Raw genomic sequence first — 72089 nt, 5'->3', positions numbered from 1 at the left:
AAATACACAAAAAACAAATTTCCCAATCAGTATATAAAATATTGGACACTAAAACAGGCCAAATATATCATGACTTAGAGGAAATTAATGCTGCTTTTCAGTCGTATTATAAGGACCTATACTCGCAGCCAGTGCTAGAAACTAAAGAAAAAATAACAACCTTTCTAGATTCCCTAGATCTACCGACAATCGGAGATCACCAGAATAAATGTTTAACATCTCAGATTACAGAAAAAGAACTCGAAACAGCACTGAATAAACTTAAAAATAATAAGACACCAGGAAGCGATGGACTACCAGCTGAATGGTACAAAATGTTTAGAGAAGAGTTGAATCCAATACTTATTAACTCCTTTAATTGAACATTAGAAAACAAGTCATCTCCACCCTCATGGAGTGAGGCGATCATTTCTGTTATCCCCAAGGAGGGAAAGAATATAATGTTATGTAGTTCATATAGGCCGATCTCAGTTCTAAACCAGGACTATAAACTATATGCATCAATCATGTCCCGAAGATTAGACTCATTTATGCCAGAATTAATTGATAGTGACCAAACTGGTTTTATCACGGGGCGTCAAACACATGATAATATCAGACGCTCTCTTCACATAATACAGAACATTAAAAAAAATAAAACAAATGCAGTGCTGGCAAGTCTTGATGCGGAGAAAGCTTTTGATTGTGTTAGTTGGGAATATTTATTTTTAGTCTTGAAAAGATTTGGTTTCAATGAAAAAGCTATTAACAATTTTAAAACATTATACACTGCCCCCACAGCTAGAATTAGGATAAACGGAAGCCTCAATGATCGAATAAATCTGGAAAGGTCCACACGCCAGGGATGCCCTTTATCGCCAGCCCTTTTTGCATTGTACTTGGAACCTTTGGCACAGGCATTAAGAGAAAACTGTAACATACAGGGAATTCTGATTGATAATACAGAACATAAAATAGCGATGTATGCAGATGATGTCTTGCTTTATATCAATAACCCAGAAAAATGCCTTCCTATCCTTTTGGATCTCTTTGATATATTTGGCACATATTCAGGTTATAAGCTCAACATCCAGAAAACACAAATATTAACGTTCAATTATATCCCGTCACCGGAGCTCAAACACAGAATACCAATTGATTGGTCTCAAAAAGTTATTAAGTATTTGGGAATTTGGTTAACACACTGTCCTAGTGATTTGTACAAAAAAAATTATGTAAACAAAAGAATTAGAGAAGATCTTGGTAACTGGGCAGCTTTTCTACTAAGCTTCAGTGCAAGAATCGATATTATAAAAATGTCTATTTTACCAAAACTATTATATCTATTTATGTCACTACCAATTAAAATTCCAACCAGACAATTTCAGGAATGGCACAAACAAATTTCACGTTTTATTTGGAGAGGGAAAAAACCAAGGATTAGATACAGCACATTGACTAACAATAAGGAAAGAGGTGGTATGTCTCTCCCTAATCTCAGGGATTATTACCATTCTGCCCAGTTAAAATATGTGGTTCTCTGGTGTGACAGTGGATACGAGGCGAAATGGAAGGACATGGAAAGGGAATACAGAGGTATCCCCATACAAGCAATGATTGGCGATTACAAATTAATGACAAACCTTCAAGAACATTTGAGCCCAATTGTCTCTTTTACATTACATACGTGGTTTGGGGTTGTGAAGCAATTCAAGTTGTGGAACCAATTGAAAAAAATCAGATGGATTGAACATGACACAGATTTTAAACCGAAGGATATGGACTCTAGGTTTAAGTACTGGACAAATAAAGGTATTACTACTTATTGTAGTATTATGGGAAAAATATGCTACAAAGTTTTCAAGCACTGAGAGAAAAATACAATTTAGAAAATGTTGATATATTCAGATATTTACAAGTACGTCAATATTTTATGAAAGAAATCCGGGAAAATGAAACTGCAGAATCAAACGAAGTAATTCAGCTAATAATACGGGCATATAATGGTACCTGTAAATCTGTTATTTCAAGACTTTTCCAAGGCATTGCAAAGAGCAGAGATAATACCACAACATACATCAAGGAGAGATGGGAGAGAGAATTAAATGACAAAATAACCTGTGAACAGTGGGATAATATGTGTGATGCGGTTTTTTCTACTTCCTGTTCTATGTATTGGCGTGAATTCTGTTGGAAGAACCTTGTTCGTTTTTTTGTAACACCTAAAATGAAAACATATTCAATAACAACGGTTCAAACATGCTGGAGAAAGTGTGGGAATGACGAGGCAAACCACTACCACATCTTTTGGAGTTGCCCAGGACTACGGCCTTTTTGGGACAATATTGTGAAAACCATACCACGCATACTGGGGCAACAGATTCCTCTGCCATTTACAACTCTTTATCTAGGTGATTTACCAGACGGGATGGCAGAAAATGATAGATACCTCTTAAAAATAATGTCTGCAGCAGCAAAGAAAGCAATCACCCGCAAGTGGCTGCAGTCAGACCCACCCACAACCTCTAACTGGTTAGAGGTCATTAAAGAAATTCACCAGATGGAGAGACTAACCTTCTTGCTTAGACTAAAAAGAGACTTATATTATGCAAGATGGAAAAAATGGAAATTGTTCTTGAAGAACAAGGAGGGCCATTCATGACCCCCCCCCCCCCCCCCCCCCGACACACACTTCTATTGTAGTGTCTTGCATTCTTTTGTTTTGCAGTTGCTCTACTTGAAAGGGTGTATAACCGCCAGATGCTTTCCAAGAGACACATACTTTATGGACTGAGGGGAGTTAATAATTGCACATGTTGATTGTTCTCAAGTGATCCAGTTGCCTGGCTATGTTATTCAACATAAGAATGTACTGTGATGTTGTTATGTTCTGACATAAAAACTAATAAAAAATATAAGTATGAAAAAAAACATTGCAGGAAATGAAAGTGCTCCTGATGAAATGCATTCAAATGTTCAAGTGTTTAACAGTTATTGAAATATCTCCATGATTCATCTACTTCTGTATCATCAATATCTCCATCCTTAAACCCTGTATAGATTCCACTTGGTTCTGGGTAGACATTTCTTATTTTGTTAACTGCACATGCAGGAATGACTCTGCGGATTCTTCTCCCTCGTCTGCCGTGCATCCGCCATGTAAACTGACGATATGAGGCATATCTGTAAGACCTGCAACCAGAGCATTCATTTAAAAAAGAACCTTACTATTCATTTATGAAATAATGCTACAAGCTGTTTGCCTTAAACTGTAAGAATGTATTTGTGCAGTATAGCCTACTGTGTGCACAGGTAAACTAACACAACCCTCAGTCCACTGTATTAAATGACAAACACGGCCTGAAGTTCTTGTGTCCTGTGTTGTGTCTGCCTCTTGTTTAGTTGTTTTATGTGTAACACCAAGGACCATGCTGGAAATAAGTCTTACACTTTTGCATGTCATCCTTTTGGATTACCGTTTTATGTGTTTTGATCCAGAAATCAATCAATCAAAAAAGTAGGACAGTAAAGTTCCAAATTCAGATTAATACTTAACAGTAACTTTTATGGGTTTTCATCTGAGGACTTGAGTTACTGATTGCAGATAGATAGATAGATAGATAGATAGATAGATAGATAGATAGATAGATAGATAGATAGATAGATAGATAGCAAACATACTATTGATATATAAAAATAACATGGTCCTCCTATAGATGTGTCAATCAAATGTATGTGCAAAATAAGGGTGTTATTTGGTCTAATTTCATACATTATGATCTGTTGGGCAGAAAAGCATACAAACAGCCAGCAATCAAACTCAGTTTAATCCATGATACTCTTTATTCAACACATGTTTAATATAAATAAGGCGGGACCACTAAGCACTCTGGACAGCTCCGTAGCTGCTCCTAGCTAACCGGCAGGAGGGTCATCAACCTGGACAGCGCCGCGGCAGAGTCCCCACAGTTTTACATTACAATGATGTTTAGAGGCTACCTATTGGTGACCCGGTTCTGATTGGGTCGGGCAGCACTCTCCCAGTCGTGGAGTAGGGCTGCACGATTCTGGAAAAAATGTGAATCACAATTTTTTTGCTCAGAATTGAGATCACGATTCTCTGGCTTGATTTCTTTCACAACATGTTTATTGCACTGATGAACTTGAACAAAACAACATAGTAGTATGACAGAGGCATACTACTATGCCTCTGCCATACTACAATGTTTTCATTGGATGAGAAATGATTTTTACAAAAAAAAAAAATTGTCTCCAAGATGAGAGGGCATCCTTTAGTCCCTCATGTTGTACAGTGTGTATTGGGTCCGTATCTTTGACTAGGTGATATGTGATAGCTGCTGTGATCGGCTTTCTAAAATCGAGGCATAACATTCCTCCTTTTCCAGAAGCCCCTCAGAGGTAGGTGTAAACATGTGACGTGAAGCCCGAAGTTGGGCTGTGAACAGTTAACGAATTTGTCTTCAAAATAAGAGCTTTACATTGCACCTCATCGGAGTTTAGAACTGGGTTCTTAGCGGGGGGCTTTTAATTTGAAAGTAGTGACTGTTCCTAGCTTGCTGCTACGACAACAAGCTAACACAAACAGCTACAGAGACCGAGGAGACGCTAGCATCTCCTGGATCTCAGCGGCTGTCCAGTTGTTCATCTGACTGATCTGGATCATCACACCCCGGGCTCTGCTGGATCATTGCTCTCCTCTGCTTCACTATCTCCTCATATCTATATTTCTGTAAATCTTGATCCCTCTCTCTGTCTGTTACTAATTATCTTGTGTGTTCTGCCCTCTTCCAGGTCAGCATGGTGGACAGGAGGTCGTCTGGCTCGGGCTCCACTTGGTGATGCCTCGTCCTGCTCGGTCGTCTCCTGGATCCACTCACTTTACATAACTTGTATCAGACTCTCTGTTGTAATGTAACTTAACTTGTAAACTGTGATTTGTTGCTCTTTTCTGTACACTCAACATCTATTGCATGTCTGTCCGTCCTGGAAGAAGGATCCTCCTCTGTGGCTCTTCATCAGGTTTCTTCCATTGTTTTGTTTTTTACCCTGTTAAAAGGTTTTTTTTTCCATCAACATGTGAAGCTTTTCCTCACTTGAATCGAGGGTCTAAGGACAGAGGATATTGTTCACTGTACAGATTGTAAAGCCCATCGAGGCAATGTGATTGTGATTTTGGGCAATATAAATAAAATTGATTTGATTTGGATTCCATCTGAGCGCTCTGCGGCCTGTTGGCTTTCTTGAGCAGCTTAACTGCACCAACTTCGTGATGGTTTAAGAATTATCAGAGTCTCGATAGAACTGGTGATAACGGAGCTCCGAATATATATTGAATTGACTTCTTGCCTAAAAATAACTGGGAAAGGAACGCCGGCCGGACACTCTCTCTGTTATTAAATACAAGAAAACAAAAAAAGTTTCTTTGGCTATAAATACGATACACTAACAATAAGAAAAAAATATCACAAAAATAAAAGAATCAATTTCGTTATTACTCAAATTTCAAAGAAAGATCTTTTCAAAATAAAAGAGCGTCACCTGAAGAGGTAGCTTACAAGTGGCTCAGATCTCTGGAGATTACTAAGTATCGGAGCCTCAAATCTAGCAAAGTACGGAAATTAACTTGGAAAAATCAGAAGTTACGCGTACTAAAAATTAAAGTAAGTACGAAGGTAGCAAACGAAAAGAGCAAGCATTACAAGCGTTACGAGAGTGTGTGCAAGCGTGTAGAAGAGCGTGCAAGAGATTACAAGAGCTAATGTAAGAGTTTCAGAAGAATGTGCAGCGGGATGTAGAGCTTTTAATGTTTAAACCGAGGGCGGCCTGGTCGTCACCGCTCATTTTACCGATTTCTTACTTGTTGAATCAAACTAACGATTTGATAAGTTCTTAAAATCACGACTATGTGCTGAAATCCACCATGGTCTGACATTATACTTGTTATAAGAATATAAAGAAACACAACTGAAGTTGCCTAATAGACAAAAGAGAAACTATTGGTTAGAATAAAATACAAACACAAGCACATAATCATCAAAGGCACTAATGGTTTAAGAATATCTCGTACAGTGACAGCTTATACTTCACAGACAGGTATCAGATTTGAAAGAAAGTCTAAATACTTAAAAATAGATAATAGAATAGAACATTCCGTTAGTATTGGCCTTTGAAATTGTACCAAAACTTACCAGGAGGTGGTGCTGTAGTTCCACCAAAATTCTGACATTAACCCTGTGATTCTTAAAAGAAGTTTTCTTTGACTAACACAAATGAGAGGCGAGGTCTCATCAAGCTAATTAAAGATATATTGTTTAAAAAGGGATGAGCTTATGATCTAATGCTCTTCCAGTATTAAAGGAGAAATCAAGGCTTTTGGTTTCTTTAAAATGAATGTGGAGACACCCTGCCGGGTTCGAGTGTCAAGACTTATTGGATGACATCTTAATAGTACATGCCAGATGTGGGCCTTGCCATTTGGTGACAAGCACGGTTGTTACAAGGGATAAACATGTTGTTCTCCAGTGACTGAACTGGCACTGAATGTAAACAGTCTGTGGAAGAGGAGACAGGTACTGATGTAATCCAGATGTTGATTGAGACCTTTCTGAGCCTGATGGTCCATAGGCTTATTATAAAAGGCTTTATTAAGGCCAAAGAGTGAGAGAGAGGGCAATAAAAGGGATCAGGGGCTTCATGTATCAATGTTGCGTACGTACAAAAACATGGCGTATGCCATTTCCCACTCCAATGGTCAGATGTATCAAAAGTGAAATTACCGTGGAAATGTGCGGTGTGCCACGCAAGCTTCATGGCTGGCGTACGCACGTTTCTACAACTATTGTTATTTTGGCGACATTTAGAAGTGATGCTGGGAAACTGTTATGTTAAAACAATTAATCCTCAGTGTAATGTGCACATCAGAGACACATTAATGGACAATTAACACACACGTGTTTGCAATCATATGGATGGATATAAAAGCATGCGCAAAGTGATGGAAAAATGGCATTAACAATGGCAGCCTTGGCCTTGTTAGAAGACATTGCAAATGATTATATCAGACGTGAGAGGGTGTTTAGAGAACAGGAAGATCTGTTGGCAAATGACGACAACTGGCTCATGAGTTGTTTTAGGTTGCCGAGGCAGGTGTTGCTGGAGCTGTGCGCAGAGCTGCGGCCGGTCCTAGAACGAAACACAGCCAGGAGCCGGGGGTTGTCCGTGCCCACACAGGTGCTGACCACTCTGGGGTTTCTGGCAACAGGAGCCTTCCAGAGGGAACTGGCCGACCGGTCAGGAGTGTGCCAGTCCACTCTGAGCCGAGCCATGCCAGCTGTGTGGGACGGGATCATAAGAATGTCATCCAGGTACATCAAATTCCCATACAATGCTGTTGAACAGGCCAACATTAAAGCGCAATTTGCAGCAAGAGCCGGTTTCCCTAATGTAATCGGAGCTATTGACTGCACACATGTTGCTATAAAAGCGCCATCACAGGATGAATTTGTTTTTGTGAACAGGAAACATTTTCATTCAATAAATGTTCAAATAATATGTGATGCGCAAATGCAGCTCACCAACATCGTGGCAAGGTGGCCTGGTTCAACGCATGACTCGTTCATTCTAACCAATAGCATGGTTGGTAACAGGTTGGAGGCTGGCACGGTGCGCGATGGGTGGCTTCTCGGTGAGTAAATAATTTATCCGTTTAATTGCGCCCCGAATTTAAACCAGCACAATGCCCGTTTTGGCACGTGCATTCAAATATGTGTATTTGTTTTTTCCCTGCAGTAGCCACGGTGCACTTCTGCAGTCATTAATATAAGTGTGATCAGTCTTGTCAATCCTTGTAATGAAGTTGTTTTGTCCTGTTTCTTTTCCCACGAACGGTAGTGTGATCTATCTATCTATCTATCTATCTATCTATCTATCTATCTATACATAAAGTAAGTGATTCAATCAAGTGGTGCATGAACAAAGGAAACTAAATCTATTTCACATGTTGTATTCTTCCTTTATTTGACTCCAGGGGACAGTGGTTACCCCCTGAGAACGTGGCTGTTGAACCCTCTCACTAACCCCGGCACCGACCAAGAGAGGAGGTACAACGACCACCATTCCCGAACTCGGGCAGTGGTGGAGAGGGCAATTGTCTCATGAAGGGGCGCTGGCGCTGTCTAGACAGGTCGGGCGGGGTGCTGCTGTACAAGCCTGAGAAGGTGTGCCGCATCGTGCTGGCCTGTGGTGTCCTGCACAACATGGCACACCGCCATGGCATACCACTGCCAGAGCACATCCCCCCCACCAGAGCAACCGGATGCCGGACCCGTCAACCTCGACCCACCCCGCGAAGCGATACGGGCCCGGCAGCATCTGATTTCAAGGATGTAAAGAGGCAAGGACACAATTTACTTTTTAAGTGCATTTATTGCGTGACAAATATCTCTCAGTGCATTGACAATTTGATCTAGACGATCACTGACACCACTGATTGCTCTCACTATTTCCTCCTGTGATTCCAGCACACCTTGTGAGAGGACATGGCCAGTCGGGCGGACGTCAGCAGCTGGCGTGGAGTCGCCAGGGCGCGTGGTGCTGGAGGAGCCAGTGGAGACGCCAGTGTGCGAGGTGCCGGTGGAGTTGCTGGTGGAGGAGCCAGGGTGCGAGGTGCCGGTGGAGGTGCTGGTGGAGGAGGAGCCATGGTGCGAGGTGCCGGTGGAGGTGCTGGTGGTGGAGGAGCCAGGGTGCGAGGTGCCGGTGGAGGTGCTGGTGGTGGTGGAGCCAGGGTGCGAGGTGCCGGTGGAGGTGCTGGTGGTGGAGGAGCCAGGGTGCGAGGTGCCGGTGGAGGTGCTGGTGGTGGTGGAGCCAGGGTGCGAGATGGAGGTGCTGGTGGAGGAGCCGGTGGAGACACCAGGGTGCGAGGTGGAAGTGCCGGTGGAGATGCCAGGGCGCACGGTGGAAGTGCCGGTGGAGATGCCAGGGCGCACGGTGGAAGTGCCGGTGGAGATGCTGGTGGAGGAGCCAGGGTGCGAGGTGCCGGTGGAGGAGCCAGGGTGCGAGGTGGAGGTGCTGGTGGAGGAGCCAGGGTGTGAGGTGGAAGAGCCGGTGGAGATGCCAGGGCGCACGGTGGAAGTGCCGGTGGAGATGCCAGGGCGCACGGTGCAGAGGGAGGAGCCCTCTCCTGGCTCATCATCTATTGAGAAATAATAATAAAAAAATGAAGTAATTAAACATGAGTCAATGTGTTTATATCCTGGCAACTTTACGCACAAGCATGTGTAATGTGAGCAGCCTATTGTACGACCAGTATAAGGACATTTCTGAGTTTAACACATTTACCTTGGGGATGATCTGTGTCGCCTTCATGGGCACCCACAACTCCGCCTAGAGCTGTGTCCCCCACAATAGCCGCCACTCTCTGATCAAAGGGGGTCAGTTCCTCCCCTCCTGTCCCCCCGCCCGTTGCGGTGCTGCTTCGGCGGTGGGCCGAAATCCTCCGCTTCACCTCCACCTTCACATCGGACCATTTTTTTTTATTTCAGTGGGTGTGCGCTGCTCCGACCCCACAGCGTTCACTGCCTCACACACACGCTCCCACTCAAATTTCTTCATTTTGTGTTTATCCCTGAAGAGAGGCTACCAAATAACACAGCTCTTCGGGTCTCCACTTCATTTAATAAAATTTCGAGCTCAGACTCGTTGAAGTTTCGCTTCTTACCTTTACTCATCGTTTAAATCTGATGGTGCAGAGAGGGAATCCCTGGTGCAGGCCCTATTTAAATTGATTTGCATATTTAAATGGGGGCGTGGACAGGGAGGAGTTTAGCACTTCTACATGTGCGCTCAATTCCACGTTGATTGGGATGTACAAATGAAAAGTGCTTGGATCCATGCGCACGCACACTTTGATACATCTGATTTTTTTTGTGCGTACGACAGTTTCTGGATTCTAGCGTATGCCATGTTTCAGTAGGAAATCCACACAAGTCTTGCCCCTGGTCTTTTCCCAAGGCGGGGGAAGGAACAGAATCAGGAGGTTATCTGGTGATTCCACTCGAGCTGTATCACATGCTGCTTTGTCAATAGTATATAGTGTCAAAGAAGGATGGGGGGGGGCAGGGAGTAGGTGAGAGGTGAGATGGACACAGACATGCCGCTCACACCTCCTGTGGTGAGAGAACAATGGCTGGTTCCTACATATTCCTCCACTTCGATCCAATGACTGCCGCAACAGGAACTTGGATCGATGAAGTTGAACTGTCCATTGTCGAGGTCTCTGGGTGGCACACTGTAATGATCAGAGTTGGTGTTTGTTTCTAACCTGTGCCAAGGCCTAATCATTTGGCAAAAACTATATGCAGTGAAGTGGGACAGTACGTAAAATCCTAGCTCCTTTCATTAGGAGGTACTAATTTTTCTCTCGATCGCAGATTCGAAGTTAGAACACGGCAGAATCAGTGACAAGCTCTATGACTGCTGGAGACAACTCTGAGTAGCGTCCGCTGCTCTCACTGACGTCGTCCGGCTATCTAGTACGGTACCGGGGTAGTTTGGAGCCGTTCTTCCGAATCTAGATATTCTACTCAAGCCTCTCGTGCATTAATTGAGTTTGCACTACAAGGCTTTGGTGCGTTTAAGGTAGAAAAACGCGAGGCCAAAGGTCAATAGGTAACCTAATGCTACGACGAACGCTAGGACAGTGTCGGGTGTTGACCAGGCGTAGTGATTTGGTTGAGTGGGATTGTTGTCCCGAGTTGCTATCTCCTTAAGCACATCCTCGATTGATGTTAAGTCGATGGTCTGAGTACCCTCGTACTGTATCTGCGTGAGCGTGTTTGGGTTTAGCTCAAGGGTGTGCTTGCTGAAAAACTAAGACACTTCGATTTTGCTTTCATACTGATTTGGGTCCAAATAGAGAGCTACATTTTCAATATGTAGGATAGCACCCTCTGGTACGCTAATCCAAAGAGTTGTGTCAGGCAAACTTATGCGAGTGGCGGTGTTGTGTTGGTCGTATGTCAGAGTGGCGGTTCTTGCGGGGGTGTGTACCAACCAGCGGCCTCCCACAATCTCAGCCTGAGTCTGACTGACTTGTGACCGGGGCGTGATTTGAGTAGGGCAACGGGAGCCCTCTGGCATGGCTTTCAGCCCGCAGATTCTGTCCGTGTTGTCCCGTATAAAAGGCTTACTTGGACACAAATAGTGGATATCTTTGGTGAGGGTGCACATTTGTATGTTTGGTGCTAAATACAGATCGGGATTGTTGTCGTTTGTATGTTTGGTGCTAAATACAGATCAGGATTGTTGTCGTTTGTATGTTTGGTGCCAAATACAGATCGGGATTGTTGTCATGGTGGGAAACAAGTGACCGAGTCTGCACTTTAACGTGGACGTCACCTTGCCAGGACCAAACATTTATTACGTCTTTGAGTCGGTAAATGTTCTCTGTGTCCATTATTGGTAGGTTTATGATAAAGCCTATCTCCCTTTCTTCTGGGTTTACCAATATGGGGACCACATTACCCAGCGTATAAGCTAGGTGGGCTTGAATGGGTGTGACCACGTCTCTGGTGGCGGTGGACAGAATGTTCTGCACCAAAGACAATGGGATGAGGTATGGAGGGATTTTACCCATGGCCAAGCTGTAAACTGAAGATCCAATGTCACGCAACAAATCATTCATCGACATGCTGACCAGTTGTGTGTGGGCATAGTCTACCGTTACTACCGAAAGGAGAGAGTTTACGGCGCGGAGTGTCTTGTCAAGGGCTTTGCTGTGGGAATTAACCACCAGAATGGTGCCCTCAACTCACTGTCCTATCGTCTGTTGCTCTTTCTGTTGCTGGTAAATTTGAATTTAATCTCCTTTAAGAACGTGTAAGGCAGAAATAAATTTGAAAACAAGCACTTCTCTCTGCTGTGAAACGCTGGGGGCGTGTCAGTTAGAGGCGCTGGAGCCAGGCCCACACAGGGAGGAGCCTCCTCCGTGTGCTGTACAAGGACGTAACCTACAGTAACAAGGAAGCTAGCAGCATCATCAGACGGACCCAGCCGGACCTGTTTGAGCCATCAGAGCCAGAAACTGACTCTGAGTCAGACACTGATAGTGCTCAGCCTCGTTACTCACAGTCCATGTTTTACATTACACACAAACGTAAAACCCCAGTCTACATATAATTCCTTGTCATAGCTATATTGATGCACATAAAATATTACCTGTAGATTATCATTGTGCTCTCAGATGGACTCCGCTCGAGGTTTAAGCCAAATCATGTCATGATCAAATGCAATAACATTTACTAACATTACATGGGCATGACAGCATGCCCGATGTGAAATCACTTTCAGGATTTGCACCTTCAGCAACATGCATTTAATTGCCCAAATGTACAATATTTATAACATACAGAAGCACACACTTACACTCTCTGGCAGGCACGTGATGCCAGCGGCGGAGATGAGAGCGTGCGCTGTCGTCAGGACGGGAGGATGCAAGCCGGGGACGGAGAGGGTCGGTTCAGCCTCGCTGACCAGCATCAACAGACTCTTCAGATATCCAGACTTTACCTGGCGACAGTTGTTGTTACTATCGGCTGTAAAGTGGACACTGCAGAGACGGGTGGTGGTGGTGATTTTAAACTCTCCACAGTAGCTCCTCTTGACAAAATCGATCCACCGTTTCATTATGTTGTCGTCCTTAGGAAACTTAAATAAGCTAACAGCGCCGTCACCCTGCACACTGTGGCATCCAGGAAAGATGCACGAGCGATGTGGAGGAGACATGACTGTTTAGCTGACTGGTTAGCTAGCTGCAAACTATTGTCAGAGATGCTATCCGAGACTCGAGAGTGGGCGGAAAAATCACCAAAGATAATGTGCTGAATGTATTTATACCGCTTCCGCAGCAGGTCTGGGTTCATGCAAATCCTGAACATACCCCAAAACCCACCAGACTTGGAATGTACGTCACATCTGATGAGAGATTTAAATAGACAACATAATTGGATGTGGCCGTGGCCAAGGGAGTCTATAGTGCTGAAAATTCCCGCCTCCAACATGCACACACGTTTACAAAATTCGGTATGCATATGTATCATGATTGGACTGTGAAGAACGAGGCTGAGCACCATCAGTGTCTGACTCAGAGTCAGTTTCTGGCTCTGATGGTTCAAACAGGTCGGGCTGGGTCCGTCTGATGATGCTGTTAGCTTCCATTGTTACCCTAGGTTACGTCCTTGTACAGAACACGGAGGAGGCTCCTCCCTTCGTGGGCGGGGCTCCAGCGCCTCTAACTGACACGCCCCCAGCATTTCACAGCAGAGAGAAGTGCTTGTTTTTCCATGATTTTGAGACCTAATTTTACATACTTTGCAATTTTTTTAATCTTTCAAATTTGGCTCAGTGGTCAATGACACATGTTTCTGTGGTGTGACAAACTCATAACACAAATGTATTGCTTCTTTACAGGACTTCAAGGATTTCCTTCCTCATGGCGAAGCATCAATATGGACCGCACTGCCACACCCACCAGGTATGACGATCAGACCATCTTCAAGGTCTGAGGATGATACTGACTGAATGTGAAGACTGTGGTGTTAAATCTGTAGCAGGAGATCGTTAAAGTACGAGGCATGGAAATGAGGTGAAATCGTAACTTTGAAAGTAAATGGCCGGCTTTCCTTTTAGAGACATTTTTGTGTGTCTGTCCGCGATACATATGCATACCAAATTTCATTCATGTATTTGCGTGTAGGAGGCGGGGCTTGGATTTTGAAATACACCAGTAGGTGAGTCCCCTGGCCACGCCCACACCCAATGACGTTGAATTATTAAATCTTTCACCTGATGTGACGTACATACCAGGTTTGTTGAGTTTTGCTATATATTCATTAAACAATTTCAATGTTCTGGTTCTTCAACTCTGCAGTTCTATGAAGCAGAACCGTGACAGGTAATTGTGCCCGCCCCCTCCCATCAGACCCCTCCTCTCCACTGACGTCGTAAAAAACTAAACAAAAAATAAACTCATCATTGTCACTGTAATGATGTAACATAATAACTCCAAAAAATAACAAAAGTCATTAAATAACTTTTAATGTCGGCGCTTTACACCAAATCCCTTCTGATGACGCCATAATGATGTTCATTAATATCTGGCATGGCGGTCAGATATCCCCCAAGGTCGGAACAGCACCAGCTCTCATCAGCTCCCACCTGGATCCTGTCTACAGCTCTATAACCCTTCAGAATGTGACCCGACTGGGCTAGAAGTCGATCCTTGTGTGTGTTTTGCGTTTACACATCATCACGTGTCTCTCCTACAGCTCACTAAGGTCCATTTCTTCCTCAGCGGCGGCTGCTGTTGTGCCTGTACTGGTTGTCTCTCTCTGTTGCTCTCTGGCGCCCTCTGTTCCTGTTGCCTTCATTATCTTTCAGGAAGACACACCTGTCCAGGTGTGCTGCAATTACCTGACAGCATTTAAGGAGGATTGAGTGGAAGCCTCAGTCTGTCTGTAGCCACTGACCAGCTCACACTGACAGGAGATTTTTATCTGCTTACCTTTGTTCCCCCACATGTTGTCAGTCCTGGGTTTTATTTGTTTGGAGTTCAGTTTGGAGATCACCAGCAGTCCAGTTCTCGGTTTTTCTTTGGTACATTTAGGATTAGATGACTTCCTTTTCTGTTAGGTTAGGGGGGATAGCTGGGTGCGACGGCCCATTGCGTGGCTGGCCCAGTGATTTCCCCTTCTGTTTATTTCAGCTGGGATCTCCAACCTTTCTTTGACCATGCAGTTTTGTTTTCATCATGTAGTTGCTGTCTGAGCGTCCTTTTTAAATGTTACACCCTCTCTGTGAGCCTTTCTACAAGTATCATCTCTAATATTCAAACAGTCACTGCAACAAGAGAACTCTCCAACATTATCTTTCAATATTGGATCAAACTGCAGATCATTATGGACATCAGCTGTTTAAAAACAGAAGCAATGTGAAGCACAGATCTGATGCAGGAAGCCTAACAAACAGTGACTTTCACTGATCTGTCAGCTAAAGACAGAATCACACTCTGATTGGCTGGCTGGGAGGGGAGAGCTGCTGTCACTGGTTAATTAGGAGTCAGGGTCCACAGTGTGACACAGCTGATCTGAATCTGCTGCAATCAATCCAGAGGGACCTTGAGACTCAGCTGAAACTAAAACCTAGCAAGAACTTCACACTGGGACCGTGACGGGCTGGTACTGATGATCAAGGTCCAATATTCACTGTTTTTGGTGCACGAACTCCTGAGAGAAACATTTAGTTCTTTAGCTGCTAACTGCTCCGCTTTGTTCACCAGCTAGACGCTAAATGTGTCAGTGTGATTTTAGAGCCTCTTTTACCGACTGACTTTTTAAAATCTGCGTACAACAACGTGGACGAGAGCAGAGAGAGTGAACCAGAACATTAAAACTGTGGGTCACAGAATCAAAGTGAAGGGGGAAGTGTACGGAGTCAGAACACTGACAGTTCATTTAGACAGAAACACAACCTGAACCAACAAAGGAAACACTGAAACGTTTGGATGTGGAAAAGTTGTATTGGCACTGAAACAAATGACAGTGGAAATAAAACACCGACATTAAAAGTTATTTAATGACTTTTGATATATTATATTTCAGTGACAATGTCTTTGTTTAGTTTTTCACGATGTCAGTGGAGAGGCGGGGTCTGACGGGAGGGGGCGGGGTCTGACGTGAGGGGGCGGGGTCTGGTGTGAGGGGGCGGGGTCTGGTGTGAGGGGGTGGGGTCTGACGGGAGGGGGCGGGCACAACAACCTGTCACGGTTCTGCTTCATAGAACTGCAGAGTTGGAGGTGTTTCTCTGGGAGTTTGAGTCGATGAGCTCAACACACACCTGCTTTAAATGGCTCAAATAAATGACCTGAGATGAATGATGCATCTCTGGAACCACAAGAGAAGTGTGTGGAAGTACGAGAAACCAAAGAAGCCTGATACAATAAGAGGCAAGGTTCAACTCAAAATGCAAAAATAAGAAAACAACAAGATCCAAAAACACGACATGACGACAGCCGCCGGAAACGTCCGCTGAAACACGTCTCGGTCAAATGGACAGAGACTTGAATACACAGGCACACTGATGACTAGATGAACAGGTGAGGTGAGAGGGGAGGGAAGAGGACAGGTGAGGTGGGTGAGGAGGGAAGAGGACAGGTGAGGGGAGACTGGCTAACAAACAGGCTAAGATGATACAGACAGAGGGAGACAAACATGCAACAAGGAAGGGAAACATGGAGGAAGAACAGAAACACTGAAGAGACACACGAGGGCTAACGATCCAACACACAGAACATGACAGCTAGCATCACAACAAAAGTGGGAGTGGCTTGTTGCAGGTGGAAAAAATGAGACTTCTCCCTGTTTTGCAGCACATTTCTTATAGAAATCTGTAAACAGAGAAAAAGTCTATGAAAAATGAGATGAAAGGCACTTTGAGCCACATTTATTAGAATCCATTTTATTATTTAGCTTCTGAAGCCAAGTCGTTGTTGCTTCTCCCACCTCATCCACTGGTTCTGGAACCACTGTGACCCACTCATTTTTATTTCTCCTTCTATTCCTGAACCACTGTGCGACCTGTTTAGAAGAGACACAAAGGAAATGACACATTAGAATTCATGTCAATGCTGAGAGAACGGTTAATATTTGGGTATAATGGGTTCTGGACACAAGACTTTTGATGACATCATCCTGGGCTTTGATGACATCAAAACAAATCTATTAAGTTATTGAGCCATTTCAAACATGTTTGATATGGAATTATAGATTTAGACAATGTCATCAGCATACATGGAGGAAACCATGAAGGAACATTTCCACCTCTTAGTCAAGAATGTAGCAAAGTACAGTTACTCAAGTACAATTCTGACTTTTGGGGATCAGATTTGTTGTCTTTTTTTTTGTTTCTTCTTTGAATCTTTAAAATCAGAAACCTTTTTTCCATAGATGAGACATTTGAGACATTTGATTCATGAATAAAAGGAGTTAATCTGGAGGGACAGATCAGGTTATATGTGAGGGTGAAGGCCGGTGTACCTGCTTCACAGTCAGGTCGCTCTCTGCTGCGAGCTCTGTGCAGCGTTCCGGGGTTATATATAGAGTCCTATTATACTCCTCTGTGAGTATTTTAACTTGCGCGGAGGAGAACGGCCTTCTGGGCTCCCGCACAGCTGAAGGGAAACACAAAGGGAGTTTGATCAGATTATACGTGAGGGTGAAGGCCAGTGTACCTGCTTGGCCGTCAGCTTGCTCTCTGCTGCGAGCTCTGTGCAGCGGCTAGCTGTAACGTATAACGTTCTGTCATACTCCTCTGACAGGATTCTTATTTGCCTCGAGGAGAACGGCCTCCTGGGCTCCTGGACACTTGAAGGGAAACACAAAGGGAGTTTTGAGGTGTTCCTCCTCCTCTTCCTCCTCCTCCCCCCCGTCTTCCTCATCATCTGCTGCTGCATACTGTGGACCTAAAACGGATCCAATCAATCTTTATTTAAACCACAGATCATGAACAATGTAAAGCTCAGCAGGAAAGAGATTTTACTGAACACACACAAATCACTCTGGACTGAGTTTAAAGACCTGGTCTTCTACAGTCCAGTCAAAAGCTCCACTGAGACACCAAAACACCACAGAAGAAGAATCTAGAGAACCTCTGACCTCCTGATGCAGCTGCTGGTTCTCCAGGCGCAGCTCTGCAGGCACAAAACACAGAGGTCAAAGGTCGACATTACATCACCTGACGCACTCCATCTACTGAGATCAGCAGACACAGACAGAGTAAACCACAGACAGACAGAGTAGACAGACCTGCACTGGCAGAGCAGCAAGTTCACCCAGCAGGTCTCCTCTGTTCTGCACCTCCACTGGACCGACTTTCTCCTGCTTCTCCTTTAAAGACTTATCTTTGTGAACACACACACACACACACACACACACACACACACACACACACACACACACACACACACACACACACACACACACACACACACACACACACACACACACACACACACACACACACACACACACACACACACACACACACACACACACACACACACACACACACACACACACACACACACACACACACACACACACACACACACACACACACACACACACACACACACACACACACACACACACTATGATGTATATACGAGTGTATTCTCTGTCCTGCCTTTTTATCATATTGTTTCATTTTTACTGTTATTGTAATATTACTGTCCTTTGGCCGCTGTGACATTTCCTCATTTGCGGAACAAATAAAGTCATTGTGATTGTGCACATTGTCACAGCCTCATCTGTTCTGTGGGGAAATGTAGACCTGTCCCTTCAAATCAGCTGGAAATCAAACCTCAGCTCCACCACACATTGATCCATTACCAGTGATGTTGATAGGTTTTCAATGTAGTGAGTCCCCGGGACCCACAGGTGGTGAGTGGACTGGGTCCCTGGGAAATTCAATGGGTCCCGACTCCCCAGTTAAAAAAATGTATTTCTTTCTTATATTATTCTATTTCTTAAATTGTATTGAGTGTTAAACTCCTTTGATGGTGGTATGATACGGTTATAATAAACGGATATATTCATGTATGTTCAAAATGTATCTGAAATTAAACAAATTAAATTCCAAATCTGAAAAGTTTATTGTAAAACAACTGTCACAGTGTCATGACACATGACAGTCAAATCAAACAGCATTGTTGTAGCAGCATAAATGGCACCAAAATAAATTACTAAAATTCAGATAGTCTGCTGACCTGCAACAGGTTTTATCTTTTCATTTGGTGGCATTGTTACTTCTCCTTTTCCTGCTTACTCGAGAGAAAAGCGGGATCTCGTTGGAAGCGTGATGTATGCACAGACGCCGTTTGGGCATAACAAAATGGCGGCTGCCATTCAGTGTAGTTTTCATCACCACCACCGGATTATGTTTTATTTCATTACAGCACGTCCTCTAAACGTTAAAACATAATCGACTGAACGAGCACAGCATCTAGCAGTGGAAACTAGAGATGCACCGATCGATCGGCAACCGATCGCAATCGGCCGATAATGTCCCTATCAGTTTTGATCGGAGTTCTCAAAATAGATCACATCAGGCCGATCAGATGACGTTTAAGTATAAAGACAGGGCATTAACTGCATGCAGGGAGGGAATTTCATGGCCGCCGTTGCCCCGCGCCACAGCGGCCTCTGTGCCCCTGGCCCGGTCAGCGTAGCGAGCTTGCCTTTAATTACAGCCACCTGAGTGCACAGTAGTCACTCACAGTAACTTCAGTGAGTTCGCGGTTCCTGCAGGTGGAGTCTCATCATCACGATGATCTCACGTGAAAGCCTCTCAAACAGCAGCAGCGTCTCAAAACAGAAGAACGAAACTTACAGCACAGCGAGCGAGCTCAGCCGGTTTGATATGATACGTAACTGACTTATGTGGTAGGATTCAGTCCGGTAAAGTTGGAAATATATTCACAGATTCGAACTTCCCGGATCAATAACTCATAAGTGAAACCTTGTTAAAACACAAACGACGGCTCTTTCCTACCGTAGTGAGGAAGACAACGAGCTACAACCGTATTTTCATCTAAACGAGCGTCTGGACATTAACTCTGGTCTGTATGGTCAGCCAGCTGTGAGACGAGGGCGCAGGGACCGTCTACAAAGTGCAACACCGAAAAGAGAAACTACAAACAAATTCAATAACTTCACTATTATTCAGAGTGTAGTGTCACCAAAATCACTCCACACATCAGTGGTCTCCTGCTGTTATTCTACATTTTTTGTTTGGAAAAAATGTGCTTTGCCATAATTTTGGGGAATTTCTATTGTGAGAAATATTCAGTAACACTAATATTCAGTGAGGTGTCACAAAACTCACCTCACTCTAACCCTCCTTAACAAAAACTACTTTCTAATGTAACTTTAACTTGATATTGGTATAAAAAAAAATGTTTTAATACATAATCCATGTCTTATTATAAATTAGGATGTTATGGTATCAGTCTGAAAGGTAAATCAACACATTTTACTCAGTGGCCTTTGTGCCCTGTCATGTGGCCTTGGTGCCCCTAAATGATGAAATTCCCACCCTGACTGCATTCCCACTAGTAATCTACAGTTACTCTGTGTAAGCTGAGTCCAAGTTGTCTCTAAGAGTCTCTAGAGTGTGAAATATTGCACATTGCCTCAGCCTGCAATAAAACGGTGGTCAATTCATGAAACTTTCTCATCTCCTCATTTTTAAACTTAATAATACAACGTCAATGTTGTGTAAGAAGAATCATTAATTAAATATATGAAAGTTACACAAGACAACAATATAGAAGAATTTATGGATTTGACGCTGTGATCGGTGATCGGCAGATACTGCTTTCAGTGATCGGTGATCGGCCCCAAAAACCCTGATCGGTGCATCTCTAGTGGAAACGTGGGTTTATTTACTATGAAGTTCGTATCTTTAATTGTTGACATCAGAGGTGTAGCAAGCTTTTCAAAAGTGCGGGATGGATGTGGTGGTGGTGTTTTAAAACCATTTTGGGGGGGGGGGTGCTGGTATGTAACACTGTTACTGTGATGATAAATGACACTTGGATATTAAATCTGTGTCTATAATAACCACACCCTGACATGTAACTGTGACATCTGTCTTGATTCGTTTAATTATAATATTTATAATAGAAGCCTACTGCAACTGTACTTTTTCTTTTTTACCATTAAATGTCATTTTATACATGTTCATATTTTATAAAGTTCTGTCATGGAGTACATCACTGCCAACAGAAGAGAGAGCTGCTCACTGCCAGTTGCAGCTTCTTATCTTGATCTGCAGTCTTTGTTCATTTTTTTAAGTGATTGTTATTATTAGTACTTTATCAAAAATCACAGCTACATGTCAGGATGTGGTTATTATAGACAGATTAAATATTTAACTGTCATATGTCATCACAGTAACAGCGTTACATACATTAGCAGCTGTAAACACAAACACATTATAAACACATCATGTGGTTTGGTGTCGACCTGAATACTGAACGTATCAGGAGTAATCAACGTTTATAATCATCATCAGAAATAGAGAAATAATGGATAATTAAAGAATACTTACACTTCTAATTTACGTTATAGTGCAACGCAAAAAAATGGATTTTTACGCCCATTTTGAATTTTACTCGAATACAAATACTTTTCCCCCCTCAACAAATACAGATACAGATACCGGCGCCTTGCACAGCCCTAATGTACATACAGTTATGTCATCAGCATACAGGGAGGAAACCATGAAGGAACATTTCCACCTTGGCCACGAATGTAGCAAAGTACAGTTACTCAAGTACAATTCTGAGGTATTTTTACTTTACTTGTGTGTTTCCATCTTGTTCAAATATTCTTTAAAAAATGCTGAATATTTGATCCGATAGTCAGCTGACTCACAAACAGCTGTGATGGAATGTAGCCAAGTACAATTACTCAAGTACTGCACATACAGTTTGGAGGTACTTGTATTTCCATGTTCTGCTCATTCACACCTCCACAACATGTTGGAGACAGATGTTGGACTTTTATCTCCACTACATCTATTTGTTGTTTACTGTAATTACTTCTAGTTACAGTTACTTTGCAGACTACATGCTGCATCACAGCAACACATTCTTTATCAATGTACTTTATTGGCAGTCAGATCTGAATTGTCACCCACAGTATACAGTATGTACATACAGCTACTGTGTATAATACAGTCTTACTTTTGATACTGAAGTACATTTAATATCTGAAGCTTTAAGACTTTTCCTCAGCACTATTTGTATTGGTCACTTTCTCTTTGTTTCCATTTAATGCAGCTGGAGATCAAACCATTCCAGAGTTTTTGCCACTAGAAAAGTCAGACAGTGGGAAACGAGTAACGTCACAGTTGATCAATGTGCACTCTTTCCAGATGTGTGAGTCTTTGTAACATTAATGTTTCTAACACAATGTTTTAGAGCTGATTCAGGGGATCAGATTTGTTTTCATCCGTTTCTTTGAATCTGCAGATATAAAATCAGAAACCTTTTTTCCATAGATGAGACATTTGATTCATAAATAAAAGGAGTTAATCTGGAGGGACAGATCAGGTTATATGTGAGGGTGAAGGCCGGTGTACCTGCTTCACAGTCAGGTCGCTCTCTGCTGCGAGCTCTGTGCAGCGTTCCGGGGTGACATACAGTGTCCTGTCATACTCCTCTGTGAGTATTTTAACTTGCTCTGAGGAGAACGGCCTTCTGGGCTCCCGCACACCTGAAGGGAAACACAAAGGGAGTTTGAGGTGTTGTGCACATTTGATATGGAGGTAGATATGATAGATATTCTTCCTGTAGAACAGCTCTGACTTGGTGGTTCTAGCACGTCACCAACACTTTCAGAGCTGATCTGATCTGAATTAGCTCAGCACTCATTTGCTGAGCGGCCTCTCGTCACCTGTTGATCAGACCTGAAGGAGCTTTCTGACCAACAAACGACTCCAAAGACCCTGAAGTGGAATGCAGCGGAGCATCGTTAAAGCCTCTAACAAAAGAACAAGAGAGCAGATGTGTCCAGCTCTACGTAGGTCAGTGTGTCACAATCACTATTTCCTTATTTGTCCTGCAAATGGTGACATTTCTTCATCACATCAGCAGGACAGTAATATAACAATGACACCTTGTATTGTCATGTTCTATCAGTTCAACTTGATCGGGTGGGTCAGCTTAAGATGCTCCATTTTAAAAGGTTAGTTGGTGTTTTTTTGAAGTGTGGTCATATAAAGAACATATCTACAGTGGATCTGTTTCCTGCAGTAATCAGCGATCAGCGCAGCCTCAGTTTGGAGCAGCAGAGAGCCGCTCCAGCCCAGACGCTCAGCTTTGTACTGCAGTGAACGGGTCCAGAGAAAAAGAGAATTTAACCACCTGAAACAAGGCTCACCTGAAAACATCTACATCACTTCAAGTGTACGTTGTATACAGAGAATTCACATCGCCGTCAGACCGCCCTTTCTTTGGGCACTACATTTTCTCAACCGCAGCACCTCCGTATCCCTACGCAGCTACGCTAATGCGGAGGGATACGGAGAGTTCAGTTTGTTTGTATGTAAAGTAAACCTCTCGTCCAGCAGCTGGGCCTCGCGCTGCATGTCGCTGCTCGCAGATCACCTGTTGCCCAAGGTGTGTGTGTGTGTGTGTGTGCGTGTGTGTGTGTGTGTCGACCCGTTCACGGTGGAGTTAAGGACGTCCCGTAATTTATTCCCAGAACTGTTGGCAGCGTGATCACACTTGTTCTCTGTGTTTCCTGGACACACACATCCTCACACAATCAGTTCACACTCACCTTGTCCGCACCCAGGCAGGAAACACGTGGCGACATCAGTTCCGCCCTTAAAAAGGCTGTGACGCGCAGCTCCAGGGTCATGTGACCAGTAATAAAAATGTTTTATTACTTTAAAAGGAACCGCGGCTATGAAGACTTGTGGGCTCTAATAAGCCACAATTGTTCTCTTTACTAAAATATGCTGTTAGAAACACATAAAATATTGCCATTGATTTAAAAATCTAGAATATTTAGTACGTATTTTGACCTACGTCGGACGCCATGTTTTCCGCGCGCAATGCACTGTGGGGGCGATGACGTAGAGCGGCTGCACTTGGTAGAACAGCTAGCTAGCGTTTGTTGACGTGCGCACAGTGACCGTTATTCTAAAGTAAAGTGCCACATTGTGCTGCTTTTGGGTGCACTTTCCAGTGTCGGAACAACAAGGGGAGCGATGTGAGTTTCCACTGCTTTCCTACTGACAAGAAGAGGAGAAAGGAGCGGGAAGATGCCTGTGGACGGACACAACTTCACACAGATCCGCGGCTGTGTTCTCCACATTGTTCTCCTGATGCATTGGAGGCTTTTAGTCGAGCACAACTGCTGAAAGAGCTCGCCGGGTACAAACGAAGACTGAAACCAAATGCTTCTCCGCCCATTGTTCCACATCAGGAGCCTGAACGCCCGCGGGGAGCGAGTGACATGCTGGTTAAAAAGCGCCAAAGAGCAGAGACGCTGGATGCTCTCCCGAGCAGACAACCCGCTCCTGCAGTCGCCGCCTCTGTAACGTGAGGCGAACCATCGGACACGCCACTGGTCCCAGAGGAGGACGCTGATAATTCACCTCTTCAGCAGCCAGCTGAGCAGTCAGGAAGTGTAACAGTGTTACAGTGTTCTCCTCCTCAAATATGAGCGATGCTGCAGCCACTCGGACACATTCAGACACGTCAGATGCAGCTACAGGTACAGTGGCCAGCTGATGGGCACCGAGTTGTTACCATGGAGCAGCAGCTTCCACAGATAAACGGGAGTTGGATCATCAACAAGAAGAGGAGGACACTCGCTCCCTGGATCTGTTCCCTTCAGACCATGAATTTAGCGAGGACAGTCAGCCTCCTGATCCTGAATACAATGTAAGTTCATGTGAGCCCTCTCACAGCACCCAGGGATCACACGCTTCATCCACTGTCTGCCACTCAGAGAGAAGACACAAGACACTTTCTAGTTTCTGAGGAACACTTGAAACAACTGCTTGAGAAGTGTTTAAAGTGTGGTTCCCTGATGGCTCAGGAAGATGTGAAAGAGCTGCAAAATGAAGGATCACAGTTGACATCAGAGCTCACCTGTGCAGACGGCTGTAGCTACAGATGGCAGTCTCAGCTTCTCTGAGCGGGACCAAGGGGGAAGGAAACCTGCTTCTGAAGGCATCACTTTTCTTCACTGGCATCCATTTTGATCAATGTAAAGGTTTTTGTAATAACACGGACCTCAAAACAATATGTGAAGACACGTACACAACACTGAGGAAGACATGTGTGTTTCCTGTTGTTGAAAGAACAGAGTGCAGTCTGAACTAACATGAAATCACCAGAAGAAGAAGTTGTTCTCTGTGGAGATGGCCGCTGCCACTCAGCCAAGTACTGCACATACACTTTTTTACATGTGCAGAGTCAAAAGGTTGTGGACTTCAAGCTAGTAAGCTGCACCCAGGTTTCAAGCTCTAATACCATGGAGATTAGAGGCTTCAAGGAAGCTCTTCCAACTATGGAAGGAAATGGAGTGAAGGTGTCAACACTCTCCACTGACAGACATCCACACATTGTGAAGGAAATGAGGGTCTCCAATCCAGAAAAATGCCACCAATTTGATCCCTGGCATGTAGCAAAGGGAGTGTCAAAAAAGTTGTCTGCTGCAGCTAAAAGAAGGGAATGTGAAGGCGAGGAGATCGGATCCCATCCATCACAAACCATTTGTGGTGGAGCGCACAAACCTGTGGGGGCGATGCCGAGGTCCTGAAAGAGATGATGATGATACACCATGTGACCAACAGACACGACTGGCCAGGGAACAGACACTATCACCGCTGTGCTCACGAGCCCCTCGATGAGACGAGCCAGAGAAGCAAGCTGTGGTTACAGCCGGGATCTGAAGGCCACCGAGCACTTGTGAAGACTGTTAAAGACGAGCGGCTTTTGAAAGATCTGGCTCATCTGACAAAGTGCATCCACACAACATCACTAGAGGTATGTTCAAGTACAGAAATGTTGCAGAAGGTTTCACACTAACACAATGTGGAAGTGGTTTTAAGGCAGGATGTGACTCACTGTCATCTGTTTTTCTTTATGCAAATTAGTTTCAGGTATTCCACTCCATGTACCTGAAATAGCTTCCAGAGAGAAGACATGTGGGATATGACGTGATGATCCATGCCTCCATGCTTGCTGCTCTGGATCATAACAACAATGCAGTCAGGGAACAGGTGGGTGAACTATCATTATTTCTCTCCTTTGTGTCACTGGATGTTATGTAAAATATTGGATCTGGCTACCTGATCACCTGAAACTTATTGCAATCGTTACCACTTCTAAGAAAGCAACTCAATCCTGGTTAATTCAGCAACAAACCAGGCTGGTGTTCCAGAAAGTAGGTTGAACACACTCTTGAGTCTAAATAAAGCAACAGGTAAATAAAGGGCAGAGCCACCATTTTAATCCAGTGGAGTAATGCATATGTGTGCAGACGGTGCACGGGCTGAGTCAGAGCAGAGAAACACTCACCAAGTGAACCATTTTTATTCACTGTTGTCCATTCATTCATTTACCAGACTTACATTACTGGGCTAATAGATTATAAAGTGGTGGAATCGGACTGTGATTGCATCACATTTTAAATATATTTGTAAAGCTTTAATCTGATGGGGACACGTCCCTGTGGTAACGTTTAGTTTCTGTGGTTATGTTTAGGGCTGCAGCTATCGATTCTTTCTGTAATCGATTAATCTAGCACTTTATCGATCAATTAATCGAGTAATCAGACATTTATTTTATTTTGCGTTTGTAAACAACCAAAACAAATAATGCATAACCAAAATGATGTGGCTGTAAAATGATCAAGCATTTCTCAAAAAAACAGAGGTATTCATTCCAACTATAAAATATCAAGCCAAACAGGTACACAATGTGTCCAATTTATAAAAATAAATGTAAATAAAACAATTAAATAAATTATAAATAAGACTTTTTCAGTCTTCAGTCCCCAAATCCATGATAACCAAACTAATCCGCCAATCACAAGGAGGCAAATACACTGTGTGGGAAGACTAGAGTCCTACCTACTCCACATTATACGTGTCCTCCTGGAACAGAAACTTATCCTGAACTGTCAGGAATCATTTCAAAGTGACACAGACACATTGGATTAGCCGGTGGAGGCGGTGTAATGCACTCAAACAGAGTTTATAATCACAAAACAGCCAATGTAGCACGTAATTCATGATCATGTCTGTAGAAAGTGATGTTTATTTCTGCTCTTCTTCTTCGGCTGTTTCAGTGAGTTTTGGGCGCAGAGTGATGAGACGTGTACCGTTGAAATTTGTAGAGTCCCAGCTTTCATATGACATGCTGTATGTAGCATTAGCATGAAGTAGCGTAATCGCTAACGCTGATTTTTCGGACATGCGCTATTAGCGTGTTTTTTCTACGTGCTCCTTTAGTTGCTTGGTGTTGGAATTGAGTTTTCATTTAGGTGAAAATGATTATCATGAACGTTTAGCCGAGCTTCTTCCCGTTAAGTTGGTGTGCTGCATTAATATGTTGCTACATGGTTAGCATGCTCGCATGTATAATGCAACATGCGCAGCTCGGGTTGAAGAGGTTAAAAACATCAAAGCTGAACATCATATCTAGTCAAACCGCATCACGACATCACTACAAATACAGAGCTAAAATGTGCCAGCCAGCTAAATTCAACATGTATGGTCTGCTTCCTGAACAACGTGTGGAACAATCAGATAGATAGATAGATAGATAGATAGATAGATAGATAGATAGATAGATAGAGATATAGAGAGATAGAGATATAGAGATATAGAGATATATATAGAGAGATATAGAGATATATATAGAGAGATATAGAGATATATATATAGAGATATATATAGAGAGATATAGAGATATATATATAGAGATAGATATATATATAGATAGATATAGATAGATATATAGATATATATATATATAGAGATATAGATATATATAGATAGATATATAGATATATATATATATAGATATTTCAGATTTGTTATAATCTCTGAGGGTGAGTGAGCTTTTTGTTCTACCTGCATATAAGGTGTTTACCAAGTACTGCCTTAAAAACTTATTGTTACATTTTTCATTTACGAGGTCTAAATCATCTATCTTCACTTTGTGTAAATTTGGAGTTGGTATGTTCCAAATATTATTCCTTATCGATTGGAGAAAGACTCTTGGTACATTCTGTGATCCCACTGGAACAACTTGTGTCATATTTAGCATTAAAATCATTCAGTTCAAGTATATTTCCATTTCCATCCATTATGTGTATAACTGACCACATTTGTTTTGTCATCCAGTCCTCCATAAACATCGACCTCCCTCGACTCAATATCACCCTATTGTTCCACAATGGGACATTATGGGGGCTGAAATTATGTTTGAACATCATTTTCCAATTTAACAGAACCTGTTGGTGAAATTTGGACAGTTTTATGGGCAGTTTGGATATTTCAAAATCACATACTAATAGAAACTCAATACCTCCAACTCTGCTGAAAACAAGAGAAGGTATTGAGAACCAAATCTCATCATCATTTCTTGAGAAGGATCGGAGCCATTTGATCTTTAATATTCCATTCATGATTTCATATGAAGTTGAAATTTGTTCTATTTATTTCTTTTATAAATCTTGGTGGGATGGCCAGGGAATATGCTGGATAGATTAATCTGGATAATGATTCAACCTTGGTTAACATCGTCCTACCGAATAGCGTTAAATCCCTTTGCAGCCAATTGTTTAAAGTTTTTTTGCATTTGTCAATGGTATTTTGAATATTCTTTTTTTCACTAGCTTCTGCACATTTAGTTATCCCAATTCCCAGATATTTGATCTCATTTTTAACAGGTATATTATACAGTGAAGAATCAGAACAGCTACATTAAATCTAAAGTATAACGCATGTGTTGGAACCAATGTGTGGTGGAGCTGAGGTTTGATTTCCAGCTGATTTGAAGGGACAGGTCTACATTTCCCCACAGAACAGATGAGGCTGTGACAATGTGCACAATCACAATGACTTTATCTGTTCCGCAAATGAGGAAATGTCACGGCGGCCAAAGGACAGTAATATTACAATAACAGTAAAAATGAAACAATATGATAAAAAGGCAGGACAGAGAATACACTCGTATATACATCATTGTGTGTGTGTGTGTGTGTGTGTGTGTGTGTGTGTGTGTGTGTGTGTGTGTGTGTGTGTGTGTGTTCACAAAGATGATGGAGTCTTTAAAGGAGAAGCAGGAGAAAGTCGGTCCAGTGGAGGTGCAGAACAGAGGAGACCTGCTGGGTGAACTTGCTGCTCTGCCAGTGCAGGTCTGTCTGTGGTTTACTCTGTCTGTCTGTGGTTTACTCTGTCTGTGGTTTACTCTGTCTGTCTGTCTGTCTGTGGTTTACTCTGTCTGTGGTTTACTCTGTCTGTCCGTCTGTGGTTTACTCCGTCTGTCCGTCTGTGGTTTACTCTGTCTGTCTGTGGTTTACTCTGTCTGTGGTTTACTCTGTCTGTCTGTGGTTTACTCTGTCTGTGGTTTACTCTGTCTGTCCGTCTGTGGTTTACTCCGTCTGTGGTTTACTCTGTCTGTCCGTCTGTGGTTTACTCCGTCTGTCCGTCTGTGGTTTACTCTGTCTGTCTGTGGTTTACTCTGTCTGTGGTTTACTCTGTCTGTCTGTGGTTTACTCTGTCTGTGGTTTACTCTGTCTGTGGTTTACTCTGTCTGTCTGTGGTTTACTCTGTCTGTGGTTTACTCTGTCTGTCTGTGGTTTACTCTGTCTGTGGTTTACTCTGTCTGTCTGTGGTTTACTCTGTCTGTGGTTTACTCTGTCTGTCTGTGGTTTACTCTGTCTGTCCGTCTGTGGTTTACTCTGTGTCTGTCTGTGGTTTACTCTGTCTGTGGTTTACTCTGTCTGTCTGTGGTTTACTCTGTCTGTGGTTTACTCTGTCTGTCCGTCTGTGGTTTACTCCGTCTGTGGTTTACTCTGTCTGTCCGTCTGTGGTTTACTCCGTCTGTCCGTCTGTGGTTTACTCTGTCTGTCTGTGGTTTACTCTGTCTGTGGTTTACTCTGTCTGTCTGTGGTTTACTCTGTCTGTGGTTTACTCTGTCTGTCTGTGGTTTACTCTGTCTGTCTGTGGTTTACTCTGTCTGTCCGTCTGTGGTTTACTCTGTGTCTGTCTGTGGTTTACTCTGTCTGTGGTTTACTCTGTCTGTCTGTGGTTTACTCTGTCTGTGGTTTACTCTGTCTGTCCGTCTGTGGTTTACTCTGTCTGTGGTTTACTCTGTCTGTCCGTCTGTGGTTTACTCCGTCTGTCCGTCTGTGGTTTACTCTGTCTGTCTGTGGTTTACTCTGTCTGTGGTTTACTCTGTCTGTCTGTGGTTTACTCTGTCTGTGGTTTACTCTGTCTGTGGTTTACTCTGTCTGTGGTTTACTCTGTCTGTGGTTTACTCTGTGTCTGTCTGTGGTTTACTCTGTCTGTGGTTTACTCTGTCTGTCCGTCTGTGGTTTACTCTGTGTCTGTCTGTGGTTTACTCCGTCTGTGGTTTACTCTGTCTGTGGTTTACTCTGTCTGTCTGTCTGTGGTTTACTCTGTCTGTCCGTCTGTGGTTTACTCTGTCTGTGGTTTACTCTGTCTGTGGTTTACTCTGTCTGTGGTTTACTCCGTCCGTCTGTGGTTTACTCCGTCCGTCTGTGGTTTACTCCGTCCGTCTGTGGTTTACTCTGTCTGTGGTTTACTCTGTCCGTCCGTCCGTCTGTGGTTTACTCCGTCCGTCTGTGGTTTACTCCGTCCGTCTGTGGTTTACTCCGTCCGTCTGTGGTTTACTCTGTCTGTCTGTGGTTTACTCTGTCTGTGGTTTACTCTGTCTGTCTGTGGTTTACTCTGTCTGTGGTTTACTCTGTCTGTGGTTTACTCTGTCTGTCTGTGGTTTACTCTGTCTGTCCGTCTGTGGTTTACTCTGTGTCTGTCTGTGGTTTACTCTGTCTGTGGTTTACTCTGTCTGTCTGTGGTTTACTCTGTCTGTGGTTTACTCTGTCTGTCCGTCTGTGGTTTACTCTGTCTGTGGTTTACTCTGTCTGTCCGTCTGTGGTTTACTCCGTCTGTCCGTCTGTGGTTTACTCTGTCTGTCTGTGGTTTACTCTGTCTGTGGTTTACTCTGTCTGTCTGTGGTTTACTCTGTCTGTGGTTTACTCTGTCTGTCTGTGGTTTACTCTGTCTGTCTGTGGTTTACTCTGTCTGTGGTTTACTCTGTGTCTGTCTGTGGTTTACTCTGTCTGTGGTTTACTCTGTGTCTGTCTGTGGTTTACTCTGTCTGTGGTTTACTCTGTCTGTCCGTCTGTGGTTTACTCTGTGTCTGTCTGTGGTTTACTCCGTCTGTGGTTTACTCTGTCTGTGGTTTACTCTGTCTGTCTGTCTGTGGTTTACTCTGTCTGTCCGTCTGTGGTTTACTCTGTCTGTGGTTTACTCTGTCTGTCTGTCTGTGGTTTACTCTGTCTGTCCGTCTGTGGTTTACTCTGTCTGTGGTTTACTCTGTCTGTGGTTTACTCCGTCTGTGGTTTACTCCGTCCGTCTGTGGTTTACTCCGTCCGTCTGTGGTTTACTCTGTCTGTGGTTTACTCTGTCCGTCCGTCCGTGGTTTACTCCGTCCGTCTGTGGTTTACTCCGTCCGTCTGTGGTTTACTCTGTCCGTCTGTGGTTTACTCCGTCCGTCTGTGGTTTACTCTGTCTGTCTGTGGTTTACTCTGTCTGTGGTTTACTCTGTCCGTCCGTCCGTCTGTCTGTGGTTTACTCTGTCTGTCTGTGGTAGGGGTGGGTGAGGGATATTGTTTGCGATTGCTGTTGGAGTTATTCAAATTTATAAATATGGTTATGAAATACCGTAAGTAACAAAATAAATACATGCTTCAACAAATAGTTGCACGAGTTCAGCTTGGACTAATAATGTGTATCACTGAGATAATCTCACACACATTTTAACTATAAAATATCTTATTATTGTTTACAATTGTTTTGAAGACAAATTCATTAACTTCGGGCTTCACGTCACATGTTTACACCTACCTCTGAGGGGCTTCTGGAAAAGGAGGAATGTTATGCCTCCGTTTTAGAAAGCCGATCACAGCAGCTATCACATATCACCTAGCCAAGATACGGACCCAATACACACTGTACAACATGAGGGATTAAAGGATGCCCTCTCATCTTGGAGACTATTTTTTTTTTTTTTGTAAAAATCATTTCTCATCCAATGAAAACATCGTAGTATGGCAGAGGCATAGTAGTATGCCTCTGTCATACTACTATGTTGTTTTGTTCTGTTCAAGTTCATCAGTGCAATAAACATGTTGTGAAAAAATTTGTGCCAGAGAATCGTGATCTCAATTCTGAGCAAAAAAATTGTGATTCACATTTTTTCCAGAATCGTGCAGCCCTACTCCACGACTGGGAGAGTGCTGCCCGACCCAATCAGAACCGGGTCACCAATAGGTAGCCTCTAAACATCATTGTAATGTAAAACTGTGGGGACTCTGCCGCGGCGCTGTCCAGGTTGATGACCCTCCTGCCGGTTAGCTAGGAGCAGCTACGGAGCTGTCCAGAGTGCTTAGTGGTCCCGCCTTATTTATATTAAACATGTGTTGAATAAAGAGTATCATGGATTAAACTGAGTTTGATTGCTGGCTGTTTGTATGCTTTTCTGCCCAACAGATCATAATGTATGAAATTACACCAAATAACACCCTTATTTTGCACATACATTTGATTGACACATCTATAAGAGGACCATGTTATTTTTATATATCAATAGTATGTTTGCTATCCATCCATCAGCTGCAATCAGTAACTCAAGTCCTCAGATGAAAACCCATAAAAGTTACTGTTAAGTATTAATCTGAATTTGGAACTTTACTGTCCTACTTTTTTCATTGATTGATTTCTGGATCAAAAACACATAAGACGGTTGTAGGAGCCAAAATGTGCATCTGTTCTGAATTGTTCACTTTTGTTTAGGCAGCGCACATTATCATTATTGTTTTTTGTTTTGTCATCTTGTTATGATTTCAGGTAAGAGGAAGTGGGTTTGGCCTCCACATTATTTCACCTGCACAGTTTGTTCGCGGGTACGCTAGTAGACAAAGAAGGCTGAGTGACTCTTTGACCGTAATTTTTTTGTAACTTTGGCCATCATTTTTCTACTTGATTTTGACCATAACTTTTGTTAATAAACTCAAGAAACTTATCTGGAATTGGACTAAAGTTTTTCATTCAACGAGACACAGAAAGGAGCCTGCTTTGCCTATAAGCGGATTATTATTAAATTAAATAAGACGCTACAACGGTAATCCAAAAGGATGACATGCAAAAGTGTCAGACTTATTTCCAGCATGGTCCTTGGTGTTACACATAAAACAACTAAACAAGAGGCAGACACAACACAGAACACAAGAACTTCAGGCCATGTTTGTCATTTAATACAGTGGACTGAGGGTTGTGTTAGTTTACCTGTGCACACAGTAGGCTATACTGCACAATTACATTCTTACAGTTTAAGGCAAACAGCTTGTAGCATTATTTCATAAATGAATAGTAAGGTTCTTTTTTAAATGAATGCTCTGGTTGCAGGTCTTACAGATATGCCTCATATCGTCAGTTTACATGGCGGATGCACGGCAGACGAGGGAGAAGAATCCGCAGAGTCATTCCTGCATGTGCAGTTAACAAAATAAGAAATGTCTACCCAGAACCAAGTGGAATCTATACAGGGTTTAAGGATGGAGATATTGATGATACAGAAGTAGATGAATCATGGAGATATTTCAATAACTGTGAAACACTTGAACATTTGAATGCATTTCATCAGGAGCACTTTCATTTCCTGCAATGTTTAAACTACTTTTCTGTTTCAGTCATGCAGGGTTCAGCTAAATCGGCTAGAATACAAAACTGTTGATGGTTTAAAAGAAAATGTTTTGACAAAATGACAGTAAATCTGTTTTATGCTGTTTGGAATATGCTGTTGAACACAGACCCCTTGACTAGAATGTAAAATGAAAGTCAATGTGGATGTAAAAAATGCTGGTGTGCACATCATGTGTTTGTAATGATGCTTGAACTACTTGAAACGTGAGGACTGCTGTGTTTGAACAATGATCTGTGATCTGGGCAGTCTGTCTTGTGGAGCCATGATCTGAGTTTGAGTCTCTCTCATGTCCATGCCCTGGTTTGAATCTGACACAGAGGAGAGAACAGCTGCCACCAGAGCCTTCATGTATCCACAGTCCTTCTGAACAGACACTGGTCTTGCTCTGAATCTCTCGTGGACTTGGCTCCATGAGATTCTGAACTTGGGTTCACCGACACTCTCCCCATCTTGGTAAACAGCCTGTTCAAAAACAGAAACGTGGAAATAGCTTAAAAATGTATATAGGAGCATTATGAGATTTCTTGTGGCAGTTTGCCCTTGATTTCTGACACTGAGATTGGTTTTAGTTGTATGGTTTATTTGATAGGGACAGATACAAACACAGACAGACTGAAAACAGCTTTCCCATACAAGTATCACTGTATTTATGCTAAACTGCAACACCTGTCCCTAGAGGGGCTGTTGTAAAATAATAATAATAAATGATTAAAAAGCAAGAGATAAAAAGAAGGATGAACTTGGCAAAAAGACAGACTACAATTAAACACACATATTGTAACATAACTAGGGCTGAAACGATTCATCGAGTTACTCGATTAACTCGATTATAAAAATTCCTCGAGGCCAAAACTCTGCCTCGAAGCCTCGTTAAATTCCTATGACGCGCAGGGATCTGATTGTTCCACACGTTGTTCAGGAAGCACACCAGTGCGTCATACATGTTGAATTTAGCTGGCTGGCACAATTTAGCTCTGTATTTGTAGTGATGTGATGCGGTTTGACTAGATATGATGTTTAGCTTTGATGTTTTTAACCTCTTCAACCCGAGCTGCGCATGTTGCATTATACACCCTATAAGAGCATGCTAACCATGTAGCAACATATTAATGCAGCACACCAACTTAATGGAAAGAAGCTCGGCTAAACGCTCATGATAATCATTTTCACCTAAATGAAAACTCAATTCCAACACCAAGCAACTAAAGGAGCATGTAGAAAAAACACGCTAATAGCGCATGTCCGAAAAATCAGCGTTAGCGATTACGCTACTTCATGCTAATGCTACATACAGCATGTCATATGAAAGCTGGGACTCTACAAATTTCAACGGTACACGTCTCATCACTCTGCGCCCAAAACTCACTAAAACAGCCGAAGAAGAGCAAAAATAAACATCACTTTCTACAGACATGATCATGAATTACGTGCTACATTGGCTGTTTTGTGATTATAAACTCTGTTTGAGTGCATTACACCGCCTCCACCGGCTAATCCAATGTGACTGTGTCACTTTGAAATGATTCCTGACAGTTCAGGATAAGTTTTGGTTCCAGGAGGACACGTATAGTGTGGAGTAGGTAGGACTCTAGTCTTCCCACACAGTGTATCTGCCTCCTTGTGATTGGCGGATTAGTTTGGTTATCATGGATTTGGGGACTGAAGACTGAAAAAGTCGTATTTATAATTTATTTTATTTATTTAATTGTTTTATTTACATTTATTTTTATAAATTGGACACATTGTGTACCTGTTTGGCTTGATATTTTATAGTTGGAATGAATACGTCTGTTTTTTTTAGAAATGCTTGATCATTTTACAGCCACATCATTTTGGTTATGCATTATTTGTTTTGGTTGTTTACAAATGCAAAAAAAAATAAATGTCTGATTACTCGATTAATTGATCGATAAAGTGCTAGATTAATCGATTACAGAAAGAATCGATAGCTGCAGCCCTAAACATAACCACAGAAACTAAACGTTACCACAGGGACGTGTCCCCATCAGATTAAAGCTTTACAAATATATTTAAAATGTGATGCAATCACAGTCCGATTCCACCACTTTATAATCTATTAGCCCAGTAATGTAAGTCTGGTAAATGAATGAACGGACAACAGTGAATAAAAATGGTTCACTTGGTGAGTGTTTCTCTGCTCTGACTCAGCCCGTGCACCGTCTGCACACATATGCATTACTCCACTGGATTAAAATGGTGGCTCTGCCCTTTATTTACCTGTTGCTTTATTTAGACTCAAGAGTGTGTTCAACCTACTTTCTGGAACACCAGCCTGGTTTGTTGCTGAATTAACCAGGATTGAGTTGCTTTCTTAGAAGTGGTAACGATTGCAATAAGTTTCAGGTGATCAGGTAGCCAGATCCAATATTTTACATAACATCCAGTGACACAAAGGAGAGAAATAATGATAGTTCACCCACCTGTTCCCTGACTGCATTGTTGTTATGATCCAGAGCAGCAAGCATGGAGGCATGGATCATCACGTCATATCCCACATGTCTTCTCTCTGGAAGCTATTTCAGGTACATGGAGTGGAATACCTGAAACTAATTTGCATGAAGAAAAACAGATGACAGTGAGTCACATCCTGCCTTAAAACCACTTCCACATTGTGTTAGTGTGAAACCTTCTGCAACATTTCTGTACTTGAACATACCTCTAGTGATGTTGTGTGGATGCACTTTGTCAGATGAGCCAGATCTTTCAAAAGCCGCTCGTCTTTAACAGTCTTCACAAGTGCTCGGTGGCCTTCAGATCCCGGCTGTAACCACAGCTTGCTTCTCTGGCTCGTCTCATCGAGGGGCTCGTGAGCACAGCGGTGATAGTGTCTGTTCCCTGGCCAGTCGTGTCTGTTGGTCACATGGTGTATCATCATCTTCTCTTTCAGGACCTCGGCATCGCCCCCACAGGTTTGTGCGCTCCACCACAAATGGTTTGTGATGGATGGGATCCGATCTCCTCGGCCTTCACATTCCTTCTTTTAGCTGCAGCAGACAACTTTTTTGACACTCCCTTTGCTACATGCCAGGGATCAAATTGGTGGCATTTTTCTGGATTGGAGACCCTCATTTCCTTCACAATGTGTGGATGTCTGTCAGTGGAGAGTGTTGACACCTTCACTCCATTTCCTTCCATAGTTGGAAGAGCTTCCTTAAAGCCTCTAATCTCCATGGTATTAGAGCTTGAAACCTGGGTGCAGCTTACTAGCTTGAAGTCCACAACCTTTTGACTCTGCACATGTAAAAAAGTGTATGTGCAGTACTTGGCTGAGTGGCAGCGGCCATCTCCACAGAGAACAACTTCTTCTTCTGGTGATTTCATGTTAGTTCAGACTGCACTCTGTTCTTTCAACAACAGGAAACACACATGTCTTCCTCAGTGTTGTGTACGTGTCTTCACATATTGTTTTGAGGTCCGTGTTATTACAAAAACCTTTACATTGATCAAAATGGATGCCAGTGAAGAAAAGTGATGCCTTCAGAAGCAGGTTTCCTTCCCCCTTGGTCCCGCTCAGAGAAGCTGAGACTGCCATCTGTAGCTACAGCCGTCTGCACAGGTGAGCTCTGATGTCAACTGTGATCCTTCATTTTGCAGCTCTTTCACATCTTCCTGAGCCATCAGGGAACCACACTTTAAACACTTCTCAAGCAGTTGTTTCAAGTGTTCCTCAGAAACTAGAAAGTGTCTTGTGTCTTCTCTCTGAGTGGCAGACAGTGGATGAAGCGTGTGATCCCTGGGTGCTGTGAGAGGGCTCACATGTACTTACATTGTATTCAGGATCAGGAGGCTGACTGTCCTCGCTAAATTCATGGTCTGAAGGGAACAGATCCAGGGAGCGAGTGTCCTCCTCTTCTTGTTGATGATCCAACTCCCGTTTATCTGTGGAAGCTGCTGCTCCATGGTAACAACTCGGTGCCCATCAGCTGGCCACTGTACCTGTAGCTGCATCTGACGTGTCTGAATGTGTCCGAGTGGCTGCAGCATCGCTCATATTTGGAGGAGAACACTGTAACACTGTTACACTTCCTGACTGCTCAGCTGGCTGCTGAAGAGGTGAATTATCAGCGTCCTCCTCTGGGACCAGTGGCGTGTCCGATGGTTCGCCTCACGTTACAGAGGCGGCGACTGCAGGAGCGGGTTGTCTGCTCGGGAGAGCATCCAGCGTCTCTGCTCTTTGGCGCTTTTTAACCAGCATGTCACTCGCTCCCCGCGGGCGTTCAGGCTCCTGATGTGGAACAATGGGCGGAGAAGCATTTGGTTTCAGTCTTCGTTTGTACCCGGCGAGCTCTTTCAGCAGTTGTGCTCGACTAAAAGCCTCCAATGCATCAGGAGAACAATGTGGAGAACACAGCCGCGGATCTGTGTGAAGTTGTGTCCGTCCACAGGCATCTTCCCGCTCCTTTCTCCTCTTCTTGTCAGTAGGAAAGCAGTGGAAACTCACATCGCTCCCCTTGTTGTTCCGACACTGGAAAGTGCACCCAAAAGCAGCACAATGTGGCACTTTACTTTAGAATAACGGTCACTGTGCGCACGTCAACAAACGCTAGCTAGCTGTTCTACCAAGTGCAACCGCTCTACGTCATCGCCCCCACAGTGCATTGCGCGCGGAAAACATGGCGTCCGACGCAGGTCAAAATACGTACTAAATATTCTAGATTTTTAAATCAATGGCAATATTTGATGTGTTTCTAACAGCATATTTTAGTAAAGAGAACAATTGTGGCTTATTAGAGCCTACAAGTCTTCATAGCCGCGGTTCCTTTTAAAATAATAAAACATTTTATTACTGGTCACATGACCCTGGAGCTGCGCGTCACAGCCTTTTTAAGGGCGGAACTGATGTCGCCACGTGTTTCCTGCCTGGGTGCGGACAAGGTGAGTGTGAACTGATTGTGTGAGGATGTGTGTGTCCAGGAAACTCCACCGTGAACGGGTCGACACACACACACACACACACACACACACACACACACACACACACACACACACACACACACACACACACACACACGCACACCAACTGGGCAACAGGTGATCTGCGAGCAGCGACATGCAGCGCGAGGCCCAGCTGCTGGACGAGAGGTTTACTTTACATACAAACAAACTGAACTCTCCGTATCCCTCCGCATTAGCGTAGCTGCGTAGGGATACGGAGGTGCTGCGTTTGAGAAAATGTAGTGCCCAAAGAAAGGGCGGTCTGACGGCGATGTGAATTCTCTGTATACAACGTACACTTGAAGTGATGTAGATGTTTTCAGGTGAGCCTTGTTTCAGGTGGTTAATGTCTCTTTTTCTCTGGACCCGTTCACTGCAGTACAAAGCTGAGTGTCTGGGCTGGAGCGGCTCTCTGCTGCTCCAAACTGAGGCTGCGCTGATCGCTGATTACTGCAGGAAACAGATCCACTGTAGATACGTACTTTATATGACCCCACTTCAAAAAACACAAACTAACCTTTTAAAATGGAGCATCTTAAGCTGACCCACCCGATCAAGTTGAACTGATAGAACATGATAATACAAGGTGTCATTGTTATATTACTGTCCTGCTGATGTGATGAAGAAATGTCACCATTTGCAGGACAAATAAGGAAATGGTGATTGTGACACACTGACCTACGTAGAGCTGGACACATCTGCTCTCTTGTTCTTTTGTTAGAGGCTTTAACGATGCTCCGCTGCATTCCACTTCAGGGTCTTTGGAGTCGTTTGTTGGTCAGAAAGCTCCTTCAGGTCTGATCAACAGGTGACGAGAGGCCGCTCAGCAAATGAGTGCTGAGCTAATTCAGATCAGATCAGCTCTGAAAGTGTTGGTGACGTGCTAGAACCACCAAGTCACAGCTGTTCTACAGGAAGAATATCTATCATATCTACCTCCATATCAAATGTGCACAATACCTCAAACTCCCTTTGTGTTTCCCTTCAGGTGTGCAGGAGCCCAGAAGGCCGTTCTCCTCAGAGCAAGTTAAAATACTCACAGAGGAGTATGACAGGAGTCTGTATGTCACCCCTGAACGCTGTGCAGAGCTCGCAGCAGAGAGCGACCTGACTGTGAAGCAGGTACACCGGCCTTCACCCTCACATATAACCTGATCTGTCCCTCCAGATTAACTCCTTTTATTCATGAATCAAATGTCTCATCTATGGAAAAAGGTTTCTGATTTATTTCTGCAGATTCAAAGAAACGGATGAAAACAAATCTCTGATCCCCTGAATCAGCTCTAAAACATTGTGTTAGAAACATTAATGTTACAAAGACTCACACATCTGGAAAGAGTGCACATTGATCAACTGTGACGTTACTCGTTTCCCACTGTCTGACTTTTCTAGTGGCAAAAACTCTGGAATGGTTTGATCTCCAGCTGCATTAAATGGAAACAAAGAGAAAGTGACCAATACAAATAGTGCTGAGGAAAAGTCTTAAAGCTTCAGATATTAAATGTACTTCAGTATCAAAAGTAAGACTGTATTATACACAGTAGCTGTATGTACATACTGTATACTGTGGGTGACAATTTAGATCTGACTGCCAATAAAGTACATTGATAAAGAATGTGTTGCTGTGATGCAGCATGTAGTCTGCAAAGTAACTGTAACTAGAAGTAATTACAGTAAACAACAAATAGATGTAGTGGAGATAAAAGTCCAACATCTGTCTCCAACATGTTGTGGAGGTGTGAATGAGCAGAACATGGAAATACAAGTACCTCCAAACTGTATGTGCAGTACTTGAGTAATTGTACTTAGCTACATTCCATCACAGCTGTTTGTGAGTCAGCTGACTATCGGATCAAATATTCAGCATTTTTTAAAGAATATTTGTGAACAAGATGGAAATACACAAGTAAAGTAAATATACCTCAGAATTGTACTTGAGTAACTGTACTTTGCTACATTTGTGGCCAAGGTGGAAATGTTCCTTCATGTTTTTCTCCATGTATGCTGATGACATCGCCTAAATCTTTAACACAATTCCATATCAAAACATGTTTGAAATCGATCAATAACTTGGATGTGTTTAATGTCAGAAAAAGGTGATGTCATCAAAAGTCTTGTGTCCAGAACCCATCATACCCAAATATTAACTGTTCTCTCAGCATTGACATGAATTCTAATGTGTAATTTCCTTTGTGTCTCCTCAAAACAGGTCGCCCAGTGGTTTCGGAATAAAAGGCGCAGAAATAAAGAAAAATGAAGTATGTGTTACTGTTTAGTGTCTTGATTTGTGTTTAGCATCAACAACATGTTTGTTCTTTCATAAATGGAGTGTAAATGGTGAAATCAGTGTTCAAACAGCTGATCAGTGTTGGCAGGTAAGACTTTAGACACAGATGCAGACAGGCTGCTACAAACTGACACGTTCTGGAGCCATTCTGTGTCCTTGTTGTAAATTCTGCATTCAATCAGACACTTTTTACAAGGACACAGAGTTTGAACATCATTCATTTTAAAATGACATTTGTGAGTCTAGTGATGTGCTCCTCCTCTAACCTCCCCTCGGTCCTCTCTCGTCTCCTGCCATCAGAATCTGGACATGAAACACATCCAATCAAGCTTTATTTAAACCACAGATCAGGAACAATGTAAAGCTCAGCAGGAAAGAGATTTTACTGAACACACACAAATCACTCTGGACTGAGTGTAAAGACCCGGGCTTCTACAGTCCAGTCAAAAGCTCCACTGAGACACCAAAACACCACAGAAGAAGAATCTAGAGAACCTCTTTGGCCTCCTGCAGTTGTTCAAGCAGCTGCTGGATCTCCCCGTGCAGCGCCTCAAGTACTCGGAGTGTGGACAGGTGGGTGTGTGTGGACATGAATGCTACACACCCAGATTCACCTGGCTGGACTTTCCTTGGCAGTGAATACTTCCACGGGCTACTGGTGTACCTTTAGTTGCCCAGGCCGGGCCTTCATTCGTTTAGCTCTCCCTGCTCTGACAGCGCGGGGCGTTTCTTTCAGTAGTATATGTTGGTATTTTCACACTGTGGGATTCCTACCAAACTATGGGGAGGATTATTATTAAAGTGATCATTATAAAGCAACAAATGGTTCCCCGGAGACGACACAAGCCTGGCTGCCTGAATGGCTGCCGTGGTGTTTGTCTCTCCATCACCACACGTGGCCAGCAGCAGGCAAACTTTTAGCTCCTTAATTACACAATGTTGGAACATTCAAGGCCTTAGATCATCTGCTTTTGGATTCAAAAGCTGAAATCCAGATTTTATTAGAGAAGTAAAAGACTCTGATATCACCGTCTTACAAGAGACATGGTACAGAGGAGACACTTCCACTGGTTGTCCTTGCGGTTTCGTTGAGATTATTATCCCATCAATTAAACTCCAAACAGTAACCCAGGGTAGGGACTCAGGAGGCATGATCATTTGGTATAGATCACAACTAACCCACTCAATTGTATCAATACTTCTGTATCAGAGAAGTACAATCCTGTATTTGGCTGAAATTAACAAAGTAGTAATATGTGCGGACCTCTGTGCCATTTACATACCCCCCTCAGAATCTCCCTACTACAACGAAGACATTATTTCCACTCGAGGGGGAAATAAACCAATTTAAAACTTTAGGAAATGTGCTAATCTGTGGGGACCTGAATGCTAGAACTGGAGAGAAAGCTGACACTATAAACATCCAGGGAGATCAGCACTCAGGCCGACCTGGAGAAACCTGCTTTCCTCTCCCCGAACACAAGCGGTACCCAGCTTTTACAGCTCTGCCGCACGCTGGGTCTGTATATAGTCAATGGCGGGCTACGAGGAGACTCTCTGGGCCGTTACACATTTAGTTCAGCTCTTGGCAGTAGTACGGTAGACTATGCAATAACAGATCTGGACCCAATGTCTCTCAGAGCTTTCACAGTCAACCCACTCACACCCCTCTCTGACCACAGCAAGATCACAGTCTACCTGAAGAGGGAACACAGTAACTATGAGGCCTCTAAACCCAGTGAACTGTACAACACCACACATTCATACACATGGAAATCAGACAGCATGGAGAGCTACCAAAAGGCATTTGAAAATTCCAAAATCCAATATTCAATCGATTTCTTTCTTTCTGAAATATTTCCCCATAATAATGATGGTGTAAACACTGCTGTGGGCAAAATTAACGCAATTTTTGATAAATTGGCAAAGTTATCACACTTGAAAACATCATAAACCAAAACAGACACACAACAAATGGTTTGACAGCGACTGCAAAAATATAAGGAAAACTTTAAGTTATCAAATGAAAAACACAGAGACCCAAATAACCAAAATATACGCCTTCATTACTACAACAAGAATTTGCCAGTGGAATCACCAGAAGCAGTCAGAGTCAAGGTGAGAGTCTGAGAAGTGTGGATGATGGCCGTGTGAACACTGCTGGTAGCCTCCTCCTTTGTGCAGTGAACATCAGGTAGTGCTACTCCCCCGTGCAGTGCATCCCCTCACCAGTACTGTTGGGCAGCATGAAGGTTGGTGACGACTGCTTTAAATATATAATGTCAGTGCATGACATGTGCAGGTTGTTTTTCCACATCATACACCACAACATCACATACAATTGAAGGGTGATTTCTAGCAATACATAGTGGACACAGCCAGGCAGAGTTAGTTAGTCCCAAAACTTTGATTCCATCTTCACGACATTTGCAGGATTCATAGGCGTCACTGATTTAGCCAAGAGTGACAGGAGACATCTAGGTGTGTGCTCCAACGATGCCAAAGCCTTCTCATCCAGACCTTATGATATCCTCCACACTAGCCATCTGAACATATCAAACTGCTGATTACCACTTTCAGTCAGTCAATCTTGACTTGGCTAATCAACTTTGTAACAGCTGTGGTATTCCTGGTGAAAATGGACTGGCATAAGAAATTCATGGGTAATACTGTCGACTGTGTTAGAAATGGTCTTTGTATCATAAATCTTTTAAATGTTGGAAAAACTGTAACAATAAATATCTCTGGAGAGTAAAGTCTTACATAAAGATGATGAATAACTCTAAATTCAGTGTAATATGAATTTATGTTGAAAAAACCTTTCATCCGTCATCATAGCATCTCACAGAACGTCCATCATCAAGCTCAAAAGTCACATTTTCAAATTAAATAACTGAAGAATAGCCTCAAAACCCCTGTTGAATAGACTGAAACACTTTAAAAAGTGTCATTAAATATGTAGTATTTCATGGGTTTTATATGGCACAACATTTGTCCATAAGTTAACAAAATAATGAATCAAATGTTTATTTTTATTAAGATATTTAAAAAGTTATTTGACCTTAGCCTTGCCAGTTAATGAATTTAGCACATTAAGGGTGTATATTATGAAACATGTAATTTATCAGAGAATACTGATGTTTTGACTTTCTGGTTGGAATGAAGTGTAGCCCCAGTTATAGAATGACTCTACATAGCTATATGCAGACGAATATCACTGAAGACAGTTTTACAGCTGGTGGATTGTGGTTATACAGTTTGATTATATTGCTAAATTACAAGTACAGTACAGGGTGAACTCATTAACGTGCTTGTTTCTTTTTTCTCTATACATTTCTCTCTTTCTCTGTCTGCAGTGAAGCGCCACATCGCCCGCGAGGTTCAAAACTGTACTCCCACCAATCACAGCGCACAACGGCCAGAAGATGAAAGTTCACTCCCCACAACCCCAGCCGGACCGCCAAATTCAAAATATACTCGCACAAGTCACAGCGTAGTAACGGAGTTCTTTACCAGTGTGGCGTTATGATACTTGAAATGTATTTGATATTAAATAAAATGAACACTGTCTAAAGACTGGCGTTGCTAGTAGCTTATAGCTGATTTAGCAAACAAACCACAGGCATGTGCTACCAAACAACCTATGCTAACAGCCAACCAGCTCTCTAAGACTACAGATAAGCCAGCATGGATGACACATACATAACAGCAGGAGAAGACTCATTCACTTTGAACTCTGTTAGAAAAGCAGGACTGAGCCTGCTCCTGAAGGGGAACAGGAGGTGCACGGTCCTTCCCACGGAGGCACTCATCACCCCGGTCCCACCTGCTGATGTTTGGGTCGGGCTGGAGAGGCCGCTGGCTTCTTTTAACTCGACCGTGAGCGGGTCTTCCTCAGGCCAAGCACACTTGAAAAATGACTGACTGTTGGACTTCTCACAGGGCTCCTTCTCTTTTGCAGGTCAGGTTTGGAATGAGCTCCTGCTCCTCAGTGACTCCTTTTATAGCCATGGCTCCTCCCCTTGTCCCCGGTACGTATGGATCCACTCTGCAGGTACTCCAAAACCAAGCTGCATGATATATTTCCTGAAGTCTCTCCTTGGTGTGAGAAATGTGAGTCCATGGAGGCTACCCCATCTCCTAGTTTCTCTCTGCCCTAAACTTCTAAACTATTGGCATGAAATATTTGATTTTGGGAACTCGACTAGACCCAGATCTTATTTTAATAACTCTGGGAACATCTGAGGGGCTGAGGAAGCTAAATAGGGCACAACAGCACCTTCTGGCATACGGCCTTATAACAGCAAAAAACTGATGCTACTTAACTGGGAGAAGAGAGAGGTCCCCTCATTTAAACATTGGCTGACTGATTTGACAGACACTTTACATTTGGAGAGAATTAGATTTATTCTGGAAGACAAGTTGAGAGACTTTGATCAAATCTGGCAACCTTTAATCTCATCTGGAAAGAGAGATTAAAGGTTCAGCCATCCACATTTATCGGCCCGTGGGCCAGATCCGGCCCGTGAGAGCAAAGTGTCTGGCCTGTGCCGACCCAGTGACATTATGTATACTGCCATAAGGTGAAATGAATTGTGTTTGGTTCCATTTTGACCTCATCCCACACCGTACACTTGACCCGTATTGCCCTTTTGCACATGTACACAGAAGACCTGCGCGGGCTTCATCCTCCTCTGTCAGTCACCAGCTAGCTGACCGCAGTAGCAAAGTGAAATATGACCAGTAAGTCACAATAAATAATGAACCGAGAGCAACATGGCCTCTGTGAAGAAGCGCAAGGTTGACCAGGAGAACCGTCAGTTCAAATCTGACTGGACAGAGGAGTTTTAATTTACCGGACCATGCCAGTGCAAAACAGACATGCTGGATATGCATGCAAACTGTTGCTGTCAGCAAAGCTGAGAATCTAAAGTGGCACTTCAACACTGTGCATGCTGCCAGCTTCAATACCAACTACACAACAACATCGGATCAGCGAAAACGCAAACTAGCAAACATGCTAACGTAGAAATGGCAACTGAAGTTTTAAGTCATGATGAGAAAAAGAAGAAAGCCGTGGTCGAGCTGTTAAAGCAGGTGCCACTGTCGGCCAACACGGCAACCAGAAGACTGGAAGTTTTAGCAGAGGGGTGTTTTTCCTGTCTACTCAGCGATTTGAAGTAAGCAGAAGCCATATCACTCGCCATAGATTCATCCTGTGACCGGACCGATATGGAGCAGCTGGCTGTTGTTGTAAGATTTTGATGGGACGACATTTCGGTTAGAGCTGCTTTGTTGGCTTCCTCTAGCGGGGCGCACAACCGGAGAAATCATCTTTAACGACTTGACACAGTTCTTGGAGAAGAATGGCTTGGATTTGAGCAAAGTCGTGTCTGTAGTGACGGACGGGGCTCCATCGATGGTGGGACACCGTAAGGACTTACTGAGCAGGCTTTCCACCGTCAACCCCGCACTGCTGACATTACACTGCAGCATTCACAAACCAGCATTGTGCGCTTAACTGAGTGGAGAAATGCAAGAGGTGATGGATACAGTGACGAGCTCCAGTCTACAACATGGTCTTTTCAGAGCGCTGCTGGAGGAAATGTCAGCTGAACACAAGGATGTTCTGCTGCATAACGATGTTGGCTGGCTGAGCACAGGCCGTGTGTTGGAGAGGGGGTGTGACCTGCGTCATGGGCTGCTATCTTTTTGTCCAATCTGCAGAGCAAAAAAGCCCAAGAATCTCTGAGCTTTTTAAGTGATAAGAAGGTGATGGCAGATGTATTTTTTTGTGTGACATCATGTCTCATCTAAATCACCTAAATCTGCAACTACAGGGCAAAAATCAGACTGTTGCTGACATGTGCGAGGCAGCTGAAGCTTTCCAGTCAAAGCTGAACCTTCTGGACAGAGACATTCATGGAGGAAAGTTACACTTTCAACGTCTGCGCGAGCATCGTGAGAAGCACGACAGGCAGGAACATCCAGCCATGAAGGATTCTGTGTCGAGTCTGGCAGAAAACTTCAAGGAACGATTTGAAAGCTCCTCTAAACTTTCATGTGACGTCCTCCTCTTCCTGAGACAGCCATTCTCTGTTCCGGCTGATGGCCAGTGGACTGCAGAGGCCAAAACACTGGTGCCTTCTATTGATGAGGCAGCTCTTCAGATGGAGGCCTTAGAGATGGTCATATTATGTTGATCAAAATATTCTCCAGGGACATTCAAATAAATCAGTCTTTGATAACGACTTATTTTCTTTCAAGTGTGCATTTTTTCTCGCCTGTCCCTCAACACAGGCTATGACTATATCTGCTACTACAACCAACTACCACTGGTACTACTAATCATGACAATAATACTTCTAATAGCAGCAGCAGCAGCAACAACAACAACAACAACAACAACAACAACAACAACAACAACAACAACAACAACAACAACAACAACAACAACAACAACAACAACAACAACAACAACAACAACAACAACAACAACAACAACAACAACAACAACAACAACAACAACAACAACAACAACAACAACAACAACAACAACAACAACAACTGCACATGAAACAATGTTTACTGGTCCAATGAAAAAACGAAAACCACCGACAAGTTGGCCCTCGACTTGGCAACCTGGACATAATTTGGCCCTCCATGAGAACTAATTGGGGACCCCTGCCCTAGTTGGATGCACTAAGGGGGGGGGGGCTTCCCCCACTTCCCCCCTTTTGGTCAGGGATTATTTTCTCACCTTCTGTAAAAAACAAAGGAAACATAACTGTCAACTGTTCATTTCTCTGTCATGTGATTGTTTCAAATATGTTTATTGGGAAACCAAACATTTGGGGGATGGCAGGGGCGGTTCTAGGGGGGGCCAACAGGGGCCAGTGCCCCCGTAACTCTGAGTCTGGACCCCCCTGTGGCCCCCCTGACAGGGAGTCTGCATTAATAATACAATGACAGATTTCTTGCAATAATTTTGTTCTGAAGGGAAAGGCAGAAATAAAGTGTCTCAGCAGTTTACTACCCAATCAAAATTGCTGAAATTGTAAACACTGCTTTGTCTGAATGAGGGATTTATCCTTTTTTCCGGGTTGTATGTGCCCCCTAACAAAAATGCCGGCCCCAACCTGGCCCCCCTATTAAAACTGGGCTAGAACCGCCACTGGGGGGGGGGGATGGGAAAGATCATCCAGGCAGCCTTAAATTGACTCAACGCCACTTGCTGTTGTGGAGTGCAAATTACAGGACAAAATTTTGCTAACAATTTGACTGGCATTTGTGTGTGGATCTGCAAGGGGGAAGATTAGTGCCAAAAGTCACGTGGCAGGTTTTCGTACTTGTAGAATTTTAATTTGGTGTTCATTAAGCTTAAATTCAGCATTAAATCAGAAGCTTAAGTTGTTTGTCTCCTTGTAAAAAGCGTCAGCTTGCAGCAGAGAGCAAGCTGACGGCCAAGCAGGTACACCGGCCTTCACCCTCACATATAACCTGATCTGTCCCTCCAGATTAACTCCTTTTATTCATGAATCAAATGTCTCATCTATGGAAAAAAGGTTTTTGATTTTATTTCTGCAGATTCACTTAATTTTTTTGTGTTTTGAAAGCCAGGTCGCAGGAAGACGGGAGGACAGGAGGAGCAGAGAGGAGCGGCAACACCTCAGAACTCGCTTTGTGTTTCCCTTCAGGTGTGTGGGAGCCCAGAAGGCCGTTCTCCTCGGAGCAAATAAAAATTCTCACAGAGGAGTATGAAAAAACAATTTATATCACCGCTGAATGCTGCGCACAGCTTGCGGCCAAAAGCGACCTGACTGCCAAGCAGGTACACCAGGTACAGCTTCACCCTCACGTATAATCTGATCTGTCACTCCAGATTAACTTCCCTTCAGCATTGACATGAATTCTAATGTGTCATTTCCTTTGTGTCTCTTCAAAACAGGTCGCCCAGTGGTTCAGGAATAGAAGGAGAAATAAAAATGAGTGGGTCACAGTGGTTCCAGAACCAGTGGATGAGGTGGGAGAAGCAACAACGACTTGGCTTCAGAAGCTAAATAATAAAATGGATTCTAATAAATGTGGCTCAAAGTGCCTTTCATCTCATTTTTCATAGACTTTTTCTCTGTTTACAGATTTCTATAAGAAATGTGCTGCAAAACAGGGAGAAGTCTCATTTTTTCCCCACCTGCAACAAGCCACTCCCACTTTTGTTGTGATGCTAGCTGTCATGTTCTGTGTGTTGGATCGTTAGCCCTCGTGTGTCTCTTCAGTGTTTCTGTTCTTCCTCCATGTTTCCCTTCCTTGTTGCATGTTTGTCTCCCTCTGTCTGTATCATCTTAGCCTGTTTGTTAGCCAGTCTCCCCTCACCTGTCCTCTTCCCTCCTCACCCACCTCACCTGTCCTCTTCCCTCCCCTCCCCTCTCACCTCACCTGTTCATCTAGTCATCAGTGTGCCTGTGTATTCAAGTCTCTGTCCATTTGACCGAGACGTGTTTCAGCGGACGTTTCCGGCGGCTGTCGTCATGTCGTGTTTTTGGATCTTGTTGTTTTCTTATTTTTGCATTTTGAGTTGAACCTTGCCTCTTATTGTATCAGGCTTCTTTGGTTTCTCGTACTTCAGCTTTGTGTGGAATAAAGCTCGCCGTCTGTTCTCCCTTATTTTTGCCTCCTGAGTTTTGATCTGCATTTGCGTCCTCCATTACAATCCTGACACTAGCAGCTGACATGAAGGGTAACAAATCATGTGTGGTTCCAGAGATGCATCATTCATCTCAGCTCATTTATTTGAGCCATTTAAAGCAGGTGTGTGTTGAGCTCATCGACTCAAACTCCCAGAGAAACACCTCCAACTCTGCAGTTCTATGAAGCAGAACCGTGACAGGTTGTTGTGCCCGCCCCCTCCCGTCAGACCCCGCCCCCTCCCGTCAGACCCCGCCTCTCCACTGACGTCGTGAAAAACTAAACAAAGACATTGTCACTGAAACATGAATATATCAAAAGTCATTAAATAACTTTTAATGTCGGTGTTTTATTTCCACTGTCATTTGTTTCAGTGCCAATACAACTTTTCCACATACAAACGTTTCAGTGTTTCCTTTGTTGGTTCAGGTTGTGTTTCTGTCTAAATGAACTGTCAGTGTTCTGACTCCGTACACTTCCCCCTTAACTTTGATTCTGTGACCCACAGTTTTAATGTTCTGGTTCACTCTCTCTGCTCTCGTCCACGTTGTTGTACGCAGATTTTAAAAAGTCAGTCGGTAAAAGAGGCTCTAAAATCACACTGACACATTTAGCGTCTAGCTGGTGAACAAAGCGGAGCAGTTAGCAGCTAAAGAACTAAATGTTTCTCTCAGGAGTTCGTGCACCAAAAACAGTGAATATTGGACCTTGATCATCAGTACCAGCCCGTCACGGTCCCAGTGTGAAGTTCTTGCTATGTTTTAGTTTCAGCTGAGTCTCAAGGTCCCTCTGGATTGATTGCAGCAGATTCAGATCAGCTGTGTCACACTGTGGACCCTGACTCCTAATTAACCAGTGACAGCAGCTCTCCCCTCCCAGCCAGCCAATCAGAGAGTGATTCTGTCTTTAGCTGACAGATCAGTGAGAGTCACTGTTTGTTAGGCTTCCTGCATCAGATCTGTGCTTCACATTGCTTCTGTTTTTAAACAGCTGATGTCCATAATGAACTGCAGTTTGATCCAATATTGAAAGATAATGTTGGAGAGTTCTCTTGTTGCAGTGACTGTTTGAATATTAGAGATGATACTTGTAGAAAGGCTCACAGAGAGGGTGTAACATTTAAAAAGGACGCTCAGACAGCAACTACATGATGAAAACAAAACTGCATGGTCAAAGAAAGGTTGGAGATCCCAGCTGAAATAAACAGAAGGGGAAATCACTGGGCCAGCCACGCAATGGGCCGTCGCACCCAGCTATCCCCCCTAACCTAACAGAAAAGGAAGTCATCTAATCCTAAATGAACCAAAGAAAAACCGAGAACTGGACTGCTGGTGATCTCCAAACTAAACTCCAAACAAATAAAACCCAGGACTGACAACATGTGGGGGGAACAAAGGTAAGAAGATAAAAATCTCCTGTCAGTGTGAGCTGGTCAGTGGCTACAGACAGACGGAGGCTTCCACTCAATCCTCCTTAAATGCTGTCAGGTAATTGCAGCACACCTGGACAGGTGTGTCTTCCTGAAAGATAATGAAGGCAACAGGAACAGAGGGCGCCAGAGAGCAACAGAGAGAGACAACCAGTACAGGCACAACAGCAGCCGCCGCTGAGGAAGAAGGAGACATCGTACCACTGAGTCAAGTCATAGAAACAAGCCCGGCTCCACCTGGTCGGGTTATGGACCTTAGTCAGGTGAGATTAAAGGTTGCCAGATTTGATCAAAGTCTCTCAACTTGTCTTCCAGAATAAATCTAATTCTCTCCAAATGTAAAGTGTCTGTCAAATCAGTCAGCCAATGTTTAAATGAGGGGACCTCTCTCTTCTCCCAGTTAAGTAGCATCAGTTTTTTGCTGTTATAAGGCCATATGCCAGAAGGTGCTGTTGTGCCCTATTTAGCTTCCTCAGCCCCTCAGATGTTCCCAGAGTTATTAAAATAAGATCTGGGTCTAGTCGAGTTCCCAAAATCAAATATTTCATGCCAATAGTTTAGAAGTTTAGGGCAGAGAGAAACTAGGAGATGGGGTAGCCTCCATGGACTCACATTTCTCACACCAAGGAGAGACTTCAGGAAATATATCATGCAGCTTGGTTTTGGAGTACCTGCAGAGTGGATCCATACGTACCGGGGACAAGGGGAGGAGCCATGGCTATAAAAGGAGTCACTGAAGAGCAGGAGCTCATTCCAAACCTGACCTGCAAAAGAGAAGGAGCTCTGTGAGAAGTCCAACAGTCAGTCATTTTTCAAGTGTGCTTGGCCTGAGGAAGACCCACTCACGGTCGAAACGTCGCCCAACAGCACACACATTATTTTCTTCTTTAAAAACAGTTCATAGAACTTTATATAAACTTTTTAATTTGATAATAAATAGGATAATATGTTATTAGATAAACACACCGTGAAAGAAACAAATACTTACCCACCAGGGATGGTAAGTCAGCATGGAGGGTGGACGGTGGTCCTCCATGGCAGAAGAAGCCAGCGGCCTCTCCAGCCCGACCCAAACATCAGCTGTGGGACCGGGGTGATGAGTGCCTCCGAGGGAAGGACCGTGCACCTCCTGTTCCCCTTCAGGAGCAGGCTCAGTCCTGCTTTTCTAACAGAGTTCAAAGTGAATGAGTCTTCTCCTGCTGTTATGTATGTGTCATCCATGCTGGCTTATCTGTAGTCTTAGAGAGCTGGTTGGCTGTTAGCATAGGTTGTTTGGTAGCACATGCCTGTGGTTTGTTTGCTAAATCAGCTATAAGCTACTAGCAACGCCAGTCTTTAGACAGTGTTCATTTTATTTAATATCAAATACATTTCAAGTATCATAACGCCACACTGGTAAAGAACTCCGTTACTACGCTGTGACTTGCGCGAGTATATTTTGAATTTGGCGGTCCGGCTGGGGTTGTGGGGAGTGAACTTTCATCTTCTGGCCGTTGTGCGCTGTGATTGGTGGGAGTACAGTTTTGAACCTCGCGGGCGATGTGGCGCTTCACTGCAGACAGAGAAAGAGAGAAATGTATAGAGAAAAAAGAAACAAGCACGTTAATGAGTTCACCCTGTACTGTACTTGTAATTTAGCAATATAATCAAACTGTATAACCACAATCCACCAGCTGTAAAACTGTCTTCAGTGATATTCGTCTGCATATAGCTATGCAGAGTCATTCTATAACTGGGGCTACACTTCATTCCAACCAGAAAGTCAAAACATCAGTATTCTCTGATAAATTACATGTCTCATAATATACACCCTTAATGTGCTAAATTCATTAACTGGCAAGGTTAAGGTCAAATAACTTTTTAAATATCTTAATAAAAATAAACATTTGATTCATTATTTTGTTAACTTGTGGACAAATGTTGTGCCATATAAAACCCATGAAATACTACATATTTAATGACACTTTTTAAAGTGTTTCAGTCTATTCAACAGGGGTTTTGAGGCTATTCTTCAGTTATTTAATTTGAAAATGTGACTTTTGAGCTTGATGATGGACGTTCTGTGAGATGCTATGATGACGGATGAAAGGTTTTTTCAACATAAATTCATATTACACTGAATTTAGAGTTATTCATCATCTTTATGTAAGGTAGAGAGATCTTTTGGTTTTGCACACAAAATGCACTTAACTATAATGTTCTTCACATCCTTCCAGTCATCTTCTCCTCGATCAAAAGTTCTCATTATATGCGTTATAACACGCGTTACTGAGATTTGTACTGAGTAAAATATGACCTTTTTTTGTTTTTGTAATGCCTTACATTACTGTGTTACAGCAAAAAGTAATGCATTACAGTAATTGCATTACTTTTGTAACGCGTTACTCCCAACACTGCATTCTGAAACATAAAGATCTGTCAAAAAAGGAAATTACAGCGTGCTCTCAGTCTCTCATTGTCTCGGTGCGAGTGTTCCTGAAGAACGCCAAGTGGCTTCCCTTTTTTTGGATAAAACTTTGTGTTCTCCTTTAATTTCTAAACTTCTTGCTATTATGAAACATGATTTTAGATGTTCGCAGCATAATACAATGTACAAAAATGAGTGTATATATTCCTGTAGATATGTATTTTACCCCAGCAATAAGGTGCTGGAAAAATGTGAAAATGACCCTTAAAAGTGCTTGAAAAGTGCTTGAATTTGACCTTGAAAAATGTGTACGAACCCTGTGTATTTAAAGCAGTCGTCACCAACCTCCATGCTGCCACACAGTACTGGTGAGGGGATGCACTGCACGGGGGAGTAGCACTACCTGATGTTCACTGCACAAAGGAGGAGGCTACCAGCAGTGTTCACACGGCCATCATCCACACTTCTCAGACTCTCACCTTGACTCTGACTGCTTCTGGTGATTCCACTGGCAAATTCTTGCAGACCAAGTCACACTGGCTGCACCCACAGACAGTGGGATTATTTCACAATTCATGTGTATCTTATTCTACGCTCAAATCATGATGACTATTTTAACTACTATAACAAAATAGTTGTACAGACTAATTTAACTTTGTCATTATAAAACAAACCACCTGTCACATGCAACATTACAACATCAGAACAATTACGTTCCTTCTCTCAGAAACACACAAAACTAATGGCTAACACTAACACATCTGGAATACTTTTATTATTGTTTACCCCATATGGTAATATTACCATTGTTTTGTGTGTGAACACTTATGACATTCCTAACACCCTCATCACCATAGAAGTTGTATACAAAAGGAAACAAACACATATGCAAACAACATTTATTAAATGAACAAAAATTGAAAGAGAAACTCCTCAGACTCCTCCTGCCACACCTTCTCCTCCTACAGCAAATGACATAAAAACACAGGCAAATAAATGATGACTTCAGTTACACTCACATATAACGGCACAGCTTGAATGTAACAAAGAGTCTCATCAGAGTCTCTTGACTCTCTCGCTGTCCCTCTCTGAGCTGTGGAAGCTCAGAGAGGGACAGGAAGAGAGTCAGTAAGCTGGTGAAAAGGCCTGGCTCAGTCTGGGACTGTCCTCTGGACTCCATTGAGGAGGTGGGTGAGAGGAGGATGTTAGCCAGGCTGACATCAGCTCTGGACAACCCCTCTCCCCCCTACATGAGACTGTGGGGGCTTTAAGCAGCTCCTTCAGCAACAGACTGCTTCACCCACGCTGTAAAGAGGAACTCTGCCGCAGGTCGTTCATTCCAACTGCTGTCAGACTGTTCAACACCTAGAACCCTTAACAGAACACCATAAGCACCTACTTCTCTTGCACTTCCACCTCCGCCATCTTGTGCAATAATACCATGTTATGATGTACGAGGGCTGCGTGTTGGCCACAGTGATGCAGACAAATCACGTGGCGTTGTTGTGGACAAACTCTTGGAGACCTGTGATATTCTGTGTGAGACATTCCTAGCCAAACAAGACTTGGACAGACTCAGTTCTGTACACAAAGACTTTTATGGGGCTGGTGAATCCACTACTGACCTCAGTACTAAAATACTCCAAGGCAGGATACCAGGTGGTGGTGCTATTTTATGGAATAAGAAATATATGATCAGCTGGTTAATCACAGCTGGTTAATTCAGCACTTTCCACAGTCTCATGTTGTGTGTGTTGTGGGGATCTTGACGTTTCTTTGGTTTTCAGAATGTGTCTCCTGTTCCTTCTGTAGATTTGCTCGTTGTCAGTCTGTCCAGTGTACGATCGTGGCTGATCATGTCTCTTCAGTACAACAGCAGCTTGTTTTTGCTGTCTGACTCTTTCTCCTTCGTCCACCAGAGGGAGTTTCCTTGTTCCTCGGTCAAAGCAGCGTCTCTGCTTCTCTTGTCTGTCCATCGACCTGCTCCGTACATGTCTGTACGCTCCTGGCTTTAACAGATTCCTTGACACAGGTGTTTTTGTTTTCAGCCCAGCAAACATGGACGGACCCGGACGTGTCCGAGAGAGCCCGATTGGGTCGTGATGACGCCCAGTCACAACTAGTCTGATCAGGCCCAGAATACATATCACAACAATTACTGAGGCACAAACGGACAAGTCAGTCCGATCACGACCCCACTGGGCTCTCTTCAACGTACTCGTCCGTCCGCGGGTCAGTAATTGTTGTGATATGTATTCTGGGCCTGATCGGACTCGTTGTGATTGGACGTCATCACGACCCAATCAGGTTCTCAGGCATACAAAAACTTTTTAGGTAAAGAAAGTGCATTTTTTATTTTTAGTAAGTAAGTAAGAAACCTTTTCATGTTCTCGGAGTTTGATTGTAGTGAATACTGTCAGTGTCGGGCACACCGTCCGTAGAGAGGCTGCAAGTTCCTAAATGTTGGTGTTTTCTTGTGTTGAATCAAACTTAATACCGAGCTGCTAATACGAAACACGTGAACTGTCATGTTTTCTCACCAAATTAACGAGGCTGCAAAAGCCTGCTGCTAGCTGCTAACAGCATTTCAGCGCACTCGGTAACGTTATAGAGCCGGGAGGAATTATCGGGTCCCTCCTCTCGGCTCAACTTTGTGGCCTCCTGCAAAGGAATGCCTCACCTGAGCCTCACCTGAGCCTCACCTGAGCCTCACCTGAGCCTCACCTGAGCCTCACCTGAGCTCTGTTGGCTGGAGAGAAAACACGGTTCTCCACCATCCCACATGAGCTAAACAAAGAAACACAGTGTGGATGAAATAATGATGACGATGAGGACGATGTAATGTAAATGAGTGTTTGGTGAACTGCATGATTTAAACCTACCATTGTTTGATCATCAAAACTAAAATAATGTTTGCTATTGCACAGGAGGAGCTGGGTGATACTAAAGGTGTTGGTTGCTGACAATAAACAGCTTTCTACAGTTTGATGACACAACTTTGGTCTGGAAAGCCTCCAATTTAAAAAGGCATCCAAACAAACAAGCAGCAGGACAGAAGAGCCCAGGTAAGCAGTTCACGCTGGTCTGTTTCATGACACCACAATGAAATAAATGTCAGTTATTCCACATCAATGAATGAAAATGGACGTGTTATCTTTAGTAGATCTGATCTGATGATGATGATCCAGCTGTGGCTCAACAGAAAGGAACATTACACAACAGTTGTGTCCAGGCTTTAGCACACAGCGCTCAGTGAAAGGTATGACAGACAGCAGCAGAGTGACTGACTCACTATGTTCACATGCACAGCTTAATGGAGCTGTTGGAGCATCTTGTTGATGTTCTGTCTCTGTCTCAGTTTACATGCAACAGAGAAAACAGAAGAAGTGACGGGTGTCCTCCCCCAGCAGCAGCAGCGGTGTGTGTGTGTGTGTGTGTGTGTGTGTGTTGGTTCAGCAGGTTCATACGACCCGGTCCTGTTGACTTCTCTGTCACCTGGATATAAACAACTTCATAAACTTCATAAATTCTCAACTACAGTTCCCGACCAGACGCGCCAGTCTCTCTCTCTCTCTCTCTCCTCTTTTTATAGAACACATCTGTCGCTGGTCGCACTGTGAAATGCTCTGACTCTGCACTGACGCCGGGGTTTGTTCTGTACTGGGCCGGTTCTGGCGGCTTCTCTGCTCCACTTTGTGCCGTCTTGTGGAGCATGTGCACATATATTGTCCAGCTTCAGAGCGACTGAGGCGTATATATGCTGAAGAAAATCCTTTTCCAGTCACATTATATGGGTGTCTTAATCGCAGTTGGAGAACTTGGACGTTAGTAGGACAACAAGGTTTACATGCACCTCAGTGTCCAGTTTCCCTGCAGGAGCTTTGTGGAGTGGTTTTTAAAGGTCCCATATTGTGAAAAACTGACTTTTTGGGGTGTTATTGTGGGTCCATGGTGCTGCCACACACCTAGAAACTTTGAAAAAAGACTATCCGTGCTTTTTTGAGTGAGATACAGATATCTAAAGGGGTCCTGCCTGCAGTTTCCAGATACACCAGTCAAATTTCCTGCGGCTGTCGACGTCGACGGCCGCTCATTTGCATATGGCTACCCCACTGCCCCTCCCTTCACCGCACGGTGTCTCCACCCACCAGGTACAGCTACCGTCTGGGAGATCCGCCATTACGCTAGTGAAATCACCATGTCCAAGCTCAAGGAGAAGTGCGCTGTTGTTGGTTGCAAGGACCAGCACAAAACACTTCATCGTCTCCCAGCTGCAGAGGACAAAAGAGCAGCATGGACTGAATTTATTTTTGAGGCCAATGTCCCAGCTGAAGTTGGCAAAACACTGTTAGTGTGTGTGAACCACTTTGACTTGACTGTTTCACCAGCTTGGGCCAGTACAAGGCAGGAGTAGTCGGCAGACTTGTACTCAAAGGAATACTTGCAGACCAAGGACATGTAAGTATACAAATAATGTGCTGTGTGTTCCTGTAGATAAGGCTGAACTCGTGCCTGATGTACTGTGTGTTTTACCATTGAGAACAAGGTATGGTTAGCGGCTAACCGCTAACGTTAGCTTCTCTGACCACACAAGTTAGTGCTACAGCAGAATCATTGTGTGTATTACATTTCTGATCTTGCACATTATGTAATGCGTGTCCTAGGGAAATGTCTGCATGTGCAAGTATTTAGCTGTTTTTATTTAGCAATTTTACACAAACTAACCAAGCAGCGTCACATAGTACCAGCTAACGCTAACCGCGATCTTCCATGCTAATGCTAACCGCGAGCTTCTAGTTCGGGATCAACACGGTCTCCACATGCAAACCCAGAGACCCGGTCGGTCAAGCCGTACATACACACACCCTCCGCCGGGTCTAAGTTTTCAGGATTTTGTGAAATAATGCATTTGAAAACGTTTTCTAAGCTGGAATATGTTGGCCTAGGCCAGGGCAAAACCAGTGTACTGCTGAGTGCTACACAGAGTTTAGATTCTCTGCCCGAGCCCGAGCCCTCTGCTATCCTCGGACGGGCCGGGCCGGACCGGGCCCTTGACCAAGTATTTGTGCTTTTTTGTTTTTAATAACAGCTAGAAAAACGCGCATCTCTCTCCTCCCTCCATTTTTGTGTTGCTGCGTGGTGTTACACGTGAGTTATCCTCATGGTAAAAACGTGACTTGAGACGTACGTGACATCACTCCCCGAGACGCAAGAAGAAAGCAAGAACATATATTTTTACTGAGGAAAATGACCAAAATAATTGTAATGCACAGTGACTTAAATATATAACTTTAATCTGATCACTGGTTTGGAAATGTTAGATCACTCGTTACTGAAATAAAGAGGTCAGGTTAGAGTAACGTAACGTACGTTATACTGTAACAGCGCTGTCATGTGTTATCCTGTGATTACTTGTTGAGAACATTTGCCCATTTCTTGCAGTTGTTTTCATGTTTTATTGTCTTTTTACTGTTCAAGAATCTACCTGGCTGCACTGCATTACACTCGTGCGTTTACATGACACTCAAGAAAACCGAATTACTGTGTAAGTCTGACTATGAACGGATCTTTAAGATGCATGTATACACCTCAGTCTGACTAAAATCGGACCGGATCGGATTTCTCATAGTCGAATTACACCACGTAGATTATTCGATTGATAGTCGCATTACTCCTGCATGTATACGTTTCCAGCAGATCGGATCGGATTTTGCGTTCTTCGCAGGCGCGAGATTTTTCCCCGGGGCCGTGAGCCGGAAGTAGACGGACGGCGGCGGCGGCGGCGGCGGCGGCAGCGGCTTTCCTCTGAAATCACCGCAAGAAAGAGCGCCATTGTGCACCTAGTTGGTGTAATTATCATGTACACCATATACGAAGTGTACAAAGATGCAGCTTCGTCTCGCTCTTCGTACGCCATCTTTCTTGAATGCCGAGGCAGCTGGTGACATAAAGAGGTCAGCCGGAGGTGTTTCTGTTACCACTAGTTGAAATGGGTACAGCGCCACCTAGTGTACCGGGTATGACGTGCTTTCGGCCAGTAATTCGATTTTCTCACCGGCATGTATACTCGGATAATTGCAGTTGTCTGATTGAGTAGCAGAGTCGAACTATGGCTGTAATCTGACTCAGCTGTGCATGTAAACGCACTGAGTGAGAATGCTGATAGAGGACAAGCCAGCACATCATCAGGAGATCCTCTTTACAAACTGAGCTTTCCAAAGTCCAGGAAGGGAGAGTGCAGAGCCAAACCCGTGAAGACAGAGACGACATTCTGTAAGTTTTACAATCTTTTATTTGAACCTCACAAATTAAAATAAACATGGACACACAGGCATCACACAAAAGGTTGAACACAAACACTTAAAACTTAAAATCTGAATTCTTTTAAGATGGTTTTCCAAATAAATAATAACAAGAATGTATAAATAAGAAGTAATTAGGAGAAATAAGAGAAACTTTACAACACTGCAGCACAAGGCTTTTTGGTTCTACTGCAGTTTTCCTGTAAACATACATTTGTGTTTATTGCACTGCAGACTGCGGTGATGCACTGTTGGACCTGATCTCGAGAAGGTTTTCCAGGACCCTGCCCCATATGTGAAAGAGGTGCTGAAACTCATAATCCCTGAAGACCTCTCGGACCACGCAGACATGCAGCACAACTCTCACTCTCCACCCCAGAGAGCCCCAGCACCAGCTTACAAAGCTTCTGTAGGCTATATTGGCTGAACACAATTCAATATAAAGTCAGCACTAAATGTTTACACCCATGGCAACTAGATACTTTTTTATTATTATTATTTTGAAGTTAATATATAAAGTCAAACTGTTTCACTTCAGATATTTATTTTCTTCTTGTTATTATTTCATTCATGTCAACACATGTTTACAGATGTTTCTTACAATAAAACATCTTTCCTGACTGTTCTGTGTTTTCATTGTTTGATAAGTAATTTTCATGGTAATAAGTAAAAGATAAACTATAAGCAATGTAAGATAGAGGAATCAGTTATGTACTTTTCATCATAACACTTTTGCAATAAATGAATAGTATATATGTGACTAAAAGCTTACTGCACTATTCCCCTCAGGCGTAAAGGTCCATAGTCTGTCCGATAAATGTTCAGTGCATTCTGCAGTGCAGATACATTCAGGCAGACACGTTACAGGCCAGGAGGGTCCACCATGCATGATGGTGGCTCAGGAAGCTGCTGTAGTCTTCGTGTAACCTAGAATTAAGGAAAGGTAAGTGAGTGACGATAGATTAGAGAAAGAGAGACAGAAAAATGACAACCATGTTTGCCCAGTGTTCACACTTAATTGTGGTATTTCCATGCAGCAGATATTCTCAGGTTCATAGGCATTTGTACACAGTTGCCACAGGAACACCTGCTTTTATGCAGAATTGTTATTATTCATTGTAAACTATAATCGCTAATCACGTCGCATTGTTTCTTTGGTGACATAACTAAAGTTTATAAACCGTTGTAACTGGTTAAAAAACAATTCTACTGGTAGAGAGGTGATGGGAGGCAACTGTGGCTTACTGAAAACTACAGTTGAAAATTACTGGCAGTAGCTAATTACAGGTCGTCACTGCAAATAAGAACAGGTTCTCAATCAACTTACCCGGCTACATAAAGGTAAATAATAATATGGGGTTACGCTTTGTCTTGTAACGGCTGTTGCTAAATTGCATCCGCGTTACAACAACTGGACAGCAGTAAACACCAGCCGAGGTTTGGCTAAGCTTTATGATGTAAACTCTGGAGGCAGGAGAAGGGGGCTGTTATCTGTAACAACGCGGGGCAGACGGCCAGTAAGCTCGTAAGACTTTTGTTAGTCTGCAGTTACATAAAAGTAATGTCGAGGTAACAAACTTAACTACTAACCACTGAGAAACATCAATGTTCATTCTTGGCTGCTTACTTTCTTCTGGAGCCTCTTGTTGTTCTGGGTCGGACCGCAGTCTTGTTGTCCAGCGGCCATTACTTCCAGAAACTCCACCGTTGCCATGGTCACATGATGCCGTCCCCACGTCTTCCGCAGGCAGGAAGAAGTGGGCGGTACCGTGGGCGGCGCGCAGTAGCTCATTAGCATTTAAAGGGAAAGGCACTGAAACAGGCCACCTGGAGCAGGGCTGTGAAACTGGTGTTTCAAGAACCCTGCTGTGCTCAATCCTTCAGCTTATTTCGACCAAAGCATGTTACTAACATTCCATTTAGACTTCAAGGAGCCATGTTAAGAGGCAGAAATTACCATAATATGGGACCTTTAAATACAGTCTCCAGCGGTATGTGATCCGACTCAACTTGAACACGTCTGCCAAACAGATACTGATGAAATGTTTCACACCCAAACACGATTTCAAGCAGCTCTTGTTCTGTTTGAGCGTATCTTTGTTCTCACTCCGTCAGCGTCCTGGAGCCGTGTGCAGCCGGATGTTGTTCCTGTAGGATCACTGCTCCAGTCCAGCCGAGCTGGCGTCAGCTGACAGTGTGACGGGCTTCTCCACATCATCATATAGTAACACTGGAGTGTTACTCACCAGCTCTTGCAGTCGTGTGAAGCTGTGTTGTAGTTCTCTCTCCCAGTGCCAGGTGGTTTCTCCTTCCAGCAGCTTTCGGAGTGGTGCCCATACTTGTGAGAGGTTTGGAATGCACCCTGCCCATGATTCTCTGAAGCTCTGTGTGCTCTTTTGGCCGAGGCGTTTCTTGTACTGCTCGCACTTTATCCCTGTCAGGTTTCAGTCCGTCTTTGCTCAGCACATGTCCTACGCAGCTGATTTCACTCAGTCCAGTTTTGCATTTGTTCTGATGTAGTTTAAAGTTGATTCCCCTCAGTGGATCTAACAGCTTCCTGAGTCTGCTGTCATGTGACTCTCTGTCCTCACCCCACACAGGAAGGAACGTCCTCCATCACACTGACGACTCCGTCCAGTCCTTCTAGATGCTGTGACAGGAGATATTCTGAAGCCTCTTGAACCTCCCTGAGGGTGAGTTAAAGGTGCACAGTTTCCAGCTCTCATCATCCAATCAGATGTGCCAGTATCCTTGATTAGCATCCACAGCTGAGAAGACTTTGCACTCTGCAGTTCAGCCACAACCTCCTGCACAGTTTTCAGAGTGTTGTCGTAGTATTGCTTTGTTTAAGTTCTGAGGGTGGAGGCGTATTCTTGTTTTGTTTGGTTTCACAGCTGTCTCCATGCTGCTGACCCACTCTGTAGGCTCAGTTTGTTCTTCAGTGACACCGAGGCTTTCCATCCTTTTTAATCCTCGTCCACATCTGGAAGCTTTCTAGGAGGATGAATCACTGTAACAGCTGGATTCACCTGAATATGATGAACTCCTGAACACAGCCCAGTCTGCTGAATAACTCTTCATATTCACTCAGTAAGTCTGTCTGTGTTCTTTCTTCCACTGCATAAATCCTCTTCACCAAACCAAACCATCACTGGACTCTGTTCTATCATGTTGTGTGACTAAAAGTCCACGTTTAACTCTTTGTCCTTGTGTTAACATGTGATGGTCTTCTGTCCTAATGGCTTCACTAACTTACAGCAACATTTGTTGAGGTTCTGTTCACTCACTCTTGTGGATAAGACATTACAGTTGTCTGCTGTATCTGTCAGCACAGTGAGTGTCTGGTTGTTCATGTGTAGTGTTGCACATCTTTGTGTAGCGACTCTCTCGGTGACGAGAGTCGCAGGTTTGTCACTTTCCTGTCTCGTGTTTATATCCACATCTACCACAGTCTGCTTGTGTTCTTCCTGTCTCTGGCTGGACTCTCTGCTCTCTGCCTGTAGTTTCTGAACCGGTACTTCAGCTTCTTCATGTAGCTTCTTTAGCTGAGTTTGGCTCACCTCTCTGTCACGACAAGCGTCCTCTGCTCTCTGTAGCGACAGCTCCGGCTCTCCAACAGTCTCAGATCTGGTCATCTGTGACTCCACACACAACTCTGTCTCTTATTAATGACTCCGTTAAATCTCCAAACTCTCAGTCTTTTATATCTGTGACGTACGCATCAGTAGACTCTTTATTCTCTTGTGCTCTCGTGAAGAACAAATATCTCTGGTGCGTCAGGGTTCCTCGAGGCTCTCAGATCTTTGAATACTTCCAGATCATCAAACTGAAACGTGTTGTGCACTTTGATGACGTCGTCTCCGACAACATGGAGAAACGTGGCACATTTGACTTTCTCTGACTTCTCTGCTGTTCCACTAGTGATGAGATATGTTGAACTTTTGAATCCAGACGCTCCAGTTTTCAGATGGTTCCCTTCCAGGCTCGATGTTCCTGGAGGTTCTGAAGGTCCATCTCTCATTTTCTGGGTTCTTTTATCTGGTTTCTGACACCATGTGATCTATATAGTACTCAATGAGGAGCCATGTTGAATCAGACAGTGTTTACTAGCACTGCTCCAACATACACAGCACAGTCCTCTTATAGCCCCACCTGGTGGACACTGCAGTACTACAACATAATCCATGACAGACAGAACCAGACCTGTTTCCACAGTGTTTCTGTGGCTTCAGATCACCATCTGTGCCTTGGACACCCGCGTTCAGTCCACTGCAGATATCTGTGAACATCAGGAGTTAAAAGATGATCAGACTCACTCAGTTCATTAACAAGCAACACAAACAGGATCTGAGTGTTCATCTTGAAAGTGAAGCGCCACATGTTCACTCTCCCCTGAACTGCTGAATTCCATCATGAACTTCAGCTTCAGAGCGTGTTTGGTGGAGTTGTGTTGCCATCTGGATCTTCTGTACATTACCTGTGACTGGTGCAGGTGGAGAAACTGCGTTTAGCAAACTGAAGCTGACTTTCTGACTCACCTGCCAACGGAGCCGCCAGGTGAAAGAATCTACCGGCCAAGTAATAAACTGCCTGATCTCTGATCAGAACCACAGATGGGACCGTCCGATCCAGTCTGACTCTCCGATCAGAACCACAGATGGGACCGTCCGATCCAGTCTGACTCTCCGATCAGAACCACAGATGGGACCCGTCCGATCCAGTCTGACTCTCTGATCAGAACCACAGATGGGACCCGTCCGATCCAGTCTGACTCTCCGGTCAGAACCACAGATGGGACCCGTCCGATCCAGTCTGACTCTCCGGTCAGAACCACAGATGGGACCGTCCGATCCAGTCTGACTGTCCGATCAGAACCACAGATGGGACCGTCCGATCCAGTCTGACTCTCCGATCAGAACCACAGATGGGACCCTACCGATCCAGTCTGACTCTCCGATCAGAACCACAGATGGGACCCGTCCGATCCAGTCTGACTCTCCGATCAGGTAATTCGCGAGTGCGACCGCTAGTTTACAGCCCTGCCAGTGCTTGATGTTAAATACAATAAATACCCACTACATATTTGTTGAGTGGTTAATTGAAAATGTAATTGCAATCAGAGGTGTAATAACGTGTTGCAAATCAGTGAGATGGGAATAAGACAGCTAATAATACATAATTTACATAATAATACTCTGACTTGTAAAGTCGTTAATCATAAAAAAGGAAACAAATTGGGTGTGTGACACCGTCAGGAACACTGAAAAACAAGAAAACTGAAGGTGGCAATGAATGTGGTAGAGTGGCCCACACCGATATTCTGTCAGGAGGCCCAGAATTCATAGCAACTGCCCTGCACACACACACACACACACACACACACACACACACACACACACACACAGAGAGACAGTCACCTTTTACCTGCTTCAGTTCCTCCTGCAGGTGATCTCTTTCTTTTCCTCCTCTCTACAAACACATCACACCATTAGAGCGACAAATACAGTCACATCCAAACAACGTCTCACCAAACATCAGTTCAAAATAGATTTTTATGCTATGACTAGTGCTAGCTAATGTTAGCTAGCGTTAGCTAACATGACCTATTCTAAAGGTTTTCCTCAGCAAAATCCAAAAGCTATAATGCACCTGCAAATGGAAATTCAGTCATATCCTATCCTATTTGAGCTAGCTAGCTAGCTAGCAATTTTTAATTTGTGCTAGCTAGCTAACAGTTACTGCTAGTTAGCTAGCAGTCTTATGCCGTGTTCCAATATCCATACTTTCCGTACTTACTATACTTAGTTTGAGTACGTAGGGTGTTCCGATATCTATCGCGGTGAAAAGAAGTGTACTTAAAGGACCCGGATGTTGCACTCATAACGGCAAAATCGTTGAGTGTGCAACGATGTACACTTTGCGCACTCAACGGCCGCCATCTTGTCTACGTAGCGGAAGAAGCGGAGCCAGGCAGAGGCGCTCCGCTCTGATTTTTTTTTTTTAAATAGCTTCTGAGACAACAGCGCCTGCAGCGGAGCCATATTGCAGGATTGTAGGATTGTAATTGTTAAAAAGTAAAGCCGTAGATGTCTTATGTTCACCGTTCAAAGCGGGATGTTTTTGCCGCCGCGGCGGCTGTCGCGATCGTAATTTCCGGGAGGTGCACCACGGAGTATTAGATTTGGAACAATACTCACCTGCTGAAATCTGCGTACTTAGTAAGTGTGGATAGTGTACTACGTTTAAGTGTACTCATGGAAGTATGGATATCGGAACACAGCATTAGTTACTGCTAGTTAGCTAACATTAGATAGAATCATTTCCAACTGCTAGCTAACGTTAGCGAATGTTACCCTGCTGTAGAAACAGCATAAACCAGCACCACAACACAACATTTGCTGGTCTTGCTGACCAGTCACACTTCTTGTCTGTGTGTGTGCGCGTGTGTGTATGTGTGTGTGTGTGTGTGCGTGCATGTGTCTGTGTGTCCTGGGGGGATGGTGAACTGATAATAGAGGAATACAACGCTATAAGGATTTTAATTTTATACTTGATTCTCATTTATTTTCTATTGTCCTATTTGAGCTAGCTAGCTAGCAATTTTTAATTTGTGCTAGCTAGCTAACAGTTACAGCTAGTTAGCTAGCTGTCTTAGTTACTGCTAGTTAGCTAGCAGTCGGGGGCGCCGTGACATTCCGACACCTCTCCATTGCGAAACCCCACCCTTCCGAAACACCCCCACTCCGAAACACCGCTGTTCCGACCCTCCCCTCAAAACACCGCCGTTCCGAAATTAAACACGGCTGTTCCTAAATTGATTTTCAAGTTTACATTACTTCCTACATCAAACACTGCCGTCCGCTCACCGGCCGCATTCACACAACTCATTGCTTTTTATTGCTAATAGGCCTATGTCACTATCTTCATTTATTATGTAGTATATTTTCGCTTGCAGCAAACACATTTAAACGTTTGTCTAATCTTTTTACACGCACTATCCGTGGTGCTGGAATCCCCACTTCCAGCCGCACTCGCACAATTCTGAAATAAACTGTGGCCCATGGGTGCGATCTGCCGGGGAATGACCCCTCCGCTCGTTCGTTTTAACCTAACTTGTCCTTGTGGAAGGTTAACAATGTATGAGTGGATCGAGCACTGCTGCTCAGTTTGTCTTTGAAAAAAAAAAAAAGCAATTCAAAAAAGCATTCAATAAACATTAGGCTACATGAAAATGATTGTGTATCCATCTCTTATAGCCATAGACAGATTATCATGACCACGGGCCTACACACGCAAACTGTGCGCACGCAAAGGCGCCGAAAGGCAAGGGCGCAAAGGCTGTTACATGATTACACTGAATGTAATAATGTCCGCAAACGTAATAAACCTCAAACACCTACTACTAATACTGACCGTGCGTGCAAAATCCAGCTGCTGACCCTCCGCTCCGCTGTCACACAACGGATCCCCCGTCCGCGCTCCCTCTCTCTTGCCCGAAAAATAATTTCCATGAAGAAAACATCGCCTGACATTTAAATTTAAATTCCCATTGAAAGTACAAATCTCAAGAAATCTGGATGTATTGCTCATTTGTAAACACAACACTTGTCAGTCTATAGGAAGAATCTAAAGGTTTATTCATGCAATTCATTTCAAATTCGCTTTATTGGCATGAATGCCACAACAACAATATTGCTCCAAGCACCAAGAACCACGAAAAGAATACCTAGCACAGTAAATAATAATAATAATAATAATAATAATAATAATAATAATAATAATAATAATAATAATAATAATAAAGACAACTTTGAACATTATCACAATTAAGTTATCAATCTGCGATGTAAACAAAATGCAAACATTAGACTTCTAACCATTTTTCTACAAGTGTCTGTATTTTAATTGAGAATAGTTTTTATATAAATTACACAAAAGGAAAAGAAAATATGATTTGTTTTACCTATTTCAGCCATAAGCGGTCATATTGACCGCACATCATTTCGCGGGATTTCATTCATTGTCTCTCTTGTCTCTAACTTTGTTAGTGGTCTCCAGCTGTGCAACGTAACGCAACTTTATATGAAGAAGGACTAACACTAATAGCCTAATTGATTGTTATTTCTTCCACTTACAGAACTGTTTACGACTCGAAACAATGTTATTATATATGACGTTTCTGACCAAATGTCGCGGCTTCAAATGCATCAAATTCCCACATCCAGTTACGCAGGCAGCTGTCCAGGGTGCTGAACCAGGTGACAGACAAAGGCTGCACTCTGCGTTCTGATGTTTGCTGGGCAGATCTGTCCCCCTTGCTTTCTCATCCACTCTGTTGTGGGAGATCTCCCACAGAGCAAAAGAAATACACATTTTTTCTCTCTCGGCTGAACTCTGGCTTGAGCCCACTTCACCCAGGCGCGAGCCTGCAGCCCCCGCTCCTGCTGACAACAGACCGGGGGAGAAAACAGACATTCCTTTGCTCAGAACATATCAGGCTGTGTCTGAATATGCACGAAGATCGGTATAACGCATTGGCGGTATTTTCTTACAATTTCGGATATTTAGCATGATAAAGTAATTTCAATTCAACACAGCCATTTGTCCAGCTGAAGCATAATGAGCGTTATGTCATTAATATGAAGCAGGCTTGTTTTGCGGTTAATCAGCCACATGATCCGTTTGAACCCACAAAGGAAAAAAGGATAAATGCGCAGCCTCCGTTTCCTTTCTGATTGTGTCCGTTCGGAGTGGGGGGGTTTCGGAATGGAGGGGTTTTCCCAATAGACTTTTCGGAATAGCGGGGTCTTTGAAAAAAAGGGAAACCCCGCCATTACGATGAATTGAAGTCTATGTTCGGAACAGCGGGGTTTCGGAAAGGCGGGGTGTAACCCTAGCAGTCTTAGTTACTGCTAATTAGCCAACATTAGATAGAATCATTTCCAACTGCTAGCTAACATTAGCGAATGTCACCCTGCTGTAGAAATTGCATAAACCAGCAACACAACCCACATAGCACAAATTTGTGCTAGCTAGCAATTTTTTATTTGTGCTAGATAGCTAACAGTTACAGCTAGTTAGCTAGCAGTCTTAGTTACTGCTAGTTAGCTAGCAGTCTTAGTTACTGCTAGTTAGCTAACATTAGATAGAATCATTTCCAACTGCTAGCTAACATTAGCGAATGTTACCCTGCTGTAGAAACAGCATAAACCAGCACCACAACACAACATTTGCTGGTCTTGCTGACCAGTCACACTTCTTGTCTGTGTGTGTGTGTGTGTGTGTGTGTGTGTGTGTGTATGTGTGTGCGCGCGTGTGCGTGCGTGTGTGTGCGTGTGTGTGTGCGTGTGTCTGTGTGTCCTGGGGGGATGGTGAACTGATAATAGAGGAATAAAACGCTAAAAGGATTTTAATTTTATACTTGATTCTCATTTATTTTCTATTGTCCTATTTGAGCTAGCTAACGTGCTAGCTAATGTTAGCTAACTAAAGTGCTAGCTAACGTTAGCTAGCTAACGTGCTAGCTAATGTTAGCTTCTGTTCTGTTAGTTCTGTTCTGTTGGTTCTGTTCTGTTGGTTCTGTTCTGTGAGTTAAATGAATCCAACTGAAATTATTGAAATAACATGAACCCTGTAAACACAAAGGAAAAGTGAGACTTTGCTGGAACAGTTAGCATCAGCCACTTTTCTCACCACAGACTGTATGAATGTATTAACTTGGCTTTAGACACACTCTGCTCTTCCCCCGCATGGTACCGGCTCGGCTCGGCTCGGCTTTTTGGGTTTTCCACTGTGTTGATAGTACCTGGTACTTGTTAAACAGTGAAGTTATCATTAGACTAATTACTCGATTTAGATGGCGGCCCACAGCTCGCTGCGGTCAGCGGAGGTGGAGCACACGTTCTCTGGTTGTTCCCAACAAACGGACCCAGCGCCGCCACGACGACCGGCTGCACTGAGGGGAGGAGACGGGTGCAGACATGCCGACACCGAGCCAACAGCTTGGTGATTTATCCAAGCTAGCACTGCGTTAGCTTCACAGTACTACTGTATGTTTGTTACGTGAGATTACGTAAGATTTGTTTTAAGGTTTGCATCCGATGAGCTCCTGGTGTGGTTCTGATTGAGCCCTCTCTGCCATCTCTGGTCAGTGTTGGACCAGGACAGAGAGAACTCTCACTGATTCAAATCACCTGATGGAGGTCGTCTGACTGAAAGCTTGGTGAATATAAAAAGAGTTGCTTGGATCTAAGTGTGCATTAAACCAGTGTTTGTTTGTACTTTCAAGAAATCTAAATCCCTTTAAAAATACTCATCTGTCCACCTCCACAACCCTTTTTTTCCTGAATCTTATTTTATAGTTGTATGAAATGTGTTTGCACACAGTTCAGGCCTTTGAATGCGACCTTATTAAAATGCTTGTTGTGTAAGTGCTCTGCTTTTGTTTGGTCACTCATCTTTTAGTTCCTGTCACTTACCTTTTAAAACTTATTACTTAAGCTGTACAGAACATCACAATGCTTCGATCCAGATCATTTATTCTTACATGTAGCCAGAACATCACAAACATAATGCAGCAGCATTTCACTGATGAAAGTCTTTTGTATCCACCACAGTAACTATAAATACACATACACTGCCATCAACCCACTAACTGCTCAAGCAGGCGCTGAGGTAGAAATAAAAAAAGAAACAATTGATGGTTTCAGTGACTTCCATGTCCCGGGGAACACTCTGAATCAACATGTCATCTTCTGTGTAAATGACAAAGTCACAGCCGTCGCAGGCAGAAACCAACATCTGTCCCTGGATCTGCCAGTAGTACTCGTGGGATCGCCTCAGTGTGCGTCTACCCTCCCTGATCGTCACGTCAGTGCGGTCCACATCCACCATCCATCAGGTGATGAGCCCGTCCATGGGGCCCCAGGGTGATCAGGAGCCCACAGGGGTAGTGACTGACCTCCCTGACCCCGCAGTGCTCCTCTACTGCTACAGGCTCCAGGTCCAGCCCCCGCCGCCTGTCAGCAGTCTGACTGGATGTCTCAGAAGCCTCTGAGGAGGTTTCCAGCAGAGCTTTCCCCCCTGCTGTGACGGACCTCTCTGAATCTGGTGGAGGTGGTGCGGCACCTCCTCAGTTGGTGCCACTCAGCGCTGGAACTCTGCTCTCAGTGTTGTGATGGCAGATGGATGGTGATGGTGTTGATGTTCGGAGCAGGTAGAGGGTCCCAGCCTGTAACCAGAGGGTGGCAGCTGTACGTGGACGGGTCCTGGGGACGGTCCGGGTCCCTGTTGGCAGCTGGGAGGACAGCACGCTTCCCTCTTGCACCGGACCAAACATGGATCCAACCAGAGGTCCATCACTGGAGACGGCCATCGCTGTGACCATGGGAGCTTCATCAGCAGTGAGTCCATGATGCACGTCCTGAACTCCCAGCGTGGAGATGTATCTGGCAGAGTGCAGCTGACGCCTTTAAACAAGCTGCTTCTGTGAAAACAACAACACAAACAAGGCACGGCATAAATAAGAAGCACCAGCAAAAGTATGTGTGTGTGTGTGTGTGTGTGTGTGGTATTAACAGTAACACACACCTGATTCCTTCAACAAGCTTCCTCTCCTTTGGTCTGGCTGACATGATGACCACGTCATTAACTGGACCAGGTTGATGTAAATGGCTGCAAGTGTAATAATAGAAAGACAACATTAAATTAGTGAACTTCTGTCAGTAAACTTAGAAACTGTGCAAAGTGAAACAGGAAAAGTGTGATAAAAACACAATGTATTTGTAGTGAACCATGTAAAATAGATGTGTGTAATCTCACTTTACTTATCTCAAAGAAAAATACAAACTAGACGTTTAACTGAAATGATAAGAACTCAGAGCACATGTTGTTTCTGTCTGAATACGACACCGCGGGTACCTTCGGACATGATTCAGTGATTTGAATAACTTTATCTGTTACTGGCAGCAGTGACGGGACTCACAGAAAGTTGATTTGACAGCAGAAACCTGACTCACCTGTTCTCAGGTAACTCCATCTCCAGTACAGTGTGCTTTAAGCTCCTACTCTGCACTTTGTTAACATGGTTAAAATAAGAAGCCTTGTTATAAGATTATTATCATTAATAGACCTTTAATCATCCTCGTTTCTCTGCAGATGGTGCTTCATGTGTTTGTTGTTTTCCTGGTTATGCAGTAAGAGTTTACTGACACATCATTTGCCACTTACACACAGTTAATTGTGTCCTGCTGGTTATTAAATTTAAATTATTATTAAATGGGCATTTTTCTGTTCCTGTTTGTTGTTGACACAGATGACAGCAGCAGTGTCTGTATCTGACTCATGATATCTGGGAGATGTTGATCGTTCTTTATAGACGGATCCTTCCCCTTTACATATTTCAGCTTTATGTAAAATAATCTCCA

At 43.6% G+C, this 72089-nt stretch overlaps 1 protein-coding gene and 3 long non-coding RNA genes across 7 annotated transcripts; 2 read left to right on the top strand and 2 right to left on the bottom strand.

The window, feature by feature from the left end:
• Positions 1 to 16178: 16178 nt before the first annotated feature.
• LOC115577602 (uncharacterized) lies at positions 16179 to 23720 on the bottom strand. Of its 4 annotated transcripts, none has more exons than XR_003983226.1 (6): positions 23400 to 23720; positions 22198 to 22331; positions 17856 to 17950; positions 17088 to 17740; positions 16554 to 16628; positions 16179 to 16438 (listed from the first exon to the last, which is right to left on the bottom strand). It is a non-coding gene; the product is annotated as an uncharacterized LOC115577602 (long non-coding RNA). The 4 variants fall into 4 exon arrangements; XR_003983225.1 differs by having other exon boundaries at positions 16179 to 16628; positions 17088 to 17512; positions 17628 to 17740; positions 23400 to 23718; XR_003983227.1 differs by having other exon boundaries at positions 16179 to 16628; positions 17088 to 17512; positions 17706 to 17740; positions 23400 to 23718.
• Positions 23703 to 32346, top strand: LOC115577604 (uncharacterized). Its single transcript, XR_003983228.1, has 4 exons — positions 23703 to 25621; positions 25732 to 25857; positions 28905 to 29003; positions 32099 to 32346. It is a non-coding gene; the product is annotated as an uncharacterized LOC115577604 (long non-coding RNA).
• A 781-nt stretch (positions 32347 to 33127) lies between these two features.
• Positions 33128 to 37372, bottom strand: LOC115577605 (uncharacterized). Its single transcript, XR_003983229.1, has 3 exons — positions 36276 to 37372; positions 36040 to 36165; positions 33128 to 34060 (listed from the first exon to the last, which is right to left on the bottom strand). It is a non-coding gene; the product is annotated as an uncharacterized LOC115577605 (long non-coding RNA).
• An 860-nt stretch (positions 37373 to 38232) lies between these two features.
• LOC115577600 (homeobox protein DLL homolog) lies at positions 38233 to 49241 on the top strand. Its single transcript, XM_030410475.1, has 4 exons — positions 38233 to 38248; positions 38426 to 38494; positions 39543 to 39676; positions 48790 to 49241. Exons 1-4 carry the CDS (start codon positions 38233 to 38235, stop codon positions 48958 to 48960), a joined length of 390 nt encoding a protein of 129 aa, XP_030266335.1. The 3' UTR covers positions 48961 to 49241.
• The last annotated feature ends 22848 nt before the right edge of the window (positions 49242 to 72089 follow it).

Source organism: Sparus aurata, unplaced genomic scaffold, assembly GCF_900880675.1.
Source record: "Sparus aurata unplaced genomic scaffold, fSpaAur1.1, whole genome shotgun sequence".
NCBI classification, from domain to species: Eukaryota; Metazoa; Chordata; class Actinopteri; order Spariformes; family Sparidae; genus Sparus; species Sparus aurata.
This window is presented reverse-complemented; position numbering and strand designations above follow the sequence as displayed.

What these genes read in the sequence shown, in the direction of transcription:
- LOC115577600 (XM_030410475.1), top strand. An exon ending in CCTGCCTGGGTGCGGACAAG is followed by an intron (nt 38,495 to 39,542) that starts GTGAGTGTGAAC and finishes GTTTCCCTTCAG; the next exon opens with GTGTGCAGGAGCCCAGAAGG. An exon ending in GCGACCTGACTGTGAAGCAG is followed by an intron (nt 39,677 to 48,789) that starts GTACACCGGCCT and finishes TCTTCAAAACAG; the next exon opens with GTCGCCCAGTGGTTCAGGAA.